The following is a 72,089-nucleotide window of genomic DNA, read 5'->3' as shown; positions in this document are numbered from 1 at the left end:
TTGACTTCAACAATGCTGCAGCAGTAAAATGCAGTAGGTATGTTGGACTTTTCAAAATCTACTGATTATCTCAACTCAATAGAAGTAGATTACGAGTCTCAATTTTATTGCGCTAATTAATTAACTAAACAATTAATTACTTAATTAATCAATATTTCCACATTAATGAAGTCAACCAAACATTACTTCTTTCACGCTTACATTCAAAAGTGTTGTGGGTATTTTTATGTGTAAATTGATCACTTCGTTTTCTTTTATTAGATGTAAATTAAGGAATTAACAAAGGATAGCAACAACTTATTGCTTATCAACATTGTTGTTGCTGTTGTCATTGTAATCGTATAAATTACACATCAATACAAAATATACATATATATAAGAATAAATTAGTAAAAATAGTGGTGCTACAAAATTTAAGCGAAATCAGTCTAAAATGTAGATATTTGCAAGCAGAAAATATAAATACAAATTGTATTGTAGTCAAAATTTAAAAAAGTGGCATTATACGAGGATATTTTCCACTGGCTATGACAGAGCTTGGTGTAAATATTCGGTTTGGCTTCCATTACGTATTTTATTAGAAAAATCAGTTTAGACATTATGTTGTGTTCCTCAAAATTACAAAAATCACTCACATAGCGAGGATGGAAAGCCTACTCAGTTATATAAAAAGTTTACCAAGAAATGGGCATATATCGCTAATTCTTAAGGAGTATCGTTGCCTCTAAAAAAATAATAGCTATATCGATTGCAAGGGCAATCGTACATAGCCCTTCATTTTTTTGTTGTTATTGTATAAGTGTAAAAATGCGCACTGATTCAATTTACAACCTAAGCATTGGTCTGAACACATACCCACATTAGGCTTGTAAACTGAGTTAAATGAAATGGTCCCGCACCTAATAAGATGTTTACCCAATTAGAATTTTTTTTTCAAATCATGGTCCCGTGCTCGAAATCTGGACGAACCTTTCGTTGAGACGTCTGAAGTGTCCCATAGGCTTCCAAAAGATAAAAAATGCCAGGAAGTTACTATAATTGCCCCTGCGATATAGCCTTGAAGTCCTGTCTAAGGTTACAATTTTCACATTCCCAGTGCCTTTAGAATCTTAATGTCTTTAAAAAAATCCTGTACGGATTTGAAAATCTAATAAGATTTTTAACCCATTGGAATTTTTTTTCAAACCTTGGTCCCGTGCGTCTGAAGTTTCCCATATGGGTCCAAAAGTTCAAAAATGTAAAGAAGTTATTCTAATTGATACTTGCGATATAGACTTGAAGTCCTGTCTAAGATTACAATTTTCACATTTTTTTAGAATCTAAATATCTTTAAAAGTAACTGTAGGGATTTGAGAATCTAATAAAATTTTTACCCCATTAGAATCGATCAAATCAAAAATGTATGGAAGTTATTATAATTGCCACCTGCGATATAGTCTTGAAGTCCTGCCTAAGGTTACAATCTTCAACTTTCCAGTGCTTTTAGAATCTAAATGTCTTTAAAAATAACTGTACGGATTTGAGAACCTAATAGGATTTTTACCCCATTGGAATTTTTTTCAAACCTTGGTCCCGTGCTCGAAATCTGTATGAAGAAGTGTCCCACATGGGTCCAAAAGCTGCGATATGGACTTGAAACCTGTCTAATGTTACAATTTTCAAATTTTTAGTGCTTTCAGAATCTTAATGCCTTTAGAAATAACCGTACGGATTTAAAAACCTAATGGAATTTTTACCCCATTGGAAACTTTTTTCAAACCCACCAACTAAAGGTATTATGTGGGAAGGACAACTGCATATTTAATTTTTCAATATTTTTTATTTCCAAACCATCATTCTAAGAATTCCATTTCAAGAAAAACTATAAAGAACGTCAATTATTTCCATGGCGTCGATTGATATAGGGAAGCTATAAAAACCAAAACTTTTTAAAAAATAGGTTTAGCTTATTAGGCGTTACAGATACGGGGAAGTATTAAAATTTCTTCTCCCAGCATAGGTCGATTAAATAATTGAAATACCCTCATAATCTCAAAATTATTGTTAACATTTCATATGTTAAATTCACAATTGATTGCGTTTTGATAATACGGAGCAAATCAGCTGATCTTAACGGATAACCTTTTAAATAAACCTTGGACCCACTAATGCATTAAAAATTTAAAAGGGACGGAGAAAATAAAATAGTAAAATTAGGGTTTTAGCTGCATTCTCTCTATTTTACAATACTTTTTAGCAATATATTGTTATGATATCCATTGGAAAAACTTAAAAAAAGATTTCTGAATATTTTGCAAATTTTTTTTTTTTGTGTATATTCTTTTAAAAATAATTAATATAATTATATCTTAATAAATACAATGTTCAATACATTAATAGTCCATTGTTTCCAAAACAAATGTGTATGCCTCAACTCTAAATGCTTAGAATGGTCTATACTCTATACGACGTGTTTAATCAAGAAAAACAAAGTAGTTTTTAATATAAATTATTTCTTTTTTGGAGACTTTAATAATACGCCACTTAAAAAACTATCTACATTTTAGACTGGATCACTTTAGAACGACTTTTGTAGCACCGCTTTGTGTTGTAATCCAAATTCGACTTAAAAACTAAACAAATGGACAAATATTTCATTAGTTGAGTTAAGTGTATTTTGTTTTTCATTTGTAAACTTTGCAATTTGACTCGAATAAAGATACTTGGTTTCTGTTCTTAAATTAGTACTGCGGTACTTAGTGTACCAACTATATATAATGCTAAAATATATATATGTAAGAAGATCTTTAATAAAATTTCTGTTTGGTTTTATTGTGATAGAACGTTTTCTTTTTTTTCTGTAATGTACTTTTTGCTTATTGTTTGTTTGTTTCGTATTATTTTTCTTTGTTTTGATTTGAAGCAGAGCTTTTGTAAAGTGTTTCAAGTTTGTTTCAATTAAAGTAAAGTTTGTAACAATTTTTGGTTTTCTTTGTAGTTTTTTGTTCATTTTTTTGTGTTCTTTAGACCAAAATGGAGCGTGTAAAGTTTGAATTTATCGAAAGAGATAGAATAGTTGATAGCCCTATTGAATAAAAGTAGTTTTGTGTGTGTTCGCAGGAATTATTCAATATCTAACTCAATACTCTATGGGATTAGGATCTATAGGTTTGCGGGAATATTTCAAACCCAAGTTATCGCTAATTTCATCGATAACGTCCAGAGCGTAGTCCAATTGTTCTTTGGTATGTGCCGCCGACAGACAATAACGTATGCGACCCTCCATAATGGGTGTGGCAGGAAAACCGACGCCAACAACAGCAATATTGCGGGTAGTTAAGGTACGTACAACAGCTCTGTAAAATAGTTAATACATTTTTGTTAATAATTTGATCAATTACTTTTCGATATTAGAGTTATTGTTCTTTACATAAATATATCCTTGTTAGTGAAACATCTATAAAAATGGAAATAGATTGAATAGTTAAATCAATGGCTCGTGTTAAGCCATCTAGGATTCGTAAATATTTCAATGGGTTTTGAATCGTCTGATTTAGACCCATGTTTACAGATTTTCTTGGTGTTGGAAAATTGGTTGATATTTTATTTATTCTAAAGTATAAAAATAAAATTGATAGAATTGAAATTAATGAATTTATTATAGCATTCGCCGATTTCACCTAATGGCAAGGTTTATCATTAGTTTTTTTTTCAATGATTTATTACCAGCAAGTAATGTTTTGGTATGTTTTAATTATCGTTTAACCAATGTTGACAGATGGGTTTTTTTATATGAAGTGGATGGAAAGATAATAAGTGCATTTATTTTTATTTTTTTAATATTTTGTTATGTGATTATCACTGTGAAACAATTGTGGGGTCCTGGTAGTGAGTTATCAAATCCACTTCAGCAAGTAGAACAAAATTAAAAAAAGAGTTTTAGTTTTCCAAACTAACCAAAGGAAAGTTAGTTTATATAAAAAAAAAAATAGCTCAATTCTAGATTCTAAGATATTCGAAATGGGTCATAATTCACTCTTAGCCTCATTCTTGAGTTTTTATCTTTCTTCCCAAACGATTTTGATTTTTGAGTTGTCAGCTAGTAGAACAACTACTTGAAAAAAATAGTTCGGAACTCTTTGGGTCCTAAGGGACCGGATATGGTATTCTTCCTTTTCTCATACTTTAACATATCAAAAAACGGCAACCAACTTCAGACTGCTTTCTTTTGTAAGCCACTCGTCCGACAGCTGTTAAAATTATTCCAGTGACAGCTCATTATATTGTTTGCAAGCGAACAAAAGCATTTTGGAGAGAATTTTTCAGAAAAAAGTAATTCGTGATGGAATACAAGCGTGATAGAGTGATTTCTTTATATTTGGGTGGAAAACCACAAGTGGCTATTGTTAGAGCTCTCCAGCATTTAAATGTGAATAAATCGTTTGTGTCTCGTACCATCGCTCGTTACCGTGATAGGGGTAGCCTAGCCCAACGTCAAGGAAGTGGACGGAAGAAAACAGCAACATCACCAGAAATGGTTCGAAAAATAAAAAAGTGACTTGATCGAAACCCGCGTCGCAGTGGCCGCAAAATGGCTCGTGAACTGAACACATCACAATATTCTATTCGGCAAATATTGAAAAATGAGCTCGGGGTAAAGCCATTGAAATTCCAAAAAGTGCAAGAACTTACACCGATTCGCTTGGCCGAAAGTGGTGAACTGCCGAATTTGGTTTTCTCTGATGAGAAAACATTCTTTGTCCAGCAGTTTGTAAACAAACAAAATGATCATGTTTACTTGCCAAAGAGATCAGCTGAAAATGTGCACTTTCAGTTGGCTACCAGAACTCAAGCGCCGGCTATGGTGATGGTGTGGGCCGCCATAACAGCCGATTGTCGATCTCCGCTCGTATTAATCGACCGTAACACCAGAACAAATGCCGAATATTATCGCGAAAATATTCTGGAGGATGTATTAAAGCCTTGGGCACGCAGACATTTTGGCCGCAGACCATGGACATTCCAACAGGACTCAGCATGCGCCACCCAAGAGTGGTTACACAATGAGGTTCCTCGCTTCATTTTCAGCGCACAATGGCCACCACAATCTCCGGGTACCAATCCGTTGGCCTATTGTGTCTGTAGTATTTTGGAAAGCAAGGTTGGCACTAAAAAATACGAAAGTGTCGATCACCACAAGCAAGCGCTTCGCCGGGAATGGGCCAAAATATCGTTTGAAAGCCATAATTTGTGCCAAAGTTGACTTTATTGCAGTTTTTTATCTCACCCTGTATTTCTTGAACACCTAGGAAATCATACTCAAAGTAGGTTTGCTAAGATAAGCTATAAACACAGACATTTTTCCCAAGTTTGCAAAACAAACTTTGGGAAATTAGTAGAAATTTTTACAAGTCCTATCATTGATGACATATGTTGCAGGTTGACTCAAGAACCTGCCACCTTCTTCCATGTGGGGAATATGAAGATATACACCACATACGGCACCTAATTCCGAAAACAAACTACCCTAAGATCCTTGGCGTCACATTCCACCGCATGTTCAAGTTGTCCGTGCAAGCCACAGCAATCTGCCATGAATTGAAAAGTAGGAACAAGGTCCTCAAAGCACTAGCCGGCAACACTTTGAGAAAGACCAAGAGTCAGTCTGTGCTTACTATGCGGCTGTAGTATGGGTTGCGAATTCGAGTGTAACGCATTGGAAAATATTCAGACCTGCTAGAATGCCCCATGCCTTCTCATGGATCCATTGGACCATTTACATGAGGAGACGAAGATTCTTCCCTTACATCAACATAATCATATGTTTTCGTTGGGTGTAATGGTATGAGTCATCCTAACCAATATACCATGGACGGAACTCCCCACCATAGGCTGTCAGGAAAGACCTGCATGATCCAGAGAGAAGTTCAACAAGAGAATAATTCGAAATACAAAAGGAATTATTCGAATTTCAATTGGAATAATCGAATTACAATCGGAATTCTCAAGCTACAACTGAAACCATTCGAATTGCAAATGAAAGTGTCGAATTACAAATTAGTTAAGAATTACATCAAAAATTATTTGAATTTCAGCGGTAAAAGGTATAGAGCAGGAAGCCTTTCAGGCTGATCTTGATAGCATTCATTCTGATGCAGTCGCCAATGTACACCCTCATCCATTGCAACTGAATTTATGGGATTCAGCTTTTCTTGGACTTGGTTATAATTAGCGACGTAGTCAAGGTGTAGTCCTGGTGCCCGGAGTAGCCACATACAATTGTATACTTGACATTAAAAAGACCCACTTTTCTACTTCGACCCCCGGAATAGGTTCAAAGAGGAATTTCTGTCCCTGCTAATAGCATTAATATTGTCTTTCACCACATTAGGTTTATTTCCTTCCCTTATACCTACCCAATTTTGGAGAAAAGATACACCAACATAGGCACAACTGGTGAATCTTCATGGCCATAAGTGATGACACCCATTTGGGCCAAACGTCTGCGGAAATAGCGGGTGTTGCGAGCCAATTGATTGATTTTCCGCCGACCGAGATCACTGCCATCAACACCCATGATAATACTCATTGAAGTGTAAATTTGCTGGGCCACTGGCGGAGACATTGTGGCTGCATAACAATGGGCATGACTGTTTGTGCGTAAGAAGTCCACCAATTTCTGAAAATTAAAAAAACAATAGTTTCTTTCTTCTATAAATGATAAGAAATTTATCCTACCTTTGATCCTGCAATATAGCCACCAGCACTACCAAAACTCTTTGTAAATGTACCCATTAGAATATCCACATCTTTGGGATCACAATTGAAATAATCCACAACGCCGCCACCGTTGGGTCCCAAGGCACCAATACTGTGAGCCTCATCCAAATACAAATAGGCCTTGTATTTCTTTTTCAAGGCAATAATTTCGGGCAGGCGGCAAATACTGCCCTCCATACTGTAGACACCCTCACAAATTATGAGGATTTTCTTCCATGGTTTGCCGCCATTCTTGGGATTACCATAGACTACGCTCTGTCTCAAAACACGTTCCAAATCTTTCATGTTGTTGTGTTTGAACACCTTGGTGGTGGCGCCGGACAAACGTAAACCCAAAATGATAGAAGCATGATTCTTTTCATCACTCAATACCAGACAACCGGGTGACAGCAAAGAGGGTAAATTCAAAGCATTTGTGGCAAAACCCATGCCAAACACAATGGCATCCTCAACGCCCAAGTAACGGGCTGTCAACTTTTCCAAATCCAAATGCAACTGGGTGGTGCCCAATTCTACACGTGGACTACACAGGGCCAAACCCCATTCTCGGCATGTTTTCTCCGAATCATCGGCACAGGGACCCGTGGCTGCAGCAAATCCCAAATAGTTGTATGATCCGAGATTGAGACACGTCGTCTCGGTGCCGGTGAATTCAAATGACCAACCATAATCGGGTGTGACACGATCTTTCAGGGTCAATTCGGCCCCAGGCACACTACATATGGGACGATTCCAACAATCTCGTATTCTTCGATACACATAACGAGAATAGAAACTTTCAAAGGCATCATAAAGGCTAACATAGCCGTCACGATTTTTCTCCTTGGCCACTTTCGGGACAAACAGCAACTGATTCAAATAGCCCAATATCATGAGCAAATAGAATCCTAAATATGTAAGGCAGGCTGTGCGTAGGGGAACTTCCTCGAATGAGGTTTTTTGGTAATGTTCTTCGGCTGGGGGCAGGATGCCATCGGCAGCTGATGGCTTTGATTTGACACCATATTCTGTGCTGGAATTTGTTGCTGAATTGTAAAATCCATTTGTGGTTTTCTGTAAAAGAAAGGAAAGGATGTTAAAAGTAGGAATAAATAAAAAGAAATTGAGATATGCGATTATTACTCTTTTCATTTGAGGCAAATTCTTTCGTGGAAGGTAAAGGGGAGTATTTTTTTATTTAGCTATCAAATTCCACAAAAAGCGACAACAATTACGTTATAGGGGTTTATTTTCAATTCTTATCTTTCGATATAAAAAATAATACCCCCAAAAGCAAAACAAAACTAAAAAAAACAGTATGACAACAATGCATTTAAGCGATTACATGAGCGAGTCCAGGTAAATAATGATTCAAAATTTTGTTGTTTTTCTAATTTGTGAATATGTAGGTACTACTTCACCCCACAACGTGTTATGAATGTACAAAATCATTTTTCGGTATCTAACAACAAAAATGTGAAATAATAACAACAAATCCATGTGAGGCGTTATAATAACAAAAACAACCACAAAAAAAATATTATCGTCGTTATCATTATTGTACACTGAAACTGGCGCTCGTGGAGTGACTGTTTTAGTCCATTTATATATTCTCTCGTACATAATACGTATGTGTGTAGACGTAACGAAATCCAAAAACACGCCACAACTTCGAACGAAAATATTTAATTTAGATACGATTAAAATTTGTGCATCATCATAGGCGTAAAAGTCTATATGCCGCCACAGACAGGTGTTATCAACAGTTTGTGCAATATAACGTTTGTTTGAATCATTTTATGATCTGGTCTAGAGATTAGCCTAGCGGAGGTGGTGAGAGTTCTGATTCACTTGTCTGATGTTTATTACATCATAGAGGAACTGCTCGCCAGCAATTTAATTTTGACGTGTCATCTTAACTTTGTATTATTTTAATTTCTTAGTTGCTCTAGGGAAGATGGGGAAATTTGCACCATTTATCACGAATGCCTTTTTATGGTTTGAAAATGTTAAATATTTTAATTGTTCCCAGCTGAATTGTTAAACAACAGAATTTTCATTTGGGCTGTGTACTTTGCACATACAACTAAAATTAGCGAAAAAGCTAGCTCATGGAATTTGGTGAAATTTATAGTAGTTCCATAGATATGTTTTAAAGGATTTAATATATAATTAACCCAACACGCCAAAACAATGATATCGGGTACACCCTATAAATATCTTGACAAAATTTTTTGTCAATATCGTTTCAGATTTAGATATAGCTTCCATATATATTTCCCTCCAAGTTGGTTTGGTTTAAGGATGCGCATCTACAAGAGAGTCGGCAACTGCTTCAGTCGCAGATATTTGGTCCATTTTGTTAATTCTAAGAAGAATACAGGGTGAGATAAACTGCAACCGACTTCAGACTGCTGTCAGTTCCAGTGCCAGCTCATTTTATTGTTTACAAGCGCACAAAAGCATTTTGGTGAGAATTTTCCAGAAAAAAGTTATTCGTGACGGAATTCAAGCGTGGTCCTGTGATTTCTTTATATTTGGCTGGAAAACCACAAGTGGCTATCGTTAGAGCACTCCAGCATTTAAATGTGAATAAATCTTATGTGTCTCGTACCATCGCTCGTTACCGTGATACTGGTAGCGCTGGAAGTGGACGGAAGAAAACATCAACATCAGAAAAAATGGTTCGAAAAGTAAAGAAGCGACTTGATCGAAAACCGCGTCGCAGTGGCCGAAAAATGGCTGGTGAGCTGAACATATCGCAATATTCCATTCGGCAAATATTGAAAAATGACCTCGGGGTAAAGTCATTGAAATACCAAAGAGTGCAAGAACTTACACCGCAAAGAGTTGCTTCGCTTGGCCGAAAGTAGTGAACTGCCGAATTAGGGTTTCTCCGATGAGAAAACATTCGCTGTCCAGTAGTTTGTAAACAATCAAAATGATGGTGTTTACTCGACAAAGAGGTCTGCTGAAATGTGCACCTTCGGTTGGCCACCTGAACTCAAGCGCCGGCCGTGGTGATGTTGTTGGCCGCCATAACAGCCGATGATAGCTCTGCCCTCGTATTAATTGACCGTGGCATCAAAATAAATGCCGAATATTATTGCAAAAATATTCTGGAGGGTTTATTGAAGCCTTGAAACCACGTTAACATTTTGACCGCATACCTTGGACATTCCAACAGGACTCAGCACCATTGCACTCAGCACGCGCCACCCAAGAATAGTTACCAAATGAAGTTCCTCACTTCATTTCCAGCGCACAATGGCCACTAAAATCTCCGGATATCAATCCTTTGGACTATAGTGTTTGAAGTATTTTGAAAAGCAAGATTGGCACTAAAAAATACCAAAGTGTCGATCACCTCAAGCAAGCGCTTCGCCGGGAATGGGCCAAAATACCGCAGAGCAACATTCGAGCAGCCCAATGAACTGTCACACGCTTTGATGGCCGTAATTCCTGCCAAAGGTGATCAATTCCAACAAATCTAAACTTTTTCTAAAATTTGATGATATTTCCGACTTTTTTTACTTTAATTTAATAAAATTTAAAAAAATGTAAAAATTATTGCGTTTGCCTTTGTTGCAGTTTTTTTTGTCTCACCCTGTATTTTTTCACTGGTTCTTACCATATAAGTTACAAATTTATAGTAAATGGTATGTCAATGGATCAATATTTTCGAATTTGTTTAACCAATTTAACAATTGGAATAGAGCAAACGTAAACAAATGGTATCAGAGATCTTTTAAATTCATTAGCATGTGTATGTTAATGGCACAATAGTTTTTTGTTTGTGGAATACTTTACAACAAATAAAGGTACTTCAAAAACCAATAACAACAACAAATCCCAGCATACCACGGGAAAAAATCAAACACAAAACATCACACGTTTTATGTTTATTTGAAAAGTAATATGGTGGCTACAATGCATTTCTCTGAATAGAAATTATAGTTAAATGCCTCACTGGATGTAGGCACCAAATGAGCGAACGAAAGATCGAATTAATTGATGTATGACCACACAGTTCACAACACACAACTCGCCAATGTGTTAGAATTGTTTCTTAATAGATATCTATGGAAGCCAATAGAGCAGCAGTTAAAAGTTGATCAAATATTTCAAATCAAATCATAGAAACAATTTGACCTATGACACACAACAATTGCAAAGCAAACAATGTTAGGAATCTTCACAATTTCGTAGTAACAATTTATGTGAATGTGATATGTTTCGATTATTACTAATATTCTGAGTTGCCTATGTAAACATGCACGCCTCCATGTTTTTGTTCTAAACGAAAGACCGCAGCTAATCAAGAATAAACAAAGGTGCAAAGTCCAAACTTTTAATTTTTTCGGAAATATAATGACAAGACAAGTTTATGTGACATCGGTTTCATAATTTTTGGTTAATTTGAAAAAAAATGTGGTTCTTTAGATAGTAGGTTTAAAATGAAAATAATGCATAACGATAAAGTTATGCAAAACAGAATTTTTAAATTTTCGTTATCTCAAAATGCAATCCGAAAAATGCAAAAAGTGAATATGAGTTGTTTTGAAACTAACTGACTTAGGAATGATCGATTGTGTGTTCCTAAAAATTAAATTTCCAATTCTTGGAATTCTTTTTTTTTATTTAAATACCAACTTTGATTGAAAATTAATTAATTATGCAAACACTCCTCAGTCCCCAAAGGAAAATTAATCCATTCTTAATATTATTTTTTGTATCCCAAGCCACTACCCCATAAGAGAACAAAAGCACTTTGGACTTCTCCCGTTTGAAATGTCTCTGAACTGAGACAAAACCCTTCTAATTTTATTTCAAATACCTACCAACTTGTTTTACTAACGAAAATTCCAACAACTTGAACGTGTTCATATTTAGTTTTCGTATATCACACTATCGTTAAGATTAGATAAGCATTTCGAAGATCTATCTGCTTTTTTATGGTATGACAAATACTAATGGATTTCGTAAAAAAGTGCTTTTGGCGCATTAAAAAGAAGACAGCAGAAGGGCACCTATGCAGATTGTCAATGTTCCGTATGGGACTATCTAACTGTATAATTTTATGACTCATAAAAGAATTATTCGATGATGATTCACACCGATTCCTTTGATCTATATATTTTCCATTACTGATAATGAGGTACGATCGAACATTTTAGTAATGCAAGTAATGGTCATGAAGGCATTCAAAATAAATAAATAAAAAATAACAAATAAATTTCGAAAGAAACATGACAAAAAATAACTTAAATCGGGGGTACTGTTATATCAGGCCTATTCCCAAAAGAAAATTCCGTTTACAAATTTGGTCAAATACCTTAAATCTGCGGGTCTTTACTGCGGGTCTGGCACTAAAAAATACCAAAGTGTCGATCACCTCAAGCAAGCGCTTCGTCGGGAATGGACCAAAATACCGCAGAGCAACATTCTTGCAGCGTGTGAGGTTTCATTGGCCGTTTGTAGACCATAATTCGTTCCAATTTGAACGAATCTAAACTTATTCTAAAATTTGATGCTATTTCCGACATTTTTTGCTATCATTCATTAAAATTAAAAAAAAAGTAAAAATTATGGCGTTTGACTTCGTTGTATTTTTTCGTCTCACTCTAAATTGGTTAAGTTTGTTTTACAAACACTGGAAATACACTGAGAGGACTTTAGAGATTCAAAATTCAGAAATACGGATTTAATATTAAATTAATATACCTTTTGTTCAAAATGCTAAATCCTTATAAAAATTGGCTATTATGTTCCTCCTTAGCAAGGCTTGAATCATCATGTTGGTATAAGGACCTTTAAAATAAGGCTACCCACTTACAAATAAATAGTTACATTTTTAATAGACACAACAAGCAAATTTCAAATAATTAAACATGCACTCATTCCCAACAATCCCTTAAAGTTCTTGTAATTAACAATTTAGCCTCGTCGCATATGCTGATCATATGGAAAAATTACCTCCCTCATGTGATAAGATAGTGGACTGGCATTTATATTGATTACTGTCATAAAATGAATTATCAGGTTTTACAAGAACGACCGGCAAGTAGTGGAACACCTGCATGTGAATGGGAAAATAAATGAAAAATAAATACCTACAAATAATTTCTTGGGGCAATTAATGTCCTCTTTTTACATGAAAAATCGATGTCAGTATGTAAACAGTACAACAATATATGTGTTGTTAACAACCTTTTGACCATATTTACTCGACCAACAGAGAAAGCCAAGCTGCCGTTAGAAATAAACTCTCCGTGGTCAATTTACTCCTAATTACTCTCTTTGCGCCCTAATTTGTGCGACAATAAAATAAGGGGTGCGAGAGTTGTGGAACAACAGAAAATGTCAAAATACAAGCAGTGAAAACGGAACTACAAATGTTTGGGGGAATATCAACCGGGAAGTGTAGTTCCGTCAATGCAATTCAATATTCATTTCATGTTTGCTTCCTTGCCCACCAACAAAATCATACACACAATGTCCACGCATACACACACACGCACGCACGCCAGCAATCATAAACAAAATTCCAATTAGATTTTTGGCATTTAACACAAGCCACGAGCACGCCCTAAAGCAGTCAGCGCCAGCAACAGCAGTGACGACAGAGGAACGTAACCGCAAAAAAAAAACTCCAACATACAGTTGCCAGACCACAATTCTATTTTCAAAATATTGTATTATTCTCACTTTGTCTTTTTACCCCTTTCACGAAATGTTCAAGATTATGGAATAACTTTTCACCAATTATCATGGGCTCCATAAAATTACTCACAGATATTTGATTATAAATCGATTTAATTTCGGCACAACACAAACATCTGATCTGGCAATAATAAAAATACAATCACACCACTACTACCATGACCGCTAACTGCGGCAGCAGCACCAATTATTAATTTAATGATTTTTTGTTCTTTTCTAAATTAAGATCATAGAAATTTTATGGTCAATGCATTGCATATATCACAACTTGCTTCGAGTATTGTCTTAATTCAATATTTCGCACTCGGATCTCACACACACTTGCATTATTAACTGCACCTCTTAAGATTCTTAATTCACATTTCCTTTTTTCATCCATCATCATCATCGTTTTATTACCTTGAAACCATTGCTCATGGTGTTAGCCTTGAGACCATTTTTTCGCGTACGAATCTCTCGATAGGCCGGAGTATTATATTTCTTCAGATGCATTTCTTCCTGCTCCTGGTCATATTTACTTTGCAGGTGATTTGCCTCTGTTGACATTATGGTATCGTTTTCATTAAAATCACCACCATCTGGATTTCCCATTTTTGTGAGTTTTCCCTTAGACTTTTTGCTATGTTTCACACTTCACTATTGCCTCGGCTATTTTGTTTCAGTCGCTGTGCGGCCTGCCTTTGCGTAGTCTGGCACACTAGGGATACGTAAGTCGACTGTCGACAATTGAAACGGCCAAACTAAATTCGATTTTAACATAATCGATTTTCGCTGCCCAACCGTTAGTGTTGTGTAGATCGATTTGGCTATCAGAAGGGCTGATCAAACTTTATATCATGTTTCCATTGTAATATGCATTAAAATAAACTTACAAACTACTATTTTTTTAAATGTACTTTATTCAATAAATTGAATCCATTTCTTTTGAAAAACTTGAAATGTTCAAATTTCACAAATCTGAAACTGGTCAAAATTGTATTTATCGATACTTAAATTCAGAATATTAGGTTTTTTGGTTTCTTATAGCATGTTTCCATTGGAAACCGAACAACGTTGTTCTCTCTCAGAATTAAGTACACGAATTAACCCGTTCATACGGCACGATTCGTAATTCATAGTAAATTAATTCCTTTTTTTCAAAAATTTTGTTTGTTGATTTTAATGGAAATTTATACGAAAATACATGAAATTCTAACTAATATGATTTATTATATCCTTAATTTTACAATTTTAATTCACGTTTTGTGTAAATGTTGACATTTTGAACATATTTTTGTTTTTCCATTTTTAAATTCTGCTGGAGAGACACTTGTCAAACATTTTTTCTTTGAATGTACATACGCCATTCAACATTGTAGTTTTCATTCATAATTTTTAGTCTTCCCAAAAATTTTTAAATTTCATTAAATTTTTCTATTTTTATTTTTAAATGTCATAATTTATTTTTTCGATAAATGCTCTCAGTTGTTACTGATGGGACATATTTTTTCGTTGTTCTGAGAGTAATTTGATTTGAACAACCTACAAATATGAGTGTTCGCTCAGGAAATTTTGTGTGAAGAAACAACGAATAGAGAGCGAATCAAGTGCAGTGGAAACGCCACATTAGGAAATCCAAACTCATTGACAAAGGGGGACCTCGGATGAATAAAAAAGTCAGAATATTATACTAATAAACAATTAAATTTTTTTGCATTTTAATGAAAAAATATAAAGAATCTTTTTAAAAAATGATATTTGTTAGATATTTGTGAATCGAAAAACAAATAGAAAGCGAATCACGTATAATAACAGACCGAAGTTTAAATAGTGACTTCGATATGAAAATACATACATACATCTGTTTTTAATTGTCTTGAAGCAGCTCGCGTGAATATCGATGCTTTGCAATATTATTTCAGCGTAGACTCATTCCAAATAAGGGAACCAGGGGCTGGATTCTTGTTCTATGAAAATATGAAATGACAAATATTTACTTTATATATTTTTCATTTGACATTTCTTTCCTTTATAAAAGTTTTCATTTCACATTTTCATAGAACAAGAATTGAGGCCCATGGACCGGATATTTTATTTTATTATAATGATATATTTATTGCGCTGTTCAAGAACCTGCAAGAATCTACTAGTTTCGCAATTTTTTCCGATTTCATAAAGGGAAAGTCGGTTATCGTATTAAAAAATGTACATTCATGCAGTTCAGGAACAGACTATTAATCTTTCATAACCGTTTTCATTTAATTTTTTTTGTTGAACAAAAATTTTGCCCCATCTCTTAATTTTCTGTAGCATACAAAATTGCAATTTTTTATGTTTTTTTTAAATTTTTTAAAATGTTTTTTTAAGTTTATAGAATAATTTTGACGTTTAATGGTGTACACCTTTGTACCAACCATGGTAGAAGAATACAGGAAGTCGTATCGACACAGCTGCTGGGACAATGAACTGTCAAATCAATTTTGAAATTTAAAAATTTGATTGAAAAATTATTCAAATTTGTAAAAATAGTTGAAAAATACATACTATAAAAACTTTTTCCATGTCGTATAAGAAAATTTAAAAAATATAATTGTTTTTGAAAAAAAATATTGTTCGATGCAAAATTTAAACTAGAAACATTTCCGGCAATACTAATGCCCTGCAAAAGCTAATACGGTACAAATATTTTCCGTTAGTGTGTAGATTACACACGGAGTTTAAAATAATTGTTGAGTAAATGCGGATTAAGCAATAATCCTAAATAAATAAATTAGAACAAAGATGATTTATGACAGAAAACAAAGACTGGGCGCCATCTATTGTAAATATTTCTTGTCTCCTTAGTACGGAACGACTTTTATTTACATAGGCTTTCATGTCAAACAAACAGCTGTCGAACAATGCAAACCGGGAATATTAAAAATTTACGCCTGCATTATTTATTTGAAATTTTTAAAAATCTAATTAGAAAATAAAGACATTAAACGGAATTAATTGTGAGATGTTGTTATAAATTTAATTTACACACTCATTCATAAATTATTTGAAATTTCATTTAGATTTGTCATTCTCTGCTGAGTGAGAGAGCTTTCAAATAGAGAGCAAGAGAGGCATTGGAAAAAATACACACACACCAAACAAAAAAACGATTGACTGAATTGGATTCATTTGCAAAACTTAAGTGCAAGCATCATCATTCACTACGACGACGCAAGGGCGATTGCTGTTAATCAAACTGGAAAGGAGCAAAGGCATATCTATATTTTATAAATAATAAAAAAAGAACCAAGTGAACAGTATTAATTTGCGAGTGTTTGTTAATGAATTAAATAAACAGAAACTACTTTTACAAGAAAAGAAACAAAATCATTCAACGAAAAAAATTGTACGGTGAAAAAAGTCCTGAGAGCTTAGTGTCAAGTTGAAAAAAAAAAAAACTGAGAGAAGAGAGTAAAAGGCAAGCGAAGTGTCAAATGAAAATTTGAGTGAACAGTGTGATAAAAAGGAAAACATACGTCACTTTGAAACCCTGTTTAATTGACACGGGCAACCAACCAGCCACATACACAAAGTCCTTCCCATAAATCCTTGGTTCCTTCAAAACTAAAAACCCAAAAATGGATTTTAATTTTGGTGATTTGAAAAAGGAAACCAACTCTGCCGTTGAGAACATTTTTGACCGTGCTGACGATGCCAAGAAACACGCCCAGGATATGTTGGGCAGCATCGATGACGTTCTAGGAGGTGGTGGTGTTGAAAAAACTGACAATGTTAAATCGGACGGTGTGGTAGATCCCTTGGACCCCCAAGCTTTTGTACAACGTATGTCAGCCGGAGCCAAGGAGGCCCAAGAAGAACTGGATGCCAAATTCTCAAAGAACACCAATGATTTGGAAGATTTCCTAGGCCAGACCACAAACAGTGTAAAACAAGGTGTGGCTTCGTTGACCAATGATTTTATGAATGCCGAGCGAGGTTTTAAGGACAGTGCTGGAGATGCTGCCAAGGAAATCGAGAAGAAGGCCGCCCAGGCTGTGGATGATATATTTGGCCACTTTGGTGGCGGTGATAACAGCTTCAAGCCTACAGTCCCTGTTGAGGGTGTAGCCACAAGTGCAAATAACCAATTTACCGACTTTGACGACGATGATGATGAACCGGCTGCCATGACAACCTTTGGCAAAACAGCTGCAACAGGCATTGCGGCTAGCAACAAGGATTCTGACAATGATTCACCTTCCATTTCTTACAATCCATCTCCAGCCAAAAAGTTACCATCTGATGCCCTCAAGGAGCAAGACAATGAGAAGTTTATTTCGAGTGAAGATCTTTTGGGCGATTTCAAGGATGAACGCACCGCCACACCAGATTCTCAGGCTTCCGCCAATAACTATTCAGCACCATTGGCCAAATTGCAAGAACCCAAAACGACAGATTTGGATGCCGATGATTTTGATGATGACTTTGTTCAGGCTGAAATTCCTAAACAAGCAGAAGAGAAATTCGTTCAACCTTCAGCACCAGTTGTTGAACCGACACCAGTACCAGCAGCAGCACCAGCGGTGGCTAAACCAGTTCCTGTTCCAGTGGAACCGGTAAAAGAACAGCCAGCCCCTGTGCCTGAAGCTAAAAAGGAGGCACCAGCTCCAAGTGCACCGGCACCAACTGCCCCCACTACGACTGCTCCTACTCCAGTAGTTACGAAACAATCCTCGGCACCCAAGCCAACAACATCGAAGACGACACAACAACAGCAGCCAAGTATTGTATCGGTTGAGGATATTTTCTATAAATATGGTTTGGGTAAGTACGAAAAATTGTTTGAATATTATGTTTTTGTTTTCAATTGTGTCAAGTTTTGAGTGATGAGAAGTGGAGAAATCCAAGCCGAGAAGGAAATTCTTAGGGGTCAAATGCTAAAAATCATAAAAAAGGAATGATAAGAATGGGAGATTAATGGGGAAAAATCAGTTTCATTGTCCCCTCTAACCACAAATCCTTGTAAATGATTTACCGAGGAAAATGTTAGATTCTTTGTCCTCTCCCAAACCCCCTGTACATTTCTATGCGTGGGAATCATTTATTTATTTTTTTTGTATTATTCGGTCACCCTCAAATGTGCCTCATTTAAATCAATTGTGAAACGCAGATATGTTTCAAAATAATGTTAAAAAGTGGGTCCACGATTTGATTTCATGTTTGTGGATAAGGTATACGATTCCCTCATATGTCGGATGTTTTTTTCGACTTAATCTTAACACTCATTTGGAACCAAAATGGTCCTGTTTAATATTTTTAACAATTTTTTTACCATATTTGAAGATATACAACAACGTCTTCTTATTCTGATATATTTTTCACAAAAGGGCTACTATTTTGGAATAACACAGATCTCGTAGAAACGATTTTGTACAAACTTTATATCGATCAAATTTCCATTGAAGATGGACAATAGGAAACCCACTCTTAAACTGTAAACGTAAACATTTTCACAATACAAATCTGCAGATCTTTGAATTTTCTGATCCTGTTTCAGCATGTGCTCTACGAATCCCTCTAGATCTTCCTAACTTTGATTTGTAGATTTCTGGAAAATGGGATCAACTAAAATATATAATTTTTTTTGTGCGTTTCATGGAAAATTATCTAGTAACACCTTAAAGCGTGTAGACATTTTGGAACCTTCCCACGCACAATTATTAAAGAATGCCTCATAAATCCTTCCCGGCATACGATTTCTCATTCTCTCACTTCAAAACCCATTAATTGTTTTTTTTTTTTTTTTTTGTTATTATAATGTTAAATACTTTTTACAGCTTTGTTCTTATCAAATGTTTATTTATTCTCATTTTGTGATAAATACGTTTATTTTTATTCATTTGCATCTCGTTTTTGTATGCGTTAAGATTTTTTCTATATACATGGTTGGAACAAAAGTATTATTTTTGTTTTGTTTAATTAGCATTGTGTTTTTACGTCTTAAACCATCGTCTCCCCACAATTCAATCTACAAGTTAGCAAAATAATTCAATCTAAAAGTGTAAACTTAAACTTAATGTAAATGGGGAAAAAAGTATTGCACTCTGATTTTCCCATAGCCTTTGTTTAAGATTTTCATGTGGACTTTTGAAATTATTGTTCGTTTTGTCTGAAACCAAGTCTTTCTTAGTCTGGTTATTAAGTTGCTACTCTGATCGTGGTTTAATGTATAAACTTATTGGTTGTTTTCATTAATTTGTTGCGTGCTTACCATTAGTATTTTCCCCTCTTTTTTACTTATACATTTTATATAAGTAGAGTGAAATGGTTTTTGTTATTATCGTTGTGAATCATATTTTCCATATGAGTGTAGTTGTGTTGCCGCGCCGGTTGGACTGACTGCTTGCCAGCCGACATTATGACTTTGGTATGTTTGTGAATAATGATGTCATACAATCAGCCGGCAAGCAATCCGCCAACCAAACCAGACCAAAAAAGAAACATTTTGTCTTATGCCAACACTCTTTTTTTATTTTTACAAAATGTCATGTCTTGTTTTATTCTATTGTTATTTTTTTTGTATTTCTTAACAGGGGAGGAGGGTGTTGGGTCACTTGCCTGCCTCCCTGTGCCAGTGTAGGTACTAGATGCATTTAAATAACAAATCCACCACCCGGTCTTTAGTTTTTCGGAACACTAATTAAAGACCCGCAGACAAGGTTCTTTTATTTGTCTATAAAAATGCCGGTTTTACTTTATAACTTGATTTTTGTGGAACTCGCATTTGTCATAGATGCCATTGTTGCTGTCGTGGTTCTATCATTATTATTGCCATGAGTCATGGTTTATTGTATTCTCTCATCATGTATACAACTACAACAACAACTAGACAGTGATTTAGTTTATTTCTTCTATTTTTAGTTAACTTATTTCATTATTGATCTCGAAATACACATAATGACATCGAAAAGGGTTTCCCATAAATAGATCTAAGCATTAAGTGGATTGCTTTCTAAACGGAAACTATTTTGACCTCCCCTGACCTTTCGTTGGAAATCTAAATATATTTCACTTCTTTCTCTGTGTGGATGGATTGTTAGTTGGTTGGTTCCACACTAATTGTTTTCATAACTCCATGTCATTGACACTGTCTGTGTACCAAATTACTCATCGCTTTGAACTGGGTATTATATTTGCTGTGTTTGGTAAAATGTTGGAAATAATCGTATTTTTTGTCACATCACTTGCCTTTATTCTACGCAATAGCATTATTTTTTCTCTGTTACCTTCCGGTTTTATCACCAATAATAAATTACACGTGTAACGATTTGTCTCATATATCCACGAAAGTTTGTGTGGCAATAAAAAATAATTGTAAAAGTTTTGTTCTTTTGAATTGTATTGTTTTTGTTGTATTCTGTCCAGGCTCTAAATTCACGTTTGGGGCAAGGTTAACCCAAAAGTATGGCGGCATAAGCTAAGTTATTCACTTTTGACATAAGACGTAGCAAAAATTGTTGGAATAGCGTTACAGACTCAATTGTTTAAAATCTGTTCAAAATGTGTATAAAAGGCCCCAAAATGGTTTGAATCAAAATATTAAACAATAAATCCATCCCATCCTAATATTTTCAATGTAGATAACCTTTTTTCGTATACCCCACACATAAAGGTACCTCCTATTTGGTATTTCGAAAGCTTTTGTCCCAATTTCCAACTTAATAATTTGCAATTTGATATTTTGGGTTCTCTGGGTAGATTAACTTCTCATAAAATACATTTTTGGTATAGTCCCCTAACTAAGTCAGGCCTCAATTTCAGTCAGGTGTACTTTGTATACCCTCCATCATTCATAGTATGGAGGGTATATTAACTTCTTCATTCCGTTTGTAACTCATCGAAATACTAATTTTAGAACCAGCAAAGTATATATATTCTTTATCAGCGTAAAATTCTAAGACGAGTTAGCCCTGTCCTTCCTCTGTTGTAATCACGCTACAGATAAAACGAATTAAGATAGGAAGCTAAAATTTTGCACAGATCTGTCGTATAGCCCCCATATAACGATACCTCCGATATTCGGAATTTTTATGATTGTAGCCACATTTTCAATGGAATTGTCTGAAATTTTACACAAAGAGTTCTTTATGAGTAATTTACCCTCTGAAAGAGAATTGTCTATATAAGTCCACGATATCGTATATCCCCATGCAACGGTACCCCCGATATTCCGTATTTTGATGATTTTAGCCACATTTTTTCGGTGACCCTCAAATTTTAGCCACATTTTTCAACGGAATTATGTGAAAATTCACACAAGGAGTTCCGTGTGAGTACTTTATCCGCCCACACAACGGTACCCCCCGTTTTTGGGTGTTTTGATGATTTTAGAAACCTTTTTAATGGAATTGTCTGAAATTGTACACAAGGAGTTCTCAATAAGCACTTTACCCCGGTATTTTTAAGGTGTCCCCTCCAATTCCCAACCAAATCAGCAGCTATTTGACATTTCGGTTTTTAATTCGGGACGCATCAAAAAATCATCAATATAACGATAGCCAGTCCCTATAACTGATTCTTGAATAAACCTTTAAAGTTTGTGAGACATACACAGAATGTGTCCCTTCCTAATTTGTTTTTATTACTGTGGGAGGTCCAAAGTTGCCAGATGTATTTCTAGGCCGCAAAGAGTGGACATACATTTTTTAGAGAAGAGGTACCCAGGTTTAAAAATTTAGCTACTTTCGCGGATGTAACCAAAGATCTTCTGCAGTGAGTAGGGCAGAGCAATTAAAGATGTGTAGCGTATTGTGTGTGCCTGTATCACACCGAGCACACAGCCTCAGTATGAATGCCACATAGACCAGCCTGATGGGCTTTTTGACGAAGAGGCTCTCTTGTAGTCTTGCAATTCCCTTTTTAGATCATGTATATCCTTCCTGACACGCCGGTGAAGTTTTGTCCGCCATAAACATGAAGGGCCGTTTGCCATCTGGGCCAGACATTTTTGGAAGAGAAGTTTGTGACCAACTTGGAAGACCAAGCGCTGTCCATTCTAAACATGTAGTTCCGTTTGTCATCTAGGCAAAACATGTTTGGGAGAGAATTTTGTCACTAACTCGGAAGACCAAGCGTTCAGCGTTGTTCAGGCTAGTTTGTCACCTGCTCAGGAACATAGTCGACCACCCAACTTTGGGTCTGTAGGGTAGGGTAGATTGTAACGCACCGAGAAGCATATCATGTATTTTAAATATCATCATATCATGTGTTTTAAAACCGTTTCCAATCGTTTTTAAATTCATTTTTAAAAACGTGCTAGAACAATGAATGAATTTATTTATAAAGGAGAACTCGCACAAAATCGCAAGACAAAGAACAACACCCAATAGCTTTCTATTTAAAAAGAACGTAGCCCTTTTACCTTGCACCCGAAAAATAAAACAACAGTGAAAGAAGAAAATAGTTTTCAGTCTGAGTGTGCAGCACAAATATAACATTGCGTGTAGGGTATTGCCATTGTTCTCCATTCTTAACGCCCCAGATATGATTGCCTTAAGAGTTTTATTGTTTTTTTTTCTTCACCATTTCTTTTTTTCCTCCTTATTGTCATTGACATAAATTTCTTTATGTCTCCATTCATTTGGTGCGGTATGTCATTTCACATTGCTGCAGCTCTAGAGCGACACTGCTACAGCATTTCACTGTCGCCGCCGCTGCCGCCACTGTGAGATAGCATAAGAAATATACGGCTAGAGAAGAAGAAATGGACAACTTTTCTTGCCTTCATTATTGACAGCGATGACGACGACATGACATCGTTTTTGCACTCATGGCACAATGGAACGATTGCGAAATTTTTTATTTGCAAAAATATATTGAATGTTTTAAGTCTTATTTTTTTAATCTGTATATATTTTGAAATAAACTTAAATTTTTTAAATCAGAAAAAATGTCCACCATACAATTTGTATACATTTATCAAAACAAACCCGATTTTTCAAGTATAATAATTTTGAGAAACTAAAACGGGAGAAGGAAATTCGTAGTTATTTTGAGAAAGGTGTCTTTTTTTACAAATAACGTGCCATTGTGCACAATAGATAAGCTCCCCTTTCATTCTGCCTTTCATTGGAGATCATTCATAGTAACATACATATGCATGGGTTAGCACAAATCGCCGCAAACAAATAATGGACGATGGGCTGAGGAAAATCCAAAAGTGATCCACAGCGTCTGACCTCCTTCTCTCTTTTGGTTTCTTTGCTGACTTTGCATGAGGTGCCATTGGACTTGCATGGTTAGCAGTGAAATAAATATAGTTGTGTGTGTGTGTGTGTCTGCATTCGGCTGCAGGGATGTCGATGATGAATGAAGAAAAAATTCAAATATTGTATGGTCATCGAGAAAATTAAAATTGTTGGCAGAAAGTTTTTGCAATTTTGTAATGCTTTGATCCCCTGAGTCTATACGAATGACTTCATCACTGGGTGTTCGTCTGCCGTTTTGGATATATGAATATTTAAAGAATTGAATAAAAATATCCCACAGACGGGACTGTAATTTAGTAGTTTGTGTCTTCACGCATTTTCAATCCCGAATTAGATGTGATTTGATATTTCGGTTTCTTAGTATAAAATCGATTCCTTGAAAAAAAAAATCCCATAAAGATAATGATAGTCTTCATATATATTCTTATATGGCTCTATTAATTGGTGTTTCTAGATTTTCTGTCTAAATTTTTAACAGCACCGACAACGATTTTTAGATGACTACCAGCGGTTGCTCACCTATTGCCATTAGTGGGACCATCCTTTCATAGGTTTCCTACGTTCTTGGTCAAGGAGGAGTTTGGACGTAGCGTTTCCTAGGTGAATTTGACTACATCATGCGTGTCTGACTACTTTCTGCTCGCTTTCTTTGCTCAAGGGTGGCTACATAGGAAACCGATATAGAAACTAGCTTTTACATATCTCCTCCGTAGAGTGTACAACCCTAGTGATGATGGAAGTTTCTCATCCAATTTTACACATTGACACCCCTTACAAATAGATCATTGCCCATTGTTTCGGCACATCCTACTCCTTCATAATCTAGCTCAACATCAGTGAGATTCGAATAGTTTCGAGTGAACTGGCACAAAGTTAATGTTTCCCTCCCCATTCGCAACCGAATTGTCTTAGAATATTGCCAGGGTTAAGCGTGGAGCAACGAGCTGAATTTTTACGAGATAGGGCATATAAAGAAACCTTCAGATTTTTGTCATTTTAAATGTTTCACTCCTATTTCCAACTGAATAGACATATTTAAGACTAAATCCAATTCACCTTTTTATACCCTCAGCCGTATGGCTAGAGAGGGAGAGGGTATATATCAAAACCAAAACGTGCCTAGTCGAAACAACGGTTTTAGAACCTAGGTGTCTTTGGACATTTGTAGTCGATTTATCTTCGTCCGTCCGTCCGTCTTTCTGGCTGGCTGGTGCGCACAATAACTCTCGAAGGAAGTATCCGATTTGATCCAAACTTGGTACACCGTAATATTATTGTCAAACTTAGATCGAGTTCGGAGTGGAGTGGATTGATAAAATTTCTGTCAGAAATATTGAATATAGAGTATAATGTATTAAGCCCCACATGACGGCTCGGCCGTTTTAATTATTTTGAAGATTTTAGCCATATTTTCAAGATTATTAAACTATAAATTATCGTTTCAATTTCTCGGAAGGGAGAAACCTTCGTTGTTTACTTTGTCCTATTCGTTCTAAGTGTATATCGCGGCAATGTACGTTAAAATTTGGTTCCGAGCGAACTTGGTTTTAAATATGTAATTTGAAAAGCATTTTATTATGTATTCACAAAGATACCCACTTTAATGAAAGTTATCAATCTAACTTAATAATCCCAAATTCCATTAAAATTTTCCGAAAAATTCCATTTTTGCGAATGTGCATCACTACCCGGTTTTATTGCCTTAAAACCAACAATGATTGAGTTTATTGATTGTCTTTGATTTTTCTTTAAAATCGTTTGTTCATTTAAATCGGACCGATGGAGATGGTGGTCTGTCATTGACATTTCCACCTCATCCTCATTATTCTCTGTCCGTGTCTATCGGCATCCTTGTTTTCTTAATGTAAAATGGAATGCCAAATAAGAAAATAAATTTGCGCATACATACATGTTTATGCCTTATTGACATTTATCACAGATTCCGATTTGTTTTCCTTTGAATAACTGTAATCTATTTTACTTGGCGTTTCTTTGGCAGAGGCCTAAAATAACTTGAAGTTTCCCAAAAGCACTTGAAAGAAATTTCTTTCAATTTTATTCTAAATTCTTGTAAAAAAAGCTGCAGAATTTTTTGAAACGTTTTTATTTCGCGAACATTTATTGTGAACTGATATTGAATGAAATTCAAAATTTAATAACAGTGCTAATTGAACGCATTTCGTGTTTGCCATGTGATTTTCCACAATATAATAATAACGATAATTACTGAACATTTGTAGTGATCGCATCTGACATACATAATTATAAATGTAAACACATTAAAGTTGAACAGAACATGGAGACATTTTAATTTCGATGCTCTATTTGTGGGTGATATTTATATGAAGATAAAGTTTCTTTTTTTTAATAAAATTTTAAGTACAGTGATTTCCTAGAAGTTTAAATTAATACAAAAATTGTGTACGATACTGCTCAACATTTAGTTTACGTATTCATTCTTTCCATTTTTATAAAAAATAGAATTTCCTGGGATATTTCCTATAAATAATATTCAGTAATCAAGTAATTCCAATACTATTTTTTAAATTTTTTTCCTTAAACGAAAATTTAGTGAAGAACGTGTTGACCCAGGTTATCCAAAGTTGCAGTTTGTAATGTGTATTCCCCAACTCAATCATCGAGATCTCTCCTACGACAAGAAATGCAACTGGCAATAGCACCCTAGCCGACACTTCGTCGCCATCATCCTCTTAACTTGATGTTAGGATAGTGGATAGATGTGACAGCATCTTCTATATTCGGAACGTGATTCAACTTTTAACTAACCAACTTTTGATAAAAAATATAAAGTCGAACTCTGTACTCGAATTTCGGCTTTGAGATCATCGAACCGTGTCACTAGATTTGATTTTATATTCATTTGATTATATTCGTGGATATTATTAGTTTTGAGAAATCCAGAAGTAGATTCTATCATATAAACAAAATTCCCGTTTTTTAACCCTAATCTAGTAGCCCTTTCTTTGTAGACAAAAGCTACACCTAATTCATTGAATCAGGCAAATAATTGATTTTCGATTTTTATACCCTACACCACATGGCGGTAAGGGTATTATATTTTTGTGCATTTGTTTGTAACATGGAGAAGGCAGCGAGATAGACCCATCGTTACTTTTGAGGAACTTCATAGAATCACTTTCTGAGTCGATAAATGCATCTCAGTCCGTCCATCCGTCTGTCCATGTATTTTTATGAACAAAATGCAGGTCGCATTTATTATCCGATTGAGATGAAATTTTGCTAACAATATTTGTTTGGCCCAAGGACAAACCCTATTGGTAAACATAGGTTCAAATTTAGATATAGCCGATTTTAGCCAATATCAGTCAATATCCAATTACCTGAGTTTCGGCAAATCCGACTGAACTCAGTCTAGCAGCAAGTACAGCAAATTTGTTGTAAATCGGTTTAGATATAGCTATAGCTCCCATACATATGTTTCAGCCGATTCGCGGTTTTAAGTCCCTCACATGCGCAATATGCGATCTACAGGAATGATATTTGGCACCGGTCATCAGATACTGCTCGAAAATACGTATGCCAATTTTTAGGTTCAGATAAGGTTATAGCTCCCATATATATCTTTATCCGATATTAGATTTATTGTGCAAATGACCAATACCTGTCCAAATGGACTAAATTTTGGCACTCCCGATCGAATTCAGTTCAGAAGCAAGAACATTAAGATCGGTTCAGATATAGCTATAGCTCCCACATACATGTTTCATTCGATTTGGGGTTTAAAGTCCCTTCCACGTTTTCGTATATCCCCAAAATGTCGGTAGCTCCCGATATTCGGTATTTGGAGGGTTTTAATCACATGTGGGAGCTCCCGCGAGTTACTCCTGTGTGGCAAATTAGAGTATGTGTTGGAATGTTCGAAATATACAGTAATTTTCTACTGTAAAAATGAAGACGAGTGGAATAGAGTATAATCGAATGTTTTACCACCCACGAAAATTCTCACGCTCCTATTCGAGCAGAGAGTTAAACTCGCTCGCAATATGTAAAAATCTCTAGATCTCTTTTACTTATTATATTTTACAATTCTGATTCTTACTGGGTGAAAATTCGCCATAATATCGCTCTGCGATTTGACATAGGCCCCACATAGGGGTAGAAGCCGATTTTAAAGTTTTTCTTCATTTTGAGCCAAAATGGCTATAATTTAATATTGTGGAGACTTAGTGTGCAGAAAGATTCAGCGCAAAATTTGTCAGTGTAGGTCGAGATTTTGGAACGGCTCCCAATTGTTGTTAATTTAAGAAAACAAATTTCGCAATTATTGAAATGAAATTGATGTTTCTAATAGAGGATTTTTTTTCGCAAAACTCCATGCGTCCGGCACTCCTAAAATATGAAATATTATTGCGTATTTCAAAGTAACAAATGACGATGTACTTTGTTTCGTATACCGTACCCCTTTTTTTATTGCTGTCATTATCATGTCCAACCTCCGCTCCCACCGTTGCCTACTATTATTCAATTCAATGCTCTGCTCTTTATAGTTTACCCCTATAAAATAGCAAGCGAACGAACCTCAAGCAGCAGTCATATGGATTTGTCATTCATAGAATACTTCCAGTATTGCATCACAATCCATCCAGATGATTTGTTTATATTTTCTATTAGCATTGCTCTCAATACACAGCAGGAACCTGCTCTGGTGATGGCAAATAGCGATGAAGATGATGCATTGCTAGATTCTGCAGCAACAGTGTCTATGGGAATTAAGCTCTTTTTATTCCGATTGCTTTTTAAATTGTGGAGCTTTTCTGGAGAGCGCAGGTCTGATGAGAGGAATAAACAACCCCGAAACGTATATTACGTGTTGTGCTCCCCAGAAATTTATAGTAAAATCAATGGCTGGTGGGCCAAATGGCTATCAAAATTGATGGAAGGTTTTTTTTTTCGTTTTTTTCCTCCTTTGCGAATGCCAGAGGAAAATGAAATGTCAAAAGGGAACTATGAAATATGAGTGTGGGGATTGTTGTGTTTCTTCTCTTCTGGGGGTTGCTTTGCACCGACAACGTGTCTCCAAAAAAGCCAAGTGGCTGTGGCACTCTTTTAATGCAGATCCCAGCTTTGCGCATTATTGTATATCCAAAGTGGAAATGGTTGGATGGTTACGAAGACGACGACGATGATGACGACCGGGCTAAGGGGGTCAACACTATAGTCTTCCTTGTCTAACAATCGTTGAATTGAATCGCAATTACGAAAGGACTTGTGTAGATACAATTCGTACAATTTTCTAGTTGTCGATTGCAAATACAATTGAATCCGAGCCCCATGCTGGTGATTTCAGTTACTCGTCGAGGCATTAACGTGTGATACACAATCAGCACAATCGTGTTTTACGGCTTTTTTCAATATTTTTTGTCGGGAGAGACACAACAATATTGCGTTGTGTAATTTTCAATTCCAAAAAAATGCAATTGTTTTAAATTGTAAAAAAGAAAAGTGTCGAAATAATTTCCAGAATTATTTATGGAAGTGTGAAATAAATTTTTAAAAATATATAAAATTTTAGCAATCCCTAAGAAGCATAGAAGTATATACCTACACAAATATATACTGTGTGTGTGTCTAGAATTTAGACATTGACAACAAACAAATAGGCCATACAACAAAATAAGTAAAAATCACATTGACATCTCAGTTTTTGAGAATTTTAAGGATATAAAAAATTAATTAGAAAACAACAAAAAAACAGCAAAAATGGTGGATACCGTCGAAGAATCAGCACAAAATGGTGTTTACAAGAAACGTCCCTTCATGTGTTCCTTATTAGATCCCAGTAAGTGTATTTTTTTACATACAGCATACAATATATTGAAATATACTCTCTTTTAACCTCTCTCTCTCTCTCGGTCTCTTGACTGCTACCTTACTCAAGCTAATACTTATTTCCTACCTTATCCCCCTCAAAATATACTTCCTGTAATTTGAGTCATTCCTGTTTTTTTGCCTCCTATTTTTCTTTTTGGGTGTTAGCAGCCGCCAGCCTTTTCATGTAAAAATTTTGTTGTAATTTTATGTGGGTGTATGTGTGTTTGCGGTAGTAGTCCTTCGATATCATTAAATTTATTGTAATTTTTTTGTAACACTTTCTTTTTTCTTTGCTTTTCTTTTATTTTATTTTTTGTGTTCTCTGTGTTTGTCGCTTGTTGCCCAAAATTTTTTGTTCCGTTTCTGTGCGCTTTCTACTTTTCTGCGTTTCTTTTTTTAAAAAAATAATCAATATCTAACTAATTTCAGACGCTTGGTTTAAGCCGGAGCGCTTACATCCACGAGGTAAGTGTATTAATGTCTTATTGGTGTTGTTGTTATTGACGTCCATGTCTAATGTACACGCCTATATGTCTACATACACACACGAACATGCATAAAATATTAGCAGATGACTAAACTTTTAGCCAAGATTGAGGCAACTCAATTAAGGTTTGTCTGTCTGTCTGGTGGTGTTCTCAATACTGTCCACCGCCCTACCCGCCAACCTACCTACCCCGCTTCACTGCTGCAACACTTTATCGAATTGTTTTTGCAATGCAATATCCTATTTTAGTTCAATGACGACTTAAGGTTTTCCTTTTTTAAAAATACTCCATTTTTTGCGGATAAAAATATTATCCACTTTATGTTTATAGGGATAAATATGTTATCCACATTATGTGGATAAAATAGTATCCAAGTTGTGTGGATAATTATTATATCCACGTTATGTGGATAATTATTATATCCACGTTATGTGGATAATTATTATATCCACGTTATGTGGATAATTATTATATCCACGTTATGTGGATAATTATTATATCCACGTTATGTGGATAAATATTATATCCACGTTATGTGGATAAATATTATATCCACGTTATGTGGATAAATATTATATCCACGTTATGTGGATAAATATTTTATCCACGTTATGTGGATAAAATATTATCCACGTCATGTGGATAAAAATAGTATCCAAGTAATGTGGATAAAATATACATGTTTTGTGGATAAAAGTATTATCCACGTTATGTGGATAAAAGTATTATCCACGTTATGTGGATAAAAATATTATCCACGTTATGCGGATAAAAATATCCACGTTATGTGTATAAAAATATTATCCACGTTACGTGGATAAAAATATTATCCACGTTACGTGGATAAAAATATCCACGTTATGTGGATAAAAATATTATCCACGTTATGCGGATAAAAATATCCACGTTATGTGTATAAAAATATTATCCATGTTACGTGGATAAAAATATTATCCATGTTACGTGGATAAAAATATCCACGTTATGTGGATAAAAATATTATCCACGTCATGTTGATATAATATTATCCACGGCATGTGGATAAAATATTATCCACGCTATGTGTACAAAATATTATCCACGTTATGTGGACAAAATATTATCCACGTTATGTGGATAAAATATTATCCACGTTATGTGGATAAAATATTATCCACGTTATGTGGATAAAAATATTATCTACGTAATGTGGATAAGAATTTTATACACGTCATGAGGATAAAATAGTATCCACGTCATGTAGATAAAATATTATCCACGCTATGTGTACAAAATATTATCCACGTTATGTGGATAAAATATTATCCACGTTATGTGGATAAAAATATTATCCTCGTTATGTGGAAAAATATTATATCCACGTTATGTGGATAAAAATATTATCCTCGTTATGTGGAAAAATATTATATCCACGTTATGTGGATAAAAATATTATCTACGTAATGTGGATAAGAATTTTATCCACATCATGAGGATAAAATAGTATCCACGTCATGTAGATAAAATATTATCCACGTTATGTAGATAAAATATTATCCACGTTATGTAGATAAAATATTATCCACGTCATGTAGATAAAACATTATCCACGTCATGTGGATAAAATATTATCCTTAAAATATTATCCACGCCATGTAGATAAAATATTATCCACGTGATGTGGATAAAATATTATCCATGTGATGTGGATAAAATATTATCCACGTTATGTGGATAAAATATTATCCAAATTATCCAAATTATGTGGAAATGAATATTTCCTCGTTTACACCCCTTCGTGCAAGGACATTGTATAAAATTGCAACTATTTTATTGTAACTTGCAATTATTATCCTTCATTTTGCATTTTAAATGGATATCTTCTCACACTGACATAGAAAACAGGTCGGCCAACCCTTTTATAATTCGTTTTATGACGACTATATGTGGGTGTAACACCCCTCTTTGCATATGAACGAACTATGATTTGTTTTATCATGCACATCCATACATTTCTTTTCGCAGAAATTTTTCTATGGATATTTTAAATATGTACATGCATTTATGCACCCACATATATCCATACATATGTATGTATGTGTAAATCAAAAACAAAAATCGATTGTTTACCCCCCCTCGTTAGTTAACAAATCTACTAAACCAACAGCCTGATTTACATGCAAAAAGAAATCAAAAAGGAAAAAATACACAGCAATTTAGAGAGCTTTTAAATTTGCACAAAAGAAAAAACTAATTAAATTTTTAAAACGTAATTAAGGTTTTCCATCATGACATGCAACCCAAAAACACCACACACTCTCTTCCCCTTATTCGTTGGCCATGTCTCTATTACTTGCCCGGGACGGGAGTCATGTGGAATTTGAACTTGTAAGGAGAGGAAAAAATGGCAGGTTTTCTTTAACATTCTCAAATTTCAATAGTTTTATTACTGGCTACCCGACTGGGTGTTGAGTTCGTTCATTTGGGTTGGCTTTCTTCTTTCGCTTGTGCTCTTTTATTTTTGCTTTTTGCAGTTTACATTTTCGCTTGGCTAACAATGTGAACAACCTTTTTGGTTGTTTTTGCTGTCGATGGTATTATTTTCCAAAATGACGTCATTTTTTTCCTGTCTTGGGATATTTAACATTATGCGGATGTTTTTTTTTTTCTTTTTTTTGGGTTGTTGTTATCCATAAATTATGTTTGGCTATCTGGTGTTTTGGGGGTTTAATTTTATTGCTGTATTTCTGTCACTTCCTTTTTTGTCTGTGTGTTCTTCGTTGGCTAACTTCCAATATGACGTGTTCCTGTAAACAATTTTCCCAGACATAGATTTAATTTATTTTGTCTGCCAACACCCAATGTTTAAGTTGCGCTCAGGTGAGATTAAATTTGTTGGGTTTGGGGTCTCTACGGACTTCGTAAATAAATTTATTAAAAAATATTGAATTAATTAAGGAATAGTATTAACGATTCTATATTTTCATTCATGGTTTACGAAAAGTTTTTGAGCTCTAAATTGCTTTTTGTAACATGCATGTCGAATGAAATGTTGAGTCAAGGTAGCTTTACTAGAAAAAATATCAGTGGGTCCGCCTTAGTATACGACCATTTATATGCATAAATATGTACGTATATACTTACCATGTGCGACTAAAAGGTTTATTTTATATTATTTTTAACATACAAAAACAGTAAATTTACTCCATAAATTATATTAATACTTTCAAAAAAAAAAAATCAAAATCATCTTCAAAAGAAGTCCAAAAAAAATTCTTAAAAATCCATACTTTTTTCTTTAAGAGTCCTGGTAAACATTTTCTTAAAAAAGTCCACTATTTTGTACCGAGGGGTGACCGATTTTTTTAACCTATAATTTTTTCCAATGTGTCCTTAAAAATAGGTTTTAAAGAAATTTTTAGAAAAAAGCTAAATATACAGGGTGAGAAAAAACTGCAACATAGTTAAACGCCATAATTTTTACATTTTTTTTTTTAATGTTATTGAATAAAAGTAAGAAATGTCGTAGATAGCATCAAATGTTAGAATAAGTTTAGATTTGTTCGAATTGGTCACCTTTGGCACGAATTATGGCCTTCAAACGGCCAATGAAACCATCACACGCTGCCCGAATGTTGCTCTGTGGAATTTTGGCCCATTCCCGACGAAGCGCTTGCTTGAGGTGATCGACACTTTGGTATTTTTTGTGCTAACCTTGCTTTCTAAAATACTCCAGACACAATAGTCCGGAGATTTTAGTGGCCATTGTACGCTGGAAATTAAGTGAGGAGCCTTATTTTATAAATTTTCTTTGGTGGCGCGTGCTGAGTGCGATTGTGCTGGAATGTCCAAGGTCTGCGGCCAAAATGTTTGCGTGCCCAAGGCTTTAATACACCCTCCAGAATATTTTCGCGATAATATTCGGCATTTATTCTGATGCCACGGTCGATTAATACGAGTGGATAGCGACCATCGGCTGTTATGTCAACCCACACCATCACCATAGCCGGCGCTTGAGTTCTGGTGGCCAACCGAAGGTGCACATGCACATCATCTGACCTATTTGGAAAGTAAACACGATCATTTTGTTTGTTTACAAACTGTTGGACAACGAATGTTTTCTCATCGGAGAAAACAAAATTCGGCAGTTCACCACTTTCGGCCAAGCGAAGCAACTCTTTAGCTGTTTTGAGTCTATTTTCTTTCGGTTGCGGTGTAAGTTCTTGCACTTTTTGGAATTTCAATGGCTTTACCCCGAGCTCATTTTTCAATATTTGCCGAATGGAATATTGCGATATGTTCAGCTCGTGAGCCATTTTTCGGCCATTGCGACCCGTGTTTCGATCAAGTCGTTTCTTTACTTTTCGAACCATGTCTGCTGATGTTGCTGTTTTCTTCCGTCCACTTCCTTGACGTCGGGCTACGCTACGAGCGATGGTACGAGACACAAAAGTTTTATTAACATTTAAATGCTGGAGTGCTCTAACGATAGCCACTTGTGGTTTTCCAGCCAAATATAAAGAAATCACACTATCACGCTTGAATTCTATCATGAATAACTTTTTTTCCGGAAAATTCTCACCAAAATTGCTTTTGTACGCTTGTATACAATATCTGGGCTGTGACTGGAATAATTTTAACTGCTGCCGGACGAGTGGTTTAGAAATGATAGCAGTCTGAAGTTCTACTTTTCCAGTAGGTCCTTAAAAGTCCAAAAATTTTTGATAAAAGTCAAAATTTGTTAAATTCAATTTTACAATTTGACCTGGATATATCTGTACACCTTGTCAATATTATACGGGTTTTATAATTTTTTAAACATTATTTTCAAATTCATGCTAGGTTTAATAAATATCCGATGTTCCAAGGATGGATCAAATCGGATACTTTTTTCTAAAATTGTAGTGGGTGCTAGCTCCGAATGTTCCGAAACGAATTTCGTCCACTTTGTGCAATTTCCCATTGATTTTGAAATAATCAACCAATGAAATAAAATCACTTTTTTTAAGACATACCATTTTCAATATTAAAAGTTTCTCTCACACATATGATTGAAGGTCAAGACTCATACGTGTATTTATGTAAATACATATATATATGTATATATGTACATTACCTACCAATCTTGCCTTGCGAATGGTAACGGTGGTCTTTGAACAATTATCCAAAAGCCAAGAATTTGCTAATGAGATATGGACGGTCGCTCTGTAATTACCAATGCGGAAAATTATAAAAGAAACTTGAAAACCAATTTGAGAAACCAAACATCTAAGCGAATGGGCTGGAGATACAGTTAGCAAAACTCACCGAAGACACCTACATTAAAATCATCACGAAATGAAGGAAAGCAAGAAAGACATGCAACTCGTCCGCCCAACCAACAAGCCACACACAATAAAAATTAACCGGCCGGCACTCATTTTTTTTAACGAGCTATGAGATGGAATAAATGAATATTTATAAGAAATATATGAAACAAAAAATAATGTGGAAAATTTTGATTGATTTATATGTGTCTAAATATGGCGATATACAACATACTTGAAATTGAGTCATGGTGTCGGGCAAGGAGTTTCGAATATGTCTGTTGCCATGTGAATAGTTGGCTGGCGGCATATAATAATCACGTTTTGTGATTTGCTATTTGAATGGGGTTTGAATACATTGTGGGAGTAAATGGCGATGGATTATTTTATTCATGTTTTGATGACATGGATAATTAATTTAATTAATTTTATTACACTTTCGAGTCTAAGAAATAACATGGATAAGTCTTTGTATAATTTTTTAAGTCAAAGATTATTAAACACAGTCTAACACCACAGCATGGTAGAAGATTAATAGAGAGAAGACACATTTTTCCCTATTCCATCAACTTTTGATCTAAATATGAAACCGTTGAAAGTTCCATCAACTTTTCATCTAAATACGAAACCGTTGAAAATTCATGGAAATTACCAAACACAAAAGCATACATAAGATCTCAGTAAAGGAAATTTCTCCTATTCATAGAAGACCCTCTCAGTAAATATTAAGGGGGTCGTAAGGGGGTATCCAAAGAATGCTTTGAGAAGGCATTCCTATCAGTAGAATACCCTAAAATACCTATCCATAGATAACCTCTATGCATTGAATACATTAAGAAGGTATCATATGCATAGAAAAATGTTTGAATGTGTCTTATCCAAAGAAGGACTTAAAAATGTATGCTTTGGATAAGACACTTATTAAAGGTCTTCTTTACTTCCCAAAGGCCACTGTACGTAAAAGATCTTTTTCTTAAGAGATACTAGAAGCCTCTAAGTTAGTTTTCATTTTTTCATCGCCTTTTTTATACCCTCGGCCATACATAGAATGGAGGGTATATTAAGATCGTCATTCCGTTTGCAACTCATCGAAATAATAATTTTAGATTTAACAAACTATATATATTTTTGATCAGCATAAAATTCTAAAATCATCCTTTTGTCTGCAGGCAGGTTAAGTTCAAAGGTGGGATATATCGGTCCACGATAACGTATATCCCCCATTTAACGGTACCTCCCTATGTTCAGTATTTAGATGATTGTGGCCAAATTTTTAAATGGAATTGTCTGAAAATCCACACAAGGAGTTCTTTTTGAATAATTTATCCCCTGAAAATGTATTGTCTATATAGGTCCACGATACCGTATATCCCCCAGGCAACGGTACCTCCCTACATTTGGTATTTTGATGATTTTAGCTACATTTTTCAATGCAATTGTCTGAAAATCCACGCAAGAAGTTCTTTCTGAGTACTTTACCCCCTGGAATAGAGTTGTCTATCTAGGTCCACGATGTTGTACAGCCCCCATACAACAGTACCTTCCGATATTCGGTATTTTGATGATTTTAGCGATATTATTCACCAAAATTGTTCCAAATTTCGTATTTGAAGTTCCTAATGGATACTACAGTCTATGACAGAAAATTGTCTATGTAGGTCCAGGTCTTCGTATAGGTCCCATATATCGCAACCTCCCTATATTCGGTATTTTAACGATTTTAGGTACAATATTCACCAGAATTGTTTCAAATTTCGTATTATAAGTTCTAAATAGGTACTGCAGCCTATGACAAAAAATTCACTATGTAGGTCCAGATCTTCGATAGCCCCCAAATAGCCGGTACCTTACTATATTCGGTATTTTAACAATTTTAGCGACATTTTTCAACTGAATTATTTAAAATTTCGTATTTGAAGTTCCTAATGCATAATTTGTCTATGCAGGTACAGGACTTCGTTTTAAGATTGTAAAAGAATTTTTAACGGATTTTATTTTATTTATTTTTTGTGTGGAGGGTATTCAAAGTTCGGCCCGTCCAAACTTACTTTTTTTGGGCTTTTACTTACAAAATAACTTTCAAACACCTTACTTTAACATGGACATGTTATATGAAGTGAGAACCTACCTAACTGCTACCAAGAACTAGTTCAAATCAGTTATTTTGCCTTGTTTATTTTATAGGGATTATTCATTAATTTTTAGCTCAATACAAAGTAGAAGGAATACTGGTAATGCAAATAGTATGTGGAAGTCATTACTAGTAATGCGAAAGGTGGCAAATGCGGCAGTCAACTATTTGCTAGGTTTCTGCCAATTTTAACCTTTTATTTCTTTCTTATTGCTTGAAATTTTAGAGTACTGTTGCCTGCAGAGCCCAGAAGGGTAAATAACATGTCAAAGAACTATATTTCATTATTTCCCTTAAAATTAGCTTTTTCTCTTTTCCAGACCACTTATTCATGAATTTATTTTTGCACTTTGTTATCATATTTTTACTAATTATTTTGTTGTGTGGTTATACCACCTAATCCCTCGTACCACCAAACCTTTGCCTCCATCCGTCAGCAAACATGCATTAATTGCATGCTTCTTCTTAATTCACTTGCTTTGGCAAACAATTGCCAAGTAGGTGCAAAAATCTCACACACCCTCACATTAATATCTAAACAAATGCCAGCGATAACATAACTATTCTGGAATGTTGGCAACACACAAGAATAATTAATTTCCTCTGGACTTAGTTAAATGTCCGAAAATCACTTTGGCTAACATTGACCTAAGACTTGATTTCCTTTTAATTAGAAAAGAAATTAAATTTATTATTCCAAAATTGAATTTAAAAACAGACAATGGTCTCATCGTTATAATTCTGTTGGCCCAAAACACACTCCCACCACACCCCACACCCCAACCCTGGGATTGCAATTTAATTGTTCGTTGTCGTCATCCATCCAACTAGTTTGAGGCAGCCAGCATGTTTGTTGGCAACTTGTTTGAATTGTGCAAAGCTTTTTTTCGCCGGTATTCTTCCCATTGGATTTGTTGTGTGTTTGTTTACTTAACCTTGAAATGGTGTTGTTGTTGTTGCCAATAAAATATTCTACGCTTTTAGCTTTCACTTGGAAATGTGCCTTCCAGAGATTTGGAAGTGAACAAAAAATATTAGCTGCAATAAAAATGCTTGCGATTTGATGATGACAACAATTGCAGTGAGTGCTAATCGCCAGAGGGAGACTCATTTCGCAAATTTCATTAGAACAGTTAGACCTCAAAAGATACGTTAGGTAGTAACACAAATTTTGCATTGATACACAAAGACGCTTTTTATCGGAATTTTGCCTTTACATTAAGAATTCAAGAAATTGGACAAATCGTATTACTTATTATCGTATTCCATATGTCCAAACTATTTCAAATTAGCAAGGGCCCTCCCCCACACATTGTATGGAGGGTATATTAAGTTCGTCATTCCGTTTGTAATTCATCGAAATAATAATTTTAGACATAAAGTATATATATTCTTTGCGTCTACTTTACCATCTGAAAGAAAATTGTCTGTATAGGTTTACGATATCGTATAGCCCCGATATTCGATAAAAAATTGCGTATGCAGGTCCACGTTTTCGTATAGTCTCCTTGTAATGGTACCTCCCAAATATTCGGTATTTTGCTGTTTTTAGTGACATTATTCACAGGACTTGTTACAAATTTCGTATTTAGAGTTCGTAATAGGAACTACAGTCTATGACTGAGAATTGTGTATTCAGGTCCAGGTCCTCGTATAGGCCCCATATATCTCAATAATTCAATATATTCTGTATTTTAATGATTTTAGCTACATTATTCATCGGATTTTTTTTGCAAGTTTCGTATTTGAATATTTTAATAGCTTATGACAAAAGTTCCCTATGAAGGTCCACATCTTCGTATAGACCCCAATATAAGGGTTATATTCGGTATTATTAAGATTTCAACAGAATTTTGAGCGGATGTTATTTTTTTGAAATTTCCAAATTAGTTCTAAATACTGGAATTTCAATGTTCCTAATATCGTGTTACTAATGGATCTCCCAGCTATCCAGCAAAAACAAGTAAATATTGATCCATGGTTGAGCTACAATTTGGCATTTATAGTTAGAATGTCCAAACAATTTTTCGAAAAAAATAAAATTAAAACTTCTTCGTTTGCTTTCTTTCTTATTTCAGCTCTTTTCAGATCTTTGCCTAGTGCAAGGATAGCATATGTAGATTTACTCTTTCTCGTATCTTTCTCACAAAATAAGAAGGATGTCGGCACTGACACTAAAGTATAAATGTAGATTAATAGTTAAAGTCCATTGGTTGGCAATGTTGCCTTGTAAAACTTTCTTGGTCTTTTCCGTTTTTTAACCAATATTAAAATGATTTATTGGGGCGTTCAGAATATTACAATTAATTTTAAATACAGGGTGAGATAAAAAACTGCAGTAAATTCAAACGCCATAGTTTTTACATTTTTTTTTTTAATTTTGTTGAGTGAAAGCAAAAAATATCGGAAATAGCATCAAAGTTTAGAATAAGTTTGATTTGTTCGAATCACCTTTGGCACGAATTATGGCCTTCAAACGGCAAATGAAACCGTCACAGGCTGCCCGAATGTTGCTCTGTGGTATTTTGGACCATTTACGGCGAAGTGCTTGCTTGAGGTGATCGACACTTTGGTATTTTTTAGTACCAATCTTGCTTTCCAAAATACTCCAGACTCAATAGTACAACGGATTGATATCCAGAGATTTTAGTGGCCATTGTGAAATGAAGCGAGGAACCTCATTTTGTAACCATTCTTGGATGGTGCGTGCTGAGTGTGATGGTGCTGAGTTCAAGGTCTGCGGCCAAAATACTTGCGTGCCCAAGGCTTTAATACTCCCTCCAGAATATTTTCGCGATAATATTCGGCATTTATTTTGATGCCACGGTCGATTAATACGAGCGAAGAGCGAAGAGCGGCTGTTATGGCGGCCCAAACCATCACCATGGCCGGCGCTTGAGTTCTGGTGGCAAACCGAAAGTGCACATTTTCAGCTGACCTATTTGGCAAGTAAACACGATCATTTTGTTTTGTTTAAAAAAACTTCTGTACAACGAATGTTTTCTCATCGGAGAAAACCAAATTCGACAGTTCACCACTTACGGCCAAGCGAAGCAACTTCTTAGCTCTTTTGAGTCTATTTTCTTTCTGTTGTGGTGTAAGTTCTTGCACTTTTTGGAATTTCAGTGGCTTTACCTCGAGCTCATTTTCCAATATTTGCCGAATGGAATATTGCGATATGTTCAGCTCACGAGCCATTTTTCGGCAACTGCGACGTGGGTTTCGATCTAGTCGCTTCTTTTCTTTTCGGACCATTTCTGCTGATGTTGCTGTTTTCTTCCCTCCACTTCTTTGACGTCGGACTATGCTACCAGTATCACGGTAACGAGCGATGGTACGAGACAAAAAAGATTTATTCACATATAAATGCTGGAGTGCTCCAACGATAGCCACGAGTGGTTTTCCAGCCAAATATAAAGAAATCACACTATCACGCTTGAATTCCATCACGAATAACTTTTTTTCTTGTAAATTCAAAATGCTTTTGTACGCTTATAAACAATATAATGAGCTGTCACTGGAATAATTTTACCAGCTATCGGACGTGTGGCTTAGAAATGACAGCAGTCTGAAGTTAGCTGCAGTTTTTTCATCTCACCCTGTATATTATCAAAAATAGGTTGTAGGTTGATCCTTATTTAATTACTTATGTCCATTCTGTCAGTAAATATGCAGGAACAACAACAACAAGGAAAATTTATTTCAGATAACTCCTCCTTCGTCTAAATCATGATACATTTTGTATTCTCTCAATAAACAACAGATTAGTGCTTAAACATAAACATTATTTTAAAACTCGTAGCATACTTTAAGGAGCAACATTATGTTTTTATAATTAATTAAAAAAAAACTGCCAAATTTTCTTTGGTTGTTTTTTGGGTATTTTTTCCGTTATTTTTTTAAACCGAACGAACAGCAACAGAGTTGTACTCACTCTTTGGCTGGTTGTATGATTTGTTTGGCACTTGTGACCACAAGCTCTCTCGCAAATGTACATCGATTTTAATTTTCGCCTAGACATTTATTATTTTGTACAATTTGATTTCAATTTGGTGGTTTTACTTAACACCATTCCCACCACATTCTCTTGCCGCCATGCTTAACCACCATGTGTGTATACGTGTGTGAGGTTTTTTTCCGCGGATTAATGTGGTTGCGTTGTTGTGAGTGCCTGCTTTCCTTCTTCTTTTTTTTTTGTATTCCGAGGGTTTCTAATTTTAGTCATTCAGCCAAGCAATTTGCTTCTGTACGAAAATAAATGCCAACATGAAGATTTTCTAGTCGCCTATTTGTTTGACCGTCTGTCCTGTCCTGTCCGTCCACACCATACCTACCACACATTCATCCATCCATTCCTTTATCGGTCTGTCTGCATATTTTACAAAAAGCCAATAAACCTATAGATTTATACAAGTTTATTGACTCTTCTCGATAAATTGTATTGCAATTTCATCATACAACGACATTGGGCCGAATCAAAATCAATTTGTTGGGTCCCCCCCTTGCTGAACAAAATTATTCAATTAAACACGATCTAAACAAGTTTGATTAAATTTGCACTGTTTTATTTTAAACTAAATAGTTTTTCTTTAATTTATAATAAACAGCAATTCCATAGACATAAATACCTGGGAACCAAGCCAGAGGCCACAAATTCTCAAAACAAAGTAACTGTCTGACTGATTTTCTCCTCAGGGTATGCAAGTGCATGCATCGCACATCGTTCGTTAGGAATTTTATTTAATCATGATTTGCGGTTTTTAGCTTTTAAGTTAAAATAACCGATGTTGTAGTTGTTGCCTCTCAGTTTTTTACGATATTACACTGATGATTAATAGTTGCCATTATTTTGTAGAATTCACATTCACATTTCATTTGGTATTGAGAGGTTTCATTCAATTTGATTCTCAATAGTAATAGCAACAATAACACAACTATTTATTTTTGTGTGTTTGCTTTTTTGTCTTGTTTGTTGTTGTTGTAGAGTGTTGCGAGTGTTTTCTTGCCTCTCCAATGGACCTTATTAGCCGGAGTTTTTTAATTTAATTTTATTTGATTATATGTCATCGTCATCAACATTTAGTGTGCGGTATGAGGGTTGGTCAATAAGGCAAGGCAAAGGAAGTACTCAGACCCGATATTTACTTATGTAAGACTGAGTTTTTTTATGGAAAATATTGCCGGAAAGTGTCCAATAGAATATTATATGGCAAAAATTGGGAGCCTTTTTTATTTCCAGTAAGTCGTAAATTCCCAATTCACCATTACCCAGCAAGCCCTATGAGTCGAATAACCCATTAACCCTGGGAACACTCGAAAAGTTGGCGTTTTTCAAGAAGTTTACTCTCCAATCTTGTGTTTTATGTGTGAAAACTTACGAGTACTCCTGCTTGAAACATAATTATAACATAAATAAGGGATTTTGTGTTCAAAAACAACAAACGTTTCCACACTATCGTATGTTTGTTGTTACAAATTGCCGACAATTCTCTGCAACATATTTGTTTTTTTTTTCTTTTTCTTCGTTTGCTGCTGTGTGTTGAGTATTTACCTATACTTAGAAACAATACAATAGTATGACAAAAACTAAAAAAATACTAGCAAGAGTACAGTCTGCTCATTATCGAGCGAATTTTGCTCACATATGATTTGTTGGTGGAGATGGGGACAATGTGGTATGACAAAAAACAAAGGTATGCGTACGAGCGTATTTTACTCACTTTCATATTCACTCTAAGTCGAGTGGCCTAGAAAAAAATTATATTCGACTTACTTTTTCTACTCGCGATTTTCACTCTCTAGTAGGTTTATAGGTTTGTTTGTAGGTAGATACGACTACCAGTAATTGATTAGGACATTTATGTGGTAACAGAAGTTTTTGTTAGCTTGTCAACAAAAACGAATGTGAATGGGAAAAATGTGTTTATCAATTTTTAATTAAATTTAAATATCTTTGAAAGTAATATTTAGAATTTTGATTTTTTTCGAATTCACTTTGATATCGTCATACAGAAACAGACCAGACCCCAAATAAAGTAAAAAACAGTAGTCAGTGTTGAATATGCGATGTTCTGATCGTAGGTAATCCACCACAACGTGCACTCAGCACCTGTGCCGTTATTGTTTAACGGATAGAATTATTTTTGTTTACTGATGGAATTATTTTTGACCTACGAAGCCAAGCACATATTTGCTCATTTTCACTCGTAACCGAAACCTGCTCGCGACCAGAGTTGCTTGGAGAGTGGGAGTTTTTTACGGAGTCTACTATTTACTCTCTTTTGTGGAAGCACTCTCGAGTTACTCCTGTTTCAAAAATCCGATTGGGAGCAGAATGTGTCAAAATAAAAATGATTAATTAAAAGACTAACAATCGGTATAATTAATTTTTTGAACTGTTCAATTCAACATTATGAGCTTCGGGTAGCCAAATGCGGGTTTAATTAAAAATCTTGTTGGAATATTAACATTTCATATGTAAAGAGAATATTTAGAGCTTTAAAGTTAAATTTTGTCGCATTCAGGTTCATTTTTTATACCCTTAGACCGTTGGTCTCTTTGGACCAAAGCCGTTCCAAGACATTTGGAGTCGATCTAGCGATGACCGTCTGTCCGCACGATAACTCTCGAAGGAATTATCCGATTTGGTCCAAACCTGGTACATCGTTATATTTTTGTCAAACTTAGATCGATTTCGGAGATGGGCATTATCGGTCCACTCCTTCTGCTACCTCCCCCACAAAATGTCAATTTTTTCAAAGAAAATAATTTACTGCACAAAAAGAGAAAGGATAATCCGATTTTTCTCCAACTTTGCAAATCCTAATATTTGTATTAGTGCTAGGACATGTGCGAAAGTGGGCAATATCGGTTCACTCCACCAAGTACCTCCCCCACAAAGAATAATTATAACTCTTATAAAATGTGACATATGAGTCCGATTGTCTTTAAATTACACGCATCATAATATTTTTAGCAATCCAAGGTCTGGTGTGAAGATGGAATATATCGCTCCACTCCTTCTGGTCCCTCCCCCACAAAAGGTCAACATTTTAAATATTCATGAAACCAATAAAACACGAAATTAACATCCGATGTCAGACATGGCGCCTCTCTATATTTTCATTGGCACAAGATCTATTTTAAAGATGGAAGAGATTCCACCATTCCTTCTGGTCCCTCCCCCAATAAGGGTCCATAACAATTATAAAATCCGAATTAAGAATTCGGTTCTCTTCATATTTCACACATACCATTATTTCTACTAACACAAAATCTGCTATGGAGATGGGATATATCCGTCCATTTCCACAAAGGGTCAAAATTTTGAATATCCATTAAGCTAATTAAACGAGAAATTAACATCTTTATTAGCTGAAGTATGAAAATGGACGCGCATGCATATAAAGTAATATAGTCCAAACCTGGCACGTTGCAATATTTATAACATATTTATTTAGGTCCGATACAAAATGGACAATAATGGCCCGTCCTTTCAGCACCTACTCTACAGAGTTTCTACAATTTAAATAATCATAATAGGAGTCAAAATATGTTTATATAACCGAACATTGAGAGTATATTTGCTATCTGTAATATATTTACAGTATAAGTACGATATAAATATAGTTTATATATTCTAGATTGTATCGTAAAGTTTACATTCTATAAAGTATAGCGTTTCTTTAAAGTTTAAATATTGTTGGGCGCGCTTAAAAGTCTACTTGAAAAAATCACTTTACATATGACTCTAACAAAATGTGGAAACTGGCCTTTACCTTTTTAATTCCATAACGAGTTAAAGTTAAAATTGCATTTTGGCTATGTTTTATTTCCCTTTTAAAAGAAATCATAACTGAACTTTTATATTGATAGCTGCAAATAACAATGAACGTTTTTTTTTATCAACATCTAGATAATGACATAGACAAATATGAGAATATATTGATAATGGAAAGTAAGAAAGGAGCTGGCCATGAAGAACTGTGAATACTCTCCACCGTTTTGAAGTAACATTTTTCAAAATATACCAAATTTCAAAGAATTTTGATAGAAAATGCGACTGATAAAAAAATATATGGAGTTTCCATTCCCACAAAATTTTTAGAGTATAGTGTTTTGTAAGCATGGCAATGCAACCTGGGGCAACCATATTATGGGAGCTATTTCAGATTTTACGACATTGTAAAGATTGTGTAAAAAATATTATAAAAACGGCTCTTGTAAACCATTATCCACACCAAATATGCCTGACGAGCCGCTTAACCAACGGCGAAACGCCTCGCATTGTGGTGAGCGTGTGATAGTGTCTATCAGGCTTTGCTTTTCGCTGCAATTTTCAGATCATTTAGCTCGTCTCGAAAGAGAAAAAAAAACATTATTAAAAATTGTTCGTCCACTAAAAACTTATAGTGCAAATATCAAGAAATTGTAGCAAAAACTAAATGAAGGGAAGAGTCTAAATTTCCCCAAATGTTTATACCACCCTCCTTAATTTATAGAGTAATGATCATTCGGTGATGATGAAATAACAAAATAACAACAAAAGAGCAAAAACTTAACAACAAAACAAACTTTAAGAGTGAATTTAAATTGAATTGAATGTTCTAAAAATCAATTGACGACTGCAGTTGTTGGAAGAGAGTAGGCGGTTATAGGTGGTCTTCTATAAACGCAATACTTAACGGCGGTTATCATACAGAAATAGAAAAACTAATAACGTTACGTTTTCCTTCGCCGCGTTCATAAAACGGCAACAACAACTAGAAATTTTATGAAATACAAAATAAGAAGAACAACACAGCGTTGGTACTTAAAATTAAATTTAAACAATTTTTGTTTTTTTTTTTTTTGAAACTGTCTACGTTCGGTTGGGCTTTCGTCCAAAGAAAATGTAAAACTGTTCGTCTTGGTGGATACTTGAATGAATGTAGTTGTTGGTGTGGTATTTCGCTGAGGCAACGGTGGCGGTATCTCGGTATCGGTGGTGGTCGTTCAACAAAACTGACAATTGGGAGGAGAATCGGTTGGTCCGTTGGTCTGACTGACTGACGATCATTAAGTTGATTGGACTTTTAGAAGCTCTCTTAATTCTTTACCATGCGGATATGCCTTCTTTCGTACAAATTTCTGGCTGCACGTCTGTCAGTCAGTCCGTCCGTCCGTCTTTTGGTTTTTTTGAAAATATATTTTTATTGTTGTTTTTAGTGTTTTTTTTTTTCATCACCATGTCGCCCATTCCTTAACAACGAAAACGAGGAGAAAATAAGGCAAAAATAGTTTTCTTTTTTCCCGACGTCCGTCCAAACGTACTCTGTTGAATGTTTCTCGGATGCTGTCTGTTCCGATCATCATTGTGTATTTTTGTAGTTTATAGGCAATTCGTCCCTTCAGTTTGTCGTATGCCGTAAACGACGCACACGGTTTTCGAGAACTCTTTCTTTTCTTTGAAATAAAAAAACGAAACGAACTAAATTTTTGGTATTAATTTTTGTGTGCTCTGCGATAAGAAAAAATAAGAAAAAGGTGTGGGGGTCAAAATACAAAATAATGAGCCATTGAGGAACCCCAATAAAAAACAAAGAATATATATATATATAAAAAAACTGCAAAGTATCTCCAATCTAAAAACATTTTAAATAAAGTGTTATCTGCCACACAACTGATTCTAATCAAATTTGGGATTTGGGTTTTCAAATTGACCATGCACTTTTAAGAAAATTTTGAAATTATATAATAAATATATTTTTTATCAACGATAAAATTTCATTTACATTTTCCAAGTTTGAAATTTAATTTTTTTACCTAAGAAAACCCCGACCCTTTGTCTGGGTCAAATGTTGTTTGTCAGTTTCCTTATTTGACTAGAAAACAAAAATGAAAATAAAATAAAATCACGATTATCTTTTGCTGATTGTGATGGGAAAACAAAATAGCAAAAACTTCTTTTTCTACCCTCAACCATAAAATGGCCTGTCCTGATAAGAAAACCTCATAGGCAAAGTACCAAGTTTACTGACTGTCTGCCTTGCCTGACTGCCTGCCGCTTTCCCCTCTTCAAACCCTTCAAATTTGATTAGTAATCAACATTGAAATAACAGTTACTTCAACACTCTTAAAGACTGCAGTTGCATTCGGTTCGGGTCGTCGTTACGGAATTAATTATTTTTATTATTATTTTGAAATATATATTTTTAAATTTCATTTTGATAAAGAAAATCCTGCTCTGTTTTCTTTTCGCTCTCTCATCATTAAGTGTCAAAGATATTTTTTGAGAAAAAAGTTAACACAAAATATTATTAAAAATAAAACATAAAAATGGCTGCCTTAGAACAAGTCAACGAAATTTTGGCAATCTTGTCGGAACTTAAAGATATGCCATTAAATCGTGAATCGTGTAAGTATTTTTTCTTCTTCTTTCTTTTGGGGGTTTCTCTCTTGTTTTTCTTTGTGTTTTTGTGTTTTCTTCAAGTGAAATTTTCTTTTTTATTTCTTATTCTTTGTGTTTTTTTTTTGCAATCATTAATTATGTCGGTGTTTGAGGGAAAACTGAAAAACTGTCGTTGCGTTTGTAATGAATCTCAAATTTTTGACCTCCTAACGCATATTTACATCGTGGACAGAAATTATTAAATGGAAATAAAATTAATTAAATTTAAATTAAATTTATTAGCATAGACCTGTACATAAGTCCATCAAAACAATAAAAGGGTTTCCCTTAACCAAAATAGGTTCACACCTAAATTTTTTGTGTCCTTCATAATCAAGTGAAATTGAATATGTGTATTTCAGGCGTAAGGTTGAATAAAGACCGGTCCCAACCGATCTTGTCCCATGAGGATATTTAAGGCAACTCATAAATAAAACACTACACTATTTTGACCCTACACCACACTTTACTGAGCATTCCTTTCACACATTACGTATTCGTAGTGTGAAATTAAAGAAGAATATATTGAATTTCAAAGAATTTTGTTAAAAAATGTTGCTGATAAAAAATGTCTGGAGTTTCAATTCTGTCAAAAATTTCAGCTCTCTAGATCGAAAATTGGGGATATTTCCAAGGACGGAAAGACGGTAATGTTTACATTGTCAAAGAATTGTACATTGATCAAAAATATACAGGGTGAGATAAAAAATGCAACAAAGTCAAACGCCATACCTTAAATTTTTTTTTAAAATTTTATTGAATGAAAGCAAACAATTTCGGAAATAGCATCAAATTTTTGAATAAGTTTTGTTTTGTTCGAATTGGTCACCTTTGCACGAATTATGGCCTTCAAACGGCCAATAAAATCGTCAGACGCTGCCCGAATGTTGCTCTGCGGTATTTTGGCCCATTCCTGGCGAAGCGTTTGCTTGGGGTTATCGACACTTTGGTATTTTTTAGTACCAACAACCTTGCTTTCCAAATTACTCCAGACACAATAGTCCAACGGATTGTTATCCGGAGATGTTGCTGGCCATTGTGCCCTGGAAATGAAGCAAGGAACCTCATATTGTAACCATTCTAGGGTGACGCGTGCTGAGTTATATTGGAATGTCCAAGGTCTGCGGTAAAAATGTTTGCGTGCCCAAGACTTTAATACACCCTCCAGAATATTTTCGCGATAATATTCGGCATTAATTCTGACGCCTCTGTCGATTAATATGAGCGGAGAGCGACCGTCGGCTGTTATGGCGGTCCACGGCATCTCCATGGCCGGCGCTTGAGTCCTGGTGGCCAACCGAAGCCATTTTTCCTTGACGTCGAGTTACGCTACCAGTATCACGGTAACGAGCGATGGTACGAGACACAAAAGATTTATTCACATTTAAATGCTGGAGTGGTCTAACGGGTTGTAGTTTTCCAGCCAAATATAATGAAATCACACTATCACGCTTCAATTCCATCACGAATAAATTCTTTTCTGGAAATTTTTCACCAAAATTCTTTTGTACGCTTGTAAACAATATAATGAACTGTCACTGAAAAAATTTTAACCGCTGTCGGACGAGTGGCTTAGAAATGACAGCAGTCTGAAGTTGGTTGCAGTTTTTTTCATCTCACCCTGTTTAGTGCTAATGCCCTTTTAGAACCCATCTTCGAGAATTTTCTAAAACCCCGCTAGGTAAACTTCAAAGATTCTTGCTTCAGCCGTTTAGGCCTTACTTATTTATTTTAGGAACCCTCCATTTTACTTTTACTCTCACAATGAACTAGATGGTTCATTTAAACCCTTCTATGAGAACTTTCTGTAAATTCTGACTTCACGACACACAAAACCCCATTATGCACATTATAAAAATTCCCGCTTCAGTCGTTCAGGCCTTAATCATTTGGAAATGTCATTCATTTTGAACATTGTTCTTTTCACTTTAACTCGCAATGAACTAATTCGTTCCTTTAGGTTGTTTAAACCCTTTTAAGAGGAATTTTTAAATTACCGCTTTTATACGTACAATATCACGATTTTTGCTTTAGCCGTTTAAGCCTACATTTATGGCAAATTCGGTTTATTTGGTCCACTTTGAAGATTTCCCTTTTAGTTCAGCTCTTTCAATTCGTTGACTCATCTTTATTAATCTGGATTGATTCAACCAAATTTACCATACAAAAATATATATTCTTGTGAGATATATTCAAAATCTTATACAGAATCTAAATACTTATATTTAGGTATCAAAATGGGCACATTTTAGGCTACGCCAAAAATTGTATGTAGACACACAGGGTTAACCCACCAGATCTAAACGTCAACAATAAAAACGCGATATAAATATTTTGCTCTTTGATCCACTAAATCATTTATGCATTTGCATAGAATTTACTGGTCGAGATATTGCAGACATTCACTGTAGTATTGATTTTATTTGAATATCAAATTTGATGGCACTAATTCTTTAGCTCTTTTCAGTGAATCTTTGAAATGAACTGGGAAAAGAGAATATTTCCCAAAGGTCCAATATTTAGTCGTACCATGGTAGAAGAATACAGGTAGTCGCATCGACACAACTGCTGGGGAAATGAACTGTTAAACCAAATTAAAATTTTAAATAAAAAAGTTATTCAAATTCGTTAACATTGTTGAAAAATACATATCATAACAACCTCTGATTGGCGTCATATAAGAAAACATATAAAAATCTACTTATTTAAAAAAAAAAAAAAAAAAAAAAAATTAAAATTTTGACATATCAATGTTCCCAAGCGTCGATGCATCTATACCTGCATTCTTCTACTATGAGACGTACAATAATAATCCACATATTTTCATAAAATTAAAAAAACAACAACCTATTTCCACCCTTTTATATTCCACCTCCTTTCATATTTGTTGTAGAACAGTTTCTTATGCAATAATCTGACAGGTGTATATTGTTGTGAACATAGACATGACGTCGAAATGTATGTCAAAATTGTTACAGTGTTTTTTGGTAAAGAAAAATATTTTTTGGCGCTAGGAAAATAAATTAACATTTTAAATTGAGAGAGAAACCAATGCAAATCCCCTACGTATGTATGTATGTACACATTCATGTGTGTCTCTCATTTTGATATGTGTCAGGTTGACAAATTAATTTCATTTATATTATTTAAGTGATGATTAATCCTCTCTTCTAAATTAGCTTTAATTTATGCAAACACGCACCAATACCAATGACGATATAAACATGTCGGTTTTTATTTGCCAACACACGCTGGAATGAAGAAAGGTGATATCATTTCCAATTTTTGGTAGAGGAATAAATATAAAAATTACTTTAAAGAACAAAAACACATTTTGGCAACTCGAATCAAAGTTTTGAAAAAGAAAGTGATAGAAATTGACATGAAAGAGAAAAATAATATGTACATATAATCTTTAAGTTGCTGTAATTGAGTATTGAGTACATATGTTTTTTACCCACACTGTCATTTTTCCCTACGCAAAATTGGCAACCTGTGCTGTGACTCAATTTATTAGCATACCCTTATTTGGTCGTAACCATAACGAACAAAATATGGGTTAGCTTTTGATCCGGGTGGCATTAAAAGCTTTTTGATTTACGAGTAGTTACGTATATTTGCTCATATACGTATGGATGTATGTATGTATATATTAGACATACATATTTTTTGCAACAAATCACCCCAAAAATCATAGACACAAATCTATGACATGAGATCATCATCATCAATGGGTTGTTAAAAGAGAGAGAGAGAGAGAGTAGTGGAAACCGACATGGGGGGCTATTGCATTATTGGTCAACTGGGTGAGCACACTATCAGTCAGCCCCGCCTGTCTTCCTCCCATCGTACCATATTGACAGATATATGACAGCGAGAGACAAGTTTAAGGCTATTGCGTTCTATTCCTCCGTTCGTTCATTGTTGTTGTTGTTAGCCAACAAATGCATTCTTTTTCAACTACGTTGTTTTTTCTCTTGTTGTAGTTTTACAATTGCACTCGGAACTCAATTGTAAGTTGCGTATGTGCATCGCGCATTCATCGTTTGCTTTGTTGTTGTGGCTATACGTCGGATGTAAATCTACGCGATGAGAGCCAATGAACTCGATTCATGTTCTTCGACATTTATCTACGCACAAATATTTACAAAGAACAATGAGACCTTTTAATGGACTTTTAAATGGCGACAGATAACAACAAAGAGATGCTGCATCTATGTATCTGTGCCGCTGTACCTTTGGCCATTACAGGAATATTTCAGTTTTTTTTCGATCGTGTTTTTGTACTCTACATATATACAGGGTGAGATAAAAACACTGCAACAAAGTCAAACGCCATAATTTTTATATTTTTTTAAATTTTATTGAATGAAATCGAAAAATGCCCGAAATAGCATCAAAATTTAGAATAAGTTTAGATTTGTTCGAATTGGTCACCTTTGACACGAATTATGGCCTTCAAACGGCCAACGAAACCGTCACACGCTGCCCGAATGTTGCTCTGCGGTATTTTGGCCCATTCCCGGCGAAGCGCTTGCTTTAGCGACGGACACTTTTGGTATTTTTTTAGTGCCAACCTTGCTTTCCAAAATACCTCAGATACATAGTCCAACGGATTGGTATCCGGAGATTTTGGTGGTCATTGTGGGCTGGAAATGAAGCGAGAAACCTCATTTGGTAACCTTTCTTGGGTGGCGCATGCTGAGTGCGATGGTGCTGAGTCCTGTTGGAATGTACAAGGTCTGTGACCAAAATGTTTGCGTGCCCAAGGCTTTATTACACCCTCCAGAATATTTTCGCGATAATATTCGGCATTCAAATGGATATGGTCCACTCCATCAACTCCCCACAAAGGGTCAAAATTTTGAATATTTATAACTCTTATAAAATGTGAGTTTCCGATTGTCTTCAAATTACAAATTTCCCAATATTTTTATTAACCCAAGGTCTGCTGAGATGATGGACAATAACGGCCCACTCCATCATGTACCTCTCCCACAAAGGGTCAACATTTTCAATATTTAACTCTCTCCAGAATGTGATGTAAGAGTCCTATTGTCTTCAAACTACCTACATCTCAATATTTTTAAAAACCCAATGTCTGATGTGAAGGTGGAATGTATCGGTCCACTATTTTCTGGTACCTCCTCCACAAAGGATGAAAATTTTGAATAATCATGAAGCTCATAAAACACGAAATTAACATCCGATTCCATTTAGACTTGGCACATCTCAATATTTCTATAAGCACAAGATCTGTTATAAATATGATAGAGATCGGAACATTCCTTTTAATACATCCCCCACAAAGGGTCAAAGTTTGTATAACCAAAACGATCATAAAATTCGAAATAAGCATTCTCTTCAAATTACATACATCACAATATTTTTTTTAACACTAGATCTGGGGTGAAGTTGGGATGTATCGGTCCACTCCTTCTGGTACTTCCACAAAGGGTCAACAATTTTACTATCCATGAAACTCATAAAACGCGAAATTAGCATCCGATTCCATTCAGACTTGGTACATCTCAATATTTCCATCAAAACAAGATCTGTTATAAAGATGGTAGAAATCGGAAAATTTCATCTTATGCTTCCCCCAAATAGGTTTTAAGGTTTTTGGAAAACAAAACGCTCAAAAAAATCGAAATAAGCATGCAACTCTTTTCAAATTTCACACATCCAAATATTTTTGATAGCGCAATATCTGTTGTGAAGATGATATATATCTGCGAACCCCTTCTGGTACCTCACCCACAAAGCGTCTCAATTTCCAATACTTATATCTGTCATAACTTGCGAAACAAGTCGGTGATTCTTTACAACTTGCTATTTCTAAATATTTCTATTTCTCAAATTGGTGTAAGTTATTATAAAGCCGACATCGCTCTACACTTCGATTCTGCCATTGCTAATTTAATCACGTCAAATGTTTCGCTAAACAAAACTACATCAAACATTACACAGGCAGTCAAGTTTAGAGAAGAATTTCCCCCTATTGTTGGCTTTGAATTAAACCATAACAATGAACAAAAAAACACATAACAACGAAAATCTCACCATCTCAATTTTCCTACTCAAATTTCATTATTTTCAAAAAGCACGACGAACAAACGCTCTGGTATTTGACAAAAGTATTTGTCATTTTAGTAGTTTCAAATCGTATCGGGTTTATGGTGGAGTATAAAGTATCAAGTCTAATTAGAATAGTTCGTCGTCAGTCATACCCATACGTCATTTTCGCTACTAGTTTACTCTCTTCTACTATCAGTTGGGGGGCTTTCTCCCCCATTATGTTCTCTTTTTCTATTTCTCTCTGTTTTGATTCAAACCCTCAGCTGTGCATGCAATTTAGTGACTCATACATTTATACCGCACCCACAACTACCGTCAAACTCCCCTGATATCTGTCAAATAATCTACGTAGTTGTGTAGAGTTCTCGTCTTTGGAGACCATAACAAATAATCGCATCGTACTGTGAGTGAAACACGAAGATACGGCAAATGCTTCGTGAAAAAACTTGACACGTTATTTGACTGGCTGGCTGGCCTGGCAGGCAATGTACGAAGGCTTGAAACATCCACGCGCCAATTAATCGAATGCTTACCTTACATTTTCTGCAAACCTTGTTTTTTTGATTTTTATATTTGAAAATTCTGTTGCTGTGCTCCTCTCGTCTTGTTGTCTTATTGTTGTTGGTGTTGGGGCTTTATCAGTAAACAGTGTTGCCGTTATGTTAGAAATTATGTGGTCTTGGGTTCTTTCTATACAAATCTTGGACTTTTCACTCGATTTTGAAAGGCTGTTAAAGCTAGAATCCAAATAATTCTGAGTCTCCTGTTTTAAGCGATCAATAATTTTGTATTTTTATTGGTATTGAAAATTAGATATATCGGTCCATTTTTTTGCATAGCCCCCATATAACGGTACCTTCCACGGATTTGTCTAAAAATTGGTATTTGTGGTTCATAATGGGTTTAAGATCCGGTGGCGAAATATTGTATGCATAGGTCCACGTTGTTGTATGGCCCCCATATAACAGTGCCTACCGATATTCGGTATTTTGACGATTTTTGCCCGATTTTCCACGGATTTGCTAAAAATTCGTGTGGTTTGAATTTATGATACCCTAGCTATATCTGAACCGATTTTCAACAAATTTGACATACTTGTTTCTAGGCTCAATTTGGTCGTAAGTGCCAAATTACATCCCATTAAGGCTAATAATACACGTTTGGTGCACAACAAAAAGCAAATCGGATGAAGATATATATGGGAGCTATATCTAAATCTGAAACGATCCCAATAAAATTTGTCAAAAGGTATTTCTGAACTGTATTTGATATATTTCCCCAAATATCGTTGTTACAGATAAATATTACGGCTGCGGAGGACAAATATGTATTGAAATTTGAAATACCATATTTTAGACAATAGTGTTGATGAGTTGAGTGAAACCCTTAATACAACCTTAAATATGGGACAAATAAAAACAAATTTCGACCAAATCAAATATTCTATTCAAAATGGCAACACCTTCTTACTACAAATGCTTATCACTTTTAATCTCCACTGTTTACTTAAACTCTCCCACAAAATATACGCTCATGAGTCTCTCTCTCTTTTTTTTTTGTCAAGATTTGAATTGAGCCAAGAAGTAAACCCTAAAAACCTGTTCTTCTTCAGACAAAACTAAAGTAAACAATGTAAAGCCCAACTTGTTTTTGTTGTTTACTACCAGCTTTGAACGCAGTACTGTTGTTTTTGTTGTTTAATGTCGGTATATAGGCTACGTTGCAACTCTATTATGTATAAACGCATGTACACACTAGCCAGGCAGCCAGCTCCCCAGCTTTTAAGAAGCCTACCAAATAACAACAACAGCAACACCAATATAACTCTGGCAATTGAATATTGTGGTGCTGGTATCTTTGTTGTTGTTGGTACAACACAGTCTTGCTCTTTGTTTAGCTGCTGGCTGGTGTTGCTGCCGCCACATTATCTATTTATTTGTTTGTCTGCTTGCCTGTCTGCTGTACATTCTCCAAACATGCTCCAACGCCAACAAGCAACAACAACGTGAAGGCTTTGCTGCTGCCTCTGCTGCTTTCAAGTTACGTTTTTATTTAGAAGTACGTTGTCTTTAGTCGTTGAGTAAACGTCATTGCCTGAAAAACGTTGGCGGTCTGCAGTATCGCTACGAATTTCCTAAAACTCTTTTTTGTTTCCCAAGTCTTTTAATTAGTGTCGGACACGCATTTGCTCGCGTTGTGTGTCACTTTTATAACTATTACATATTTAAAAAAAAAAAAAGATTAACAAAAAAAGTTTAGTTCCTTTGGCGCCAATTCTACTAAACGACGCGTGTGCTATAGCAATTCCTGTATTTTGTATTCAAACAAATCCCGTCCTCCCCCTTCACTTTTGAAAAATAAATAAAATTTCTAATTATGGCCGGTGGTAGAAAGTACGCACGCAATAATTCATCAAATCAACAACCATTGCCCGAAAGAGGACCAGGTAATACCCGTTTCCCGAATGAATGTTGAAGTAAACAAGAACTTTTATCCCTTAACAAAATGTCTCCTGTCTGTGGATACTGTCGTGGTCACTGTCAGCTAACACGTAAACAAAATGCTATCGTTCAACATTCAATTTACATACAGTCGACTCTGTGTAGTTGCAACGTGTCAGTTTATTTAAAATGTTTATTTAAAAACTCATGGACAGGAAATCGGTAGAGTTCAGTGCTTAAAAATGTACCACTAAAAGATATATTGCCGTTCAATACAAACATAAGAAAACGAACTACAAGTGAAAAATTCGAAATGTTCCATCTTGGGTACATATGAGTACATAGAGTGCTTAATTTTGTACAATTTTTTTTTGAAATTTGTACTGATGCTGTATATTTTGTATAAAAAATATGGTGTTAGTTACGGAAGAATTTGAAGATTTAAAGAACTGCAAAAAATCGAAGACATTTCGAGTCATCATATTTCAATAACAGCAACTGCACAAATATTAACGAAAAAATTGTCTCCTTTGAAAAATTAGTTTTTTATACCCTCCACCATATTATGGAGTATGTCATTCCGTTTGTAAGAGCTCGAAACACACATTTTAGACCCCACAAAGTATTTATATTCTTGGTCAGATGCTATGTCAATTTAGATCCAAATTCTATGTCGATTTACCGTAGTCCGTCCGTCTGCACAAATTTTCTCAGATTTGTTTTAGGTCTCCAAGCAATAAAATGACATAGCCCCCCGCCCCATATAACTGTACCGACAGGTTTAAGATTTCTTGGATGCTAAAGTCATTAACGAGAGATCCTTGCAGAGAACTGTACATATAGATCCAAGTTTTGGTATGGATTCCATATAACTGTACCGTCAGATTTAAGGTTTTTGGATGTTTTAGTCAAAATTAAAAACCGAATTTGCTGTAAATTTGTAACCTGTACACATGGGTCTAAGTTTTGATGTATGCCCCCATATAACTGTACCGACAGGTTTAATGTATTTTGAATATTCCAGTCATCATTTCAAACCAAATTTTCTGTATATTAGGAGTATGTGTTCCCAATATGTAGGAAACATACTTGCAGAGAACTTTAATTGCGTCGTAAACAATTCTCTTCGAACTGCTAAGGATTTTGGTCAAATGTCCGGTGCTTATCCCCTCTATGATGAGACCTGGCTGCTATCAGATAATGTTTTGCTGATTTCATACTTCCTACTAGAGTTTTATCCATCCATCTCCCCAACAATCTGTCAGTACTTGTGATGCCCTTACAAAACATAATTTTATTGGAAATTCAATCGATCATCGTTAAAAATAATCCATAAACGAGCGATCTCAGAAGCCGCCTGAATTTTCAGGAAAACACTTTCCAATGGTAAAATTGAGGGGTAAATAAATTTCAAGTGAGCATACCCATCTCTGCATTTTCTGAAATCATTCGCATTTCTGCATTTTCTTATCAAACATCCATTCCATCTCAGATTTGTTTATGTACAACGGATTTAAATATATACGTTTTGATAATGAGATGTTGTCAAATGAATAATTTTGAAAAGTTTGTAAACATATGACTGCCGATTTTGCCTTCTTAATTCTTCCATGCAAATTCCATTCGGCCATAACTTCGTTCTGAGTATGGTTAAGTCCTAATTTTTAGTATAGAGTATATTTTGGTACCAAAAGGTACATATAACTCCAGGGTGTCGTAGAAATCATTGACATTTCAAATGTGTACTTTTTGCTACCAAAGGTAGTACAATTTTAGAATATTTCGGAAATTATTGACAGAAATAAAATGGCTATATTTTTCATTTGATAATAAAAATTGTGTAATTGAAAGAACTTTTTCTTTACAACGATACGGAATAGAATACGAAAAGAAGAACCCCATTCCAAATGAGTTTTTCATGACATCAAATATTAAAGGTCTGTCGATTTCACTTTCGTATCGTCATACAGAGACAGTCCCCACATTTTTTATGTTTTGATTTCAAAAATATCTTAAATTCGATTTCAAAAAACAAGTACTCATAGTAAATTGTTTTTAGATATGTGTGCGTCAAAGTGTATCAAATATTTCAAATCAAAATTCCCCATTTCCTCTTATCAGTCGTTGGTATCTGTCAAAGATAGAAACAAAAATTCCATAGAGGCTTTTGCTTTATTGTGGTGTTTTCTAACCGGGTTATTTGAACTAAATTTAATTTTGGAACAAAACGTATAAAAATACGTCCAAGTGTGCCGTTTCCACTTCAACCAAAATATAATTTTTTTTTGTTATCTGTGAAGTAATTTCAAATGACAAGTAATAAAAATCAAAATCGATTATAAAGGAAAGTTTCCCACTTCAGACAGCTTTGCTCTGTGCTCGCTCGGTTTCTGTGACAACGTGGCTGGCTGGCCACTTCAATTGTTCGATAACCGAAAGGTAGGTGATGACGATGTTGTTGTTATTGTTGATCTCAATACTACATCAACAATATAAATAATATTATAAAACAACAGCAACGTAATGTAACAACAACAACAATTACCTTTCAAAATTACATATAAACATACATACATACCTACCTTCATACTTGTGTACGTACATTCGCGCTAAGTCTTGGGAGTTGTTTAGAGGGGCCGAAGACAAGGAGGGAGGCGATACAGACAAACGTGTTGACGTATGCAATTTTGTTGTACGCCACATGTGTGTGTTATAGAGCTTACCTTAGCATTGTGTCGTGTTGCCTATCCGATCAACGAACCGATCGATGCTTGCCTTCCCCCCCCCCCTTTTTTTTCCACCAAAAACTACGGTGATGGGTATTAACGCATTTTTTAGTTTTGCAAAAACAAATTGAAAATGCCACGCTTCCATTCAGCCATGTGAGGTAGCAGCAAGCAGAACTGTTTTCTTGTGGGGCGCGGGGGACAACTTCTGTTGTTGTTCTTCTGCCTTTCCCCTGCAATATATATACACACACGTGAAAGCATACATATTTCTTGATCACAAATTATGTATTTTTGTTTCTGTTATTTTTTTCGTCTTAGAAAAGAAAAATGCTTAATTGTTGTTGCCTGGGCTGGCTGGCTAATAATTCAAGGTTATCACATCTCTCAAATGACAACAACAACAACAGAACTAATAATGTTGACAACAAACCTGCTCCTTCTCATCACCAAATTTGTTGTTTGTTGTTGTTTTTTGCAGCTTTATTGTGTACCATTTTTAGTTATGCTTTATTGCGTTATCTTATTGTTGTTAATGATTTTGGCCCGGCTAGTGATAGTGAAAAAAGTTATTTTTAAATTCAAATTAAAAAATTATATAATACAAAAAAATGTGAATTGCAATTTATAAGTACCTGTATAGGTAGGAATTATTTGTAGGAGATAGATAAATGACAATGAGAAGTCGGTCTATGTGAGGCAGCACTCTCAGAAGACTTTGTGATTTTAAAAAATTAATCATTGTTGCTTTAGGATAATTTTTATATATTTTATTACATCAAAATCCATTTTTAAAGAAAAAAATCTGATTTAATAACTCTAAACAGACCTTTAAATCTTTGAAACGCTTGAAATCGATTGATATGTCCTTTAGGTAAGGGGGGTCCTAGAATGCCAACTGGTGTGATGTAGTTTCAATCTATTACTAAATTTTGAATATAGGTTGAGAATTTTGTATACTTTCTGATATATTGTATTTTATCGATAATATCGGCCCACTCCATCAAGTGCCTCCGCCACAAAGAGTCAACATTTTGAAAAAATATAATTCCTATAACATGTAAAATAGGAGTCCGATGGTCTTCAAAGTTCGCACATCTTAATATATCGATCAACACATGTTCTGGTATGAAAAGCGGATAGAACGGACCACTTCTGGAACCTTTCTCACAACGGGTCAAATTTTTAAATAACCATAACGCTCATAAAATGCAAAATGGGTCTCCGATTTTTTATCAACACAAGATCTGGTGTGAAGACCAATAATTATTAATGAATAATTATATCTATCATAAAACGCATGCGATTGTGTATAAATTTCGATATCTCAAAATTTCTATTAACAACAGCATCTGGTGTGAAGATGGGATATATCGGGCCACTCCACTCCTAACTTCACTACAAAATCTCATATTTTTATACCCTTCACCTTGAAAAGGAGGGTATATTAACTTTGTCATTCCGTTTGCATCCCTAAATATTCGTCGAAAACCCCATAAAGTATATTTATATGTTCATAATAAGCATAAAATTCTAAGTCGATTTAAAGATGTCCATTTGTCTTTCTGTTTAAATCACGAAATTTGGGAGAACAATTTGTATTGTGTCTAGGATGATTTGGTATGGCCGCCATATAACGGTACCTCCAGATATTCAGTATTTTGTTGGTATATGTTGGTCATAATGCGCTTTAGCTCGGGTGGCGGAACATTGTATGCCTAGGACAACGTTTTCGTATAACTCTCATTTAAGACTACCTCCCGAAATTTGATATGTTGCTGATTTTTGCCACATTTTTCCAGGGATTTGTCTAGTATTTGATATTTGTAGTTCCTAATGGATTCTAGCTCCGGTGACGGAACATTGTCTGTATAGGTCCACGTTTTCGTATAGCCGACATATAACGGTACCTCCCGATATTCTGTATTTTGACTTTTGCCACATTTTTTCATGGATTTGTCTACAGATTGGTATATGTAGCAAAGGTGGCGGAACATGTATGTGTAGGTCTACGTTTTTGTATGGCCCCCACATAATGGTACCTCCCGATATTAGTTCTTTTGATGGTATTTGTAGGTCATAATGGATTCTAACTGCGGTAGCGCAACATTGTATATATTGTTCCACGTTTACGTATAGCCCCTACATAATGGTAACTCCGGATATTCATTATTTTGATGATTTTTCCCACATTTTCCACGGATTTGTCTAAAAAATTGATATTTGTAGTCCATAATGGGTTCTAACTCCGGAGGCAGAATGTTCGGTATTTTGACAATCCTAGTCACATTTAACCACGAAATTGTTTTTAATTCGGTTTTTAAGAAAATGTTGTAGATGACAATTCTCAAAGTATGAAATTCTCTATAGAGGTTCCCGTTTTGGTGTGGCCCCCATACAACGTCCTCGCCCCCTTTATGGTTTTTTGAAACACGTTTGAGTTCTGTTCGGCCCGGCCGAACTTAATGTTTTTTTACTTTGTACAAATAAAATCCCAACAATTACTATTTTGTAAGGAATTGGTTCAAATGTAAGTGAAAAGACCGGAGGTTTCATGACTTCATCAGAACTCAGAACTAGTGATATCATTCAATCATATAGAATAAATTCCATTAAATTTTGCTCCTCGAACCTGATCCATATTACAGTGAGTAATAATCGAGCCAAATCGTGTAATCTTTCTTGAGATTTATATTGGGGTTCAGGCAGATGGGCACGCTATTTGCGACCGACATGTTTTAAAACCAATTTCATGATCAATCAATAATTTTCTATATCACATTTAAACTTATTTTTATTTCAAATTACTGTAAAAACTACTGTATGCTTTTCGATGATATTATTATTTCACCTCAAATGAGGCGTAAACCAGATTTCTTTCAAATAACATAAATAAAATAGGAAATTTATGCATAGCTAAATGCTAATTTATTCAAAACTAAAAATCTATATAAATTTGCCGTCTCAATAATAACTTTTGTATCCCATTGGGAACAGGTTGGAAACAGATCTCTATTGTCAGTGCAATCAATAACTCCGTTTAAGATTTGGATAAAATTCCAACATTTCAAATTCTTCCAGTTTTTTAAAAAATCTACATTTAATATGATTATCTGAAAAATGTTTCACTTTTTCCATAGAAAAGAAAACAATAGCCGAAATCCGTATGACACACATGCTCCGTATTTACCGATTTTTTTTTTTTTTGATAGAACGCCGTTTAGATATGACGTCAATTCTGTCAAGTTTCTCTTTAAAATATAATAAAACTAAACAAACAAAACCCCGGCTAACCTAGCAACACATAATTGAACAAAAAAAATACCAAAAGAGTTAAATTCATAACACATCGCATCATCTTCATTGAAATTTCAATTTTAGAAAGTTTCAAATTATTTTGTATGGAGGCAAACGCCACTTTTGATTTTGTTCCAATTGTAAGTTTTTGTTGTTGTAGTAGTCTGAATGGTGAATGGGAGGGCGGACGGAAAGCATACATAATGTGAATGAGATTCATTCATACTCCTCGAGTATTGAAAATGAATACAATTAAGTATGTTAATGTGATTATTATACGTACCCTCTTCGCATATGTTGATACAGTTTTCGATTTGTAAAATTGCCTCGATTTACCGTTGGGATTTTAACAATTAATTTGAATAAATAGAATTAGGTCAGGATCATCATAAAACATAAAATTTGTTATAAATTTTAACATTTTCAATAATAACAAGTAAAAAGCTTGAATACCCTCCATCATATGGAACGAATTTGACAATTTCAAAAAAAAAATCATTCAAATCTTAAAAATACCGAATGTAGCCGTTATTTTAGGGTCTATACGACGACGTAGACCTGCAAAGGCAACTTTTGTCATCAGCCATTACAATATTCAAATTTGAAATTTGAAAATCGTTGAATAATGTAGCTAAAATCATCAAAATACCGAATAGGTAGGGAGGTACCATTATATGGGGGCTATATCAAAACGTGAACCTCCACAGACAATTTTCTGTCTTAGACTGTAGTATCTATTAAAAATACCGAAAATATGAAGGTACCATTATATGGGGCAATACCAAAAGGTGGACCTGCAGGGTGAGATAAGAGAACTGCAACAAAGCCAAACGCCATAATTTTTATTTTTTTTTTTGCAAATTTTATTGAATGAAAGCAAAAAATGTCGGAAATAGCATCACAATAGTCCAACGGATTGGTATCCGGAGATTTTGGTGGCCATTGTGAGCTGGAAATGAAGCGAGGAACCTCATTTTGTAACCATTCTTGGGTGGCGCGTGCTCAGTGCGATGGTGCTGTGTCCTGTTGGAATGTCCAAGATTTGCGTGCCAAAGGCTTAAATACAACCTCCAGAATTTTCGTTATAATATTCGGCATTTATTCTAATGCCACGGTCGATTAATACGAGTGTTCACCACTTTCGGCCAAGCGAAACAACTCTTTAGCTCTTTTGAGTCTAGTATCTTTCTGTTGCGGTGTAAGTTCTTGCACTTTTTTTTGAATTTCAATGGCTTTACCCAAGCTCATTTTTCAGTATTTGTCGAATGGAATATTGCGATATGTTCAGCTCACGTGCCATTTTTCGGTCACTGCGATGCGGGATTCGATCAAGTCACTTCTTTACTTTTCGAACCATTTCTGCTGATGTTGCTGTTTTCTTCCGTCCACTTCATTGACGTCGGGCTGCGCTATCAGTATCACGGCAACGAACGATGGTACGAGACACAAAAGATTTATTCACATTTAAATGCTAAAGTTCTCTAACGATAGCCACTTTTGTTTTTCCAGCCAAATATAAAGAAATCACACTATCACGCTTGAATTCCATAACGAATAACTATTTTCTGGAAAATTCTCACCATAATGCTTTTGTACTCTTGTATACAATATAATAAGCTGTCACTGGAATAATTCTAACTGCTGCCGGACGAGTGGCTTAGAAATGATAACAGTCTGAAGTTAGTTGCTGTTTTTTTATCTCACCCTGTAGTTTGTGGGGTCTAAAATGTATATTTCGAGGTGTTACAAACGGAATGACAACCTTTATATACCCTCCATACTATGGTGGAAGGTATAATAATTTGTTTATTTTTCGACCTTTTCCAAATCTCGATGATAATTTTATTTAAAAGAATTTAAAAAAAATATTTTTTTTGAGAATTCCGCATATCAATGGCCTCAGCTTCCATTTTCAGAGGTAGAAGTGTTCATTCACATTGTGTATTTCTTTGTCTTCCGTTGCCAGAGAACTACCAAATAATTTACATCTTAATTTGGGAGAAATTCAATAAAAAAAACCTGCACATCTTTAAAAATGTTTCTATAAATAAGTCATTAAGAAAATACCCCATTTTCCATAGTAATTCTCCACGAAAAAAATGCCAAAGCAAAGAGGCGTTAAATGAAATGTTTCACATTCCCTTAAGAAAAACAAATACCCACAATTATATACGGCACGATCGTGACTCTCAATGAAAACAAAACGTTTTTTTTTTCTTCTCTCGCCCCCAACAAAATTTCAACTTGGAGAAAACACATTTTCCAATTGTTGTTCGTTCTCCGTGCGGTTCCCGCTGTATACGAAAATAAAACATTTTCACCAAAGTGAAAAAAATAATCAAGTTAAGGCTACAGTAACAACGAACGACAACGAGAAAATACGTCAGTCTCTTAAATTCGGCTAACTTGTACGCAACAAAAAAGTAATATCTTTGGGGTTTTTAATTTTATAAAAATTTGTATTTTCCCTTGGAGAGTTTTTCACAAAAAAAAAACACTGTGTAACAGAAACAAGACAAAAGTAATTAAAATAATTCAAACAAATCGAATGGCAAGAAGAACAAATTTTCCATTACCTCAAATAGTTTGGGGTTGTGGTGCCCAAATTTTCCCAACATAAAAATGCAGAGCATCTTCTTATTTGAAAGAAAAAAAAAAAAACATTTTTCTTTTCATAGAGATTGCATAATTTTAGAAAAGAAAAAATTTTGAGTGTAATTTTCTTCAATACTGTAGCTGGCTGGCTGGCGGCATGTGTGCAAAATATTATTATTGCTGTCATTGGTATTGTTGTTGGATTTCTTTTCAACACAAGTTTCGCTCATTTTCTTGCTATATTTGAAAATTCACACATACATCTTGACTACACCATTTCCCTAAATAACAAAACATAACTACTTTTTGCATTTTTTTATTCTTTTCTTCTTATTTTAGTGGAGTCGCTCATCTATTGGCGTGATGTGAAAAAATCGGGCATTGTTTTCGGTGCTGGCCTTGTTACCCTTTTGGCTATCTCATGTTTCTCCGTCATCAGTGTATTTGCCTATTTGTCACTGCTGCTTTTGGCCGGCACCATTGCATTCAGAATCTACAAATCAGTAATGCAAGCCATACAAAAGACCTCAGATGGACATCCCTTCAAGTAAGTAATCAAGTAATTTAATCTCTATTATGTGTGCGACAACCGCTAACCGCTTTTTTATTTTTATTTCTTTTAAAACCAGAGAATACTTGGAATTTGACTTGACTTTGTCACAGGAGAAAATCCAAAACATTGCCGGTGTTGCTGTGGCCCACATAAACGGTTTCACCGCTGAATTGAGAAGATTATTCTTGGTTGAAGATTTGGTCGATTCCATTAAATTCGGTGTCATTTTGTGGGTTATGACCTACATTGGAGCCTGGTTCAATGGCATGACATTGGTCATTTTGGGTAAGTAAAGAATTATCAGAAAAAAAAAGAGGCGAGACGATGAAATTTTGGTTAGTTATTTCCAGAAGAAAAAAAATATGAATAAAATATTTTGTTATTTTAGGTTTGCCAGGCTCAATCCTTGTTAACAATGTTAAAATTGTATTGTCCACAGAGGGAAAAGACAGGAAAAGAAACAAACATGAATACAATATTTTGTTATATTAAATTTGTCACGCAAGTTTAATTTAAACTAGGTTTTCGTAGGTTTTCGTGTACGGGAAACTAGGTTTTCGTGTACGGGAAAAGTGTTCAAGTAAATAGTTGCTAAGCTAGTTGCTAGTTGCAGGTTCTGGAACACCACTAGAAAAAAACAAACATGTCAATATTAAATTTTGTTTAACTTTGAAATTTCGTATCCTCGTAGTACGTAGTAAGCGTGAAACTAACGACAGAATTCTCCCTTCTGATCAGAAGGAACTAAATACTTATTTATATTATCAATAGTTGTAGAAAACTGTCCTTAAACGAAAACAGTCCTGCTATTTTTTAGATTAGGGATTCTCACACTGCACTGCTTAAAAGCTTAATATATTAACCTTTGTCAAAAATATTCAAAAATCAAGTAAGCAAAGGCTATAGTCGTGCGGGGCCGACCATGTGATGCCCTACAACACTACAATATATTGGAAAACCTGCTTAAGCCCAAAACCATGAAATAATGTCATACAGTCCTGCACAAATGTTACCTTTGGTTTTTACCGCGACATTTGGCCTATATTTACCCCTTTCTGTCGTGTTGATTTGAATTCAGAACAATTTTACATTTACCCGCTATATATAATCCAATGATCCGTAGAACGGGAAAATAAGGAAGTTTTAATTGTTGATCCATTTGAACCCCAAAAACATACATCTTTAAAACAATAGGCTTCTATGCTGACCCTAAGCCAACCTCTATGCAAAATTTAATGAGAATCGGGCGATAATTGCAACCTGTATATAATACCCTCAACATATAGTGTCGGAGGGAGTACAATATGTACAAATCAAAATTTTAAGTCAAATATGAAAAAATCGCATGCGATAAAAATTTTGACTAAAAAATATTCAATGGCCGAACAAAATGTTAGGCTATTTTCATGTCCTAAACTCTAGCCTCATGCTAAATTCTGATTGGTCTATAATTGCGACCTGTAGAGCAACTGCAAAATCAGGATATTTTTCTGGTTTTGGTCCATTTCAACCCCTAAATATTTTGTGATCATCTCGAAAAACAATAGGGTTATATTCTGACTCTAACCCCACCTCCACTTTCGATTTCGTGAGGATAATTGCGACCTGTAGTTTGATTTCAAATTAACATGGACAGACGGACGGACGGACATACATAGCTAGATCGACTCAGCTGGGCGAGATAGGAAGCTCCATATATAGTTTCTTATGTCGGGGAGCAATATTTCCAGGTGTTACATTATTTTTGGCCCAATCAAACTTATAATACCCCCTACACAGGGTAGGGTATAATTGGTTGTTAGGATGTCCTGCAAAATCCACCTTACTATTCATGTTTATATTAACTTTTTTTGGCTAGATTTTTAAAATTCAACCATCTATTTGGAATAATTCTTCTTTACCTCTGAAAAAATGTATTTATAACATAAAATATTAAAATAATCTTGTATATTTCTATTTTTAGCCTTTGTCTCCTTGTTCACATTGCCCAAGGTCTATGAAAACAACAAACAATCCATTGACACTTATTTGGATTTGGCCAGAAGCAAAGTAGCTGAGGTTACTGAAAAGTAAGTCACAATTGTCACTCCAAATAAAAAAATCAACAACACTTACCCATTTCCATTTATCAAATTATGTTTTAGGATCAAGGCAGCCATTCCCATTGGCAACAAGAAGCCAGTTGCTGCCGAAACAGACAAGGACAAGTAAATCTTAACAACAAAACAGAAAACGCAACCATTATTTAAATGATATACATTTGTATTAACATCGTTAGAAGTAAACAAACAAACAAAGAACGCAAATTTTTACCCAAATTGCAATTACTTTTCTTTTTTGTGTTTATAAGAAAAAGATAAAAATCCAAAATTAATTTATATAGAGAGAAAAAAACAAAACAAACAAATGGAAAACTCAACTCATATTTAATGGAAGAAAATTATAAGATGATGAAAACAACAATAGACAGCCAGAACAGCAACAACAACAACAAAATTTCAAAACAACCATTTTTAAACTTAAAACGTAACAATAACAAAACAAAAAGAAATGAACAACAGCTAAAAATAAAAATTGTTAGCATTTTTGTTTTGATTTTTCCAAAATAATACGAACGAAGTTATTTATTTCTGAATTCTTGTTTTTATATTTTTTATAAATTTTATTTTTGTTTTTTTTTTTAATATTCTCAAATTGTATTCAATCGTAGCTAACCTAACTTGTTTTTGTAATAGCAATGATAATTGTGAACGTCATACATTTAGTATCCTTTATTATTGATATGATATGATTATTGATGGATTGATTGATACGTTACTAAACTTAATTATAATGTTTTATTTTTTAAAACTATCCAATTTTTTACTTTGCAAATATTATTATGATTGATGATCGTGTGTTTTATTCAAGGAGAATTGTATTTGTGTGGTCCTGTGATCGTTCTCTTCTCCCCAAAGCCTATATATCTATCATACTCTAAATCCTTGCGTTAAGCTGTGTTATTTCCTGGATTTTTTTTCTGAAAAAAAAGAAGCCAGCTGATCAAACCTAAAATCTAGTTTGTGGGACCACCGTAAACAACAATGCAATTTCGAGCTGTTATTATTTTTTAGCTTATATACAGATTTATTTAAACAAAAACAAAAAACCCATTAAGAGAAAACACAATCTTTCCCAATTTGTTGATTATTTCCGAAAAAAGAAAACAAAAAAAGAAAAACTTTAGCTTAACTTTTAGTTAAAGAAGACTTAAATTTATAATGACATCATTATCCAGCTATTTAGCTACATTTACTTGAAGAGAAATAATATTTAAAAACCAGAGAACTTAAAAAACTATATTAAAAATAAATAAAAAAACTAAAAAATACCAAAACCATAAACGTGAATTATATGTATGTGAATTATTTTTCTAACAATAGGTATTCAAAATTGAATGGCCACAGTTAAAGTTATCAGAGAGTAATGTTTGTCCAAATGCATGGTTCTGACGGCAATCGTTATTGAATAGTTCTTCTGCATTTAGGTTTTTAAAAATGTGTAATACTACACAAGGTGAGATAAAAAACCTGCAACAAAGTCAAACAGCATAATTTTTACATTTTTTTAAATTTTATTGAATGAAAGCAAAAAATGTCGGAAATAGAATAAAATTTTAGAATGAGTTTAGGTTTGTTTGGTCACCTTTGGCACGAATTATGTCCTTCAAACGGCCAGTGAAACCTGTATTTTGGTCCATTCCCGGCGAAGCGCTTGCTTGAGGTGATCAACACTTTTGTAGTTTTTAGTGCCAACCTTGCTTTTCAAAATAGTTCAACGGATTGGTATCCGGAGATTTTGGTGACCATTGTGCTCTGGAAATGAAGCGAGGAACATCATTTTGTAACCTTTCTTGGGTGGCACGTGCTGAGTGTGAAGGTGCTGCATCCCAAGGCTTTAATACACCCTCCAGAATATATTTGCAATAATATTCGGCGTTTATTCAGACGCCATGGTCGAATAATACGAGCGGAGAGCGACCATCGGTTGTTATGGTGGCCCACACCATCACCATGGCCGGCGCTTGAATTCTGGTAGCCAACCGAAGTTGAGCATTTTCAGCTTACCTCTTTGGCAAGTAAAAACGATCATTTTGTTTGGTTATTCGTTTCCTGGACAACAAATATTTTCTTTTCGGAGAAAACCAAATTCGGCAGTTCACCATTTTCGGCCAAGCGAAGCAACTCTTTAGCTCTTTTGAGTCTATTTTATTTCTGTTGCTGTGTAAGTTCTTGAATTTCAATGGCTTTACCCCGAGCTCATTTTTCAATATTTGCCGAATGGAATATTGCGATATGTTCAGGTCACGAGGCCACTGCGACGCGGAGTGCTCTAATGATTGCCACTTGCGGTTTTCCAGCCAAATATAAAAAATCGCACTGTCACGCTCGAATTCCATCACGAATAACTTTTTTTCTGGATAATTCTCACCAAAATGCTTTTGTACGCTTGTAAACAATATAATGAGCTGCCACTGGAATAATTTGAACAGCTGTCGGACGAGTGGCTTAGAAATGACCGCAGTCTGAAGTTGGTTGCAGTTTTTTTATCTCACCCTGTACCTACATACATTCAGAACTTATATCATGTCAAAAATGTATTAACTTTCTCCATCTACACTACTTTATGTAGTCTTCATAAAATTTCCATAAAGAGGATTTTAAACTAAAACACAGGAACAACTATTGATGGGGTTATATTCCTTCAGCTCTTCAGATTTATTCTGGTATCTAAATAGCGAAGCATGAAATAGAAAATGTGCACAGATATAAAACATTTGTTATAATGGCAGCGGTGTGGCTCTCAACGTTAAAAACATCAGTCACTGTATGTCTATGTACAAAGTTTTAAATCATCAAAATGTTAATTTGATATTGTGATCTATTTCATATTTAATTGCCTGTAGATTTACGAAATTCTTTTGACTTGACTTGGCCATTTAATTTTGCAATACTTTTAAAGGCTGTTGATGTTGACATATTGATTTTTTGTTAGGCTATGGTTTATATATGGGGTTTATTACACCCAGATCCATAAACTCATTTTGGAGGCCAATATCTATGTGTCAGCTCAATGCTCTATGTACAACTGTCCAAATTTTAACAGGTAGTATGAACTCAAAATAAAAACAACCGAAATGACATGCACTCATTTATATTGCGTACACTCTCATATACATACAGCTTGCTAACATTGTTGCATACATGTCAGAAATGCATATCGTCATTATAAATGTCTAAATCAAGAAATTTTAAACCAAAAGTGGATAAAAGCCGGATCTAGTAAATTTCTGAAGGTTCTGAAATGGAGTATTAATTTTTGTATGTGTGATTTAAAAGCATTGGTAGAGCTTAATGTTTATTCCTTTATATATTTCTCAGAAAGGTTAACATCTAAAAGCACAAGAATAAACAATCTAGAATATTTTAGGTTAAAAAGTCTTACTACATTTACATGACTTGACTATAACAAGTAGTTTTACATTTATGATGACGATATGTTATTTGTTAAAACAATTTACTTTCATTGTAATGTTCCGTTCCAAAAAGGCTTATATAATATATACATATAAACAACTAAATATATTTATAAATAACAAAATAGCATCATTGCCATTAAATGATTTGCTTTTGTTTCTAAGTGTTTTTTTTTTCGGGAGTCTTTGTTATAATAAAATGCCTTATAAATATGTACTTACTTTTATTCTGTTTACATATAAAACGAAAAAAAATGAAAATATGAAAGAAATATTCATGTTTTCAAGATTTTGTTAAATGCTCTTAGATTGCGCTCATCGTAAATTAATATGCCTTATTAGATTTGTTTTGTTTTTAGCCTCAAAAAATATGTTTTAAATAAAAAAAACATAATTGTAATATTGATTTTTGAAAAGCCTTCGTAAGCGCATCATCCATCTCATGTCCATTGACATCTGCATGCACCTTAGTTTAGTTAATCATTTTTTTTTTTCGTATTACTTAGACATAAAAAAATTTGAAAAAAAAAAATCAAAGAAATAATTTATACGAAAGAAATCATTAAAATAGCTACATAAAAAATTATAATGAAGATGGAGTCCATAAAACAAAGTTGGTTTTCAACATACACAAAAAATATGAATAACAAATGAAAATTGAAATCGATTTAAATCCAAATAAAAATTCAAACCTTAATAAATAATTATACAAAAGTGGTGGATTTATTTGTGGTTAGCTACAAAATGTAAGTATTTTGAAAAATGTCTTATAATGTGGGTACAGAAGTATAACAATTTTCACTATCTGCTAGTATATTTAATAGTCAATAGTGTTAATTTTTTCTTCATTTGGAGTTTAATGATGTGATTTCCTGCCGCCTTGATCCGTATTAGAATACTTGTCTTTTTTTACTTTAGTTCACTCCACGGATCTTACTATAAACTAGTTCATTGTTTTCAACTCTAAAATAGGTGAGCAAATACAAATAAGAATCTAAATTGCGACCTGCG

At 34.6% G+C, this 72,089-nt stretch overlaps 2 protein-coding genes across 12 annotated transcripts in view; one reads left to right on the top strand and one right to left on the bottom strand.

Moving 5' to 3' along the window:
• Window positions 1–14,192, bottom strand: part of LOC131800532 (serine palmitoyltransferase 2-like) — a 17,848-nt gene extending 3,656 nt beyond the window's left edge. The window contains exons 1-4 of the mRNA XM_059121229.1: window positions 13,861–14,192; window positions 6,718–7,812; window positions 6,396–6,658; window positions 1–3,335 (exon numbers count right to left, since the gene is read on the bottom strand). The exon at window positions 1–3,335 is cut by the window's left edge and continues 3,656 nt beyond it. Of these exons, the coding sequence (XP_058977212.1) occupies window positions 3,119–3,335; window positions 6,396–6,658; window positions 6,718–7,812; window positions 13,861–14,052 (1,767 nt within the window). The 5' untranslated portion in view covers window positions 14,053–14,192 and the 3' untranslated portion in view covers window positions 1–3,118. The remainder of the gene's footprint in view (window positions 3,336–6,395; window positions 6,659–6,717; window positions 7,813–13,860) is intronic.
• A 2,405-nt stretch (window positions 14,193–16,597) lies between these two features.
• On the top strand, window positions 16,598–68,952 carry LOC101889659 (reticulon-1-A). Of its 11 annotated transcripts, none has more exons than XM_059121217.1 (6): window positions 16,598–18,243; window positions 29,970–30,005; window positions 65,350–65,557; window positions 65,640–65,848; window positions 67,527–67,632; window positions 67,708–68,952. In XM_059121217.1, the coding sequence occupies exons 1-6, from the start codon at window positions 17,058–17,060 to the stop codon at window positions 67,772–67,774; spliced, it is 1,812 nt and encodes a 603-aa protein (XP_058977200.1). In that variant the 5' UTR covers window positions 16,598–17,057; the 3' UTR covers window positions 67,775–68,952. The 11 variants fall into 11 exon arrangements, with proteins under 11 accessions (XP_058977200.1, XP_058977201.1, XP_058977202.1 ...); XM_059121219.1 differs by lacking the exon at window positions 16,598–18,243 and adding an exon at window positions 29,242–29,508; XM_059121221.1 differs by lacking the exons at window positions 16,598–18,243; window positions 29,970–30,005 and adding exons at window positions 46,084–46,252; window positions 47,700–47,840.
• Window positions 68,953–72,089: the final 3,137 nt, after the last annotated feature.

The sequence above is a fragment of the Musca domestica genome, unplaced genomic scaffold (assembly GCF_030504385.1).
Source record: "Musca domestica strain aabys unplaced genomic scaffold, Musca_domestica.polishedcontigs.V.1.1 19, whole genome shotgun sequence".
In the NCBI taxonomy this organism is placed as follows: Eukaryota; Metazoa; Arthropoda; class Insecta; order Diptera; family Muscidae; genus Musca; species Musca domestica.
This window is presented reverse-complemented; position numbering and strand designations above follow the sequence as displayed.

Bases quoted from the DNA above. Each gene is read 5' to 3' on its own strand.
- LOC101889659 (XM_059121217.1), top strand. From the start codon at position 17,058: ATGGATTTTAATTTTGGTGATTTGAAAAAGGAAACCAACTCTGCCGTT. The intron at 18,244-29,969 runs GTAAGTACGAAA...AACTAATTTCAG, and splicing joins TTTCTATAAATATGGTTTGG to ACGCTTGGTTTAAGCCGGAG. The intron at 67,633-67,707 runs GTAAGTCACAAT...ATTATGTTTTAG, and splicing joins GTAGCTGAGGTTACTGAAAA to GATCAAGGCAGCCATTCCCA.